Here is a 72,089-nt window from a genome sequence, read left to right as displayed (position 1 = left end):
ACTTACGTCCTACCATAAAACAAGGTACGAACTCCCCCATGCTCCAGAGTGCTCTCTAATACACACAAAGTTTGCAGACTATCAAGGATCAAACCTTTACCAATCTACAACTAATTATAAACCCTAAGCATATATAGATATTTCTAAGCTAAGCATAAATGACAATAAACAGTACAAAACCTAACATTCCTCTCACTTATAGGCCATCAAAGCCTCATCTGAACCTGGATGCACCACTTGCATAGGTTTAATACCTGTAAATAAACAGCTAATCACACAAATCACTGCAACAATAATAGTAAAACATTGTTTAATGTTGTTTAATGTTAATTCTGGACCCCACCTCTTGACGCATGGACAACCATGCGTCAACTCACCAAACCTGGATCCCTGTCTCAAAAACCGGCTCCACCAGGAGCCTGCATACTGGTGGCCATCATGGCCCGGAAAACAAGATCTGGAAATAAAATCAAACTTCACACGTATAAACAATTATATCAAAAAGTAATAAGCATTCAGCACGGGCAAGACAAGTGTCATGTACAGGTTTTTTCAAATCATTAAATCACTATCATTACCATAATTCGCCTCAAACATGGATCATCCCATGTGCTCAGTTAACATTAACGTAATCGGTGACTTCTCTTAAGCAAAGGCACTCCACTCATATATTATTATTATGAGCTCAATAGCCCATCTTCAACTTTCCCATAAACACCGTAACCTCTGTAGAATAAGGAGGGGATGTTTTTCTCATTATCATTTAATATTTTAATATGCCATTATTAGTTCCTTAGAAGTATATAACCAGCTTTGCATTAAGCATAAATTGAAGTTTTTGATCTTACATTATTCTTTGCATTACAGTGATGGTGATAACTTTAGTTTGATCTTTTTTACAGGTACCAGAATAATAACATGATTTTCCATTGCAGATGTAATCATGATCATTCCATACACATTGCAGTTTGTTGCTCATTCTAGAGTTGTGCTCAAGGTAATTAAAGGTTAAAAGCTACAGCCAGTGCGAGTCTGGCTGATCTATGGAGGGCAAAGGCTTTGAGCTTGGAAGGCCGCACGCGCTTACACAGCACTTATAAGATGTCATTCTTGGTGATTTTGTGCTTAGTCATGTTTTAATATGTTTTAAGTAGAAGTAGCTGATCCAGCAATATTCATTTAATATTATATACTTGATTTAGAGCAATACACACTGACGGTCTTAATAAATGAAAGAGTCCTTGTAGCTGCCATGTTGTGTCTCAGCAGGGTACAGATGGTTCCAGGAGAAGGGGGGCAGTTAGCGTCTGCCCTCGGGAAGGAGACAATGTTATTCTTTGTGTTAAATAAAATTGTCAACATTGATTGTATTACACCTGTCACTACGCATGAGGGGGCGTTCTAATACCCTGATTTCATAAAACTATGGAGATGTGTTTTTTGAGATGAGATCTGAGACTGTCTGCATACAGTGTCCATCTCCCACGTGTGTGATCATTAAATCATCGTTTGACTCAACCCGACCGGACCAGTGTTGTTATTGTGGGTTTTTCCTCTGGTGTCCATCCCCAATATTTTTGAACCATAACATTTTGGGGGCTCGTCCTGTGGTATTGGGGTGGACGTGCGAGGTGTGGACGGTCTGAGGTTGTCGAGCGGACAGGCACGGACCAGGGATCTGATGTGAGTGAGCTTCCCGGGTGCATCTAAAAGGTAAGGCACTGCCTGTTGAGTTGATTCCCAAATTGTGCCAAATTGGGCTGCATTAAATTAAAAGCCTGCTCACTGACGTTGCTGGTGGGTGTCTGTTTTGATTTTGATGAGAATCACCGTGTGTTATGCAGTTAAAGTTGTTTAAGAGTATTTAATGAAGTTGAAGAAATATGAAACAGTTCCCAGAAGTAACAGAGAATGTTGGGTTTGAGTCCCTGGATATTGAGCTGAAGGCTCAGGTAGTTTGGTAGGGAAATTAGGACAGAAACTGTTCCCAGAAGTAACAGAGACTGGTTAATAGTTTTACAAATTAGGACAGAAACTGTTCCCAGAAGTAACAGAGACTGTTTAATTGGTCGTAAAAAAGTTATCTTTCTTCGGTGAGATCCGTTATGGTAAAATTTTTCAAAATCGGTTAGGTTAAAATTATTATAGGACGGCAGCCCAGAAGTCTGCTAAGAAGCACATAGCCCGGGGGTTACGCCCCCTCCTGGCCGTGGACGCGCGGTCTTGACCTGTCGGCGAACAGGGGTAGTTCAGTTTTGGTTTAACTGTGGGGTACAGGGCATCCCGAAATAAGCTAGGAGTTACCGAGACTCCTCATCGTTTAAAACGGTGTCATGTGCTTGTTTGGACAAAGTTAAATTGAGTTAGGGATTTAGAAGTTAGGTCAGAAACTGTTCCCAGAAGTAACAGATACTGTTTGATTGATTACAAAAAAGTGAAACTTTCTTCGGTGAGACCCGTTAATTTAATTTGTCGAAATTTGTTAGGTGCTGAATCTGTCAGGCCTGTCAGTGATTGTAAATATAAGACGTCTTTTGTGAATAGAATTCTATCTGAGCTTTGTGTGACCCTGTGTGTGATGAGAGCGCAGCTGCAGCGCTGCGAGCTATTTTTAGACGGTGTGAACATGCAAATGAGCGTGTGGCTGGGAGGAGAACGGAGCTTTTCACTTCCTGCCCAGAGTGTGTGTGAGCCTTATAAGCAGAAGGCTTTTTATTGCTGAAAGTTTGTAAATATGCTGCTGGTTTTGATGCTATAACAATGTAAATAGTTTTTGATTTAAAAAGAGTGGTTTAAATAATTTTCAGACACACCTTGCAAATGTGCTTATAATGAGTTGGCACTCGGCCTTTGAAGGTCAGAAGCTTCATTCGGCGTGACTGTCCGGATTGATAAAGTGTAGTAAATGCCTTGAGTGCAGAGGGTTAAATGCAAACAAGCTTACAAACACATAGGTTATGATCAGAATAGGTCCCTAGAAGGCTTTTGAATGTTTTAAACCAAGTGGGAATCACTAGAAGGTTATTTGTTAATCACAGTTGATTTATGTAATGTAAAAAGCATTTAAGACTGAGTAACTTCAGTTTTTGAGGAGCATAAGAGAGTGTTCCTAGATCAGAGTAAGCTGCTGTAAGTCAATTGAAAACAATTTAATTAAATCTTAAATATTTTATACTGATAACACAACTGATTTTAAGTCATATCTTTAATTAAGTAAAGTTCATGAAGTTTTCTGAGCTGCCATGACACAGAGAAAGTGGAGTGTTTCACCCTGAAAGGATGAAATGATGCTCTGCCTTTGTTGTCAAGTTCAAACATAGGCCTTAAATAAATATGAGCCACTAATAAGCGTGACATAATTAATAATTTCAAACAATAAAGCACATTGGGTGAGTGACCCAGATAACAATAATTTATGAGCACGCAATAAAGTGGACCTGTTAGAACCCCTTTGACATTTGTCCCTTCAACAATAAATGATTATATTGTGTCCCATGCACTAAACAGTCTCATTTAATACTGTTAAATCGTTGTTTAAATAGAATAAGCAAACATGCCTGTGCTTTATTTTGCAACCTGTAACATACAAATAGCAGAGGAAGAGGGTCGACTGGAGGTGACCTGTAAATGTCACATAGTGACTGAGGAAGGTGTTTCACCTTATGAGATGACAGTGTGGTCCGAGATTGAGCTGCATGAGCTAAATGCCTATATACAACGTTGCCTATTTTTATTTCAAGGCTTAAAGGAGATGACTGAGCATGAAAATGATCCAAATTGGGAGCCCACAGAGGCCGCCCACTTTGCTCAGGCTATGATAGAGTCGGTACTAGACGGTTTTGATTTTGATATGCTTGCTTGGGAAATAATGTAATTATCTGTGGAGATGTCTCCAAGCGATTAGTAGATTTAAAGGAGACAAATGTGTGCTTGAGAGTGCGTGGTTGAAATTGTGTGTGTGGGTGTGCGTTTGAAAGGCTTTGAAACATAGATTTGATTTGAATAAAGCTAATCACAGTACTATGGTTTGGCATTGAAGTAGAGCGAGCTATACAGCTAATTATTGAGGAGTTTGGATTTAATTGGTCCATTGCTCCCTCGCTCGGTAAACAACACAGTGAATTTGTTAGTTTGTGAGCAAACATGATATTGCTTTGGAGCAATTGTCTGTGAAAAATTTAAGGCTGTGTGAATGCATTCGAGCTGTGTTATTGTTTTGTGCCCCAAAGTTAACATGCAGTGTGTATGAGTTTATAACATTTATGTTACAGAGTGAAAAGTAGTTATTAAAAGTGAATATTGAAAGAGGCTTGGTTAAGTCTTGACACACTGCGTTGGCTGTGTGTCTTACCAAGCAGATCACAAGGAGACAGTGACCCTGGGAGGAGCGAAAGTAATTCTGAAAGCTAACAGGCAGACATTGCGGAGTGATCCAGAAGGAGGAGCCGTATAACGTCACAAAAAAGGGAGGTAAGCTTGTGTTCTAGGATAATGGCTGACGGCCCGAACACGACACCTACTGGGCACAGAGGCTATAAGCCTCTAAAGGAGCAGCAGCAACAGTTAAAAAAAGCTATTCGCTTAGCTTCCCCTGGATCAACAAAGTTAGCTGAGAAGGAAGGCAAAGCAATGGAAGCTGAGCTAAACAAGCTTATTGCTTCCCAACAGAGAGGGCTGGATGACAAAATAGCCCTAAGTCTTGTGCTCAAAATAGAAGGAGAGAGATGTGAGCAGCAATTGGAACAACTGCAAATCGAGGCAGAGAAACGTTCAATCAACTGGAAAATTAAACAACAAATCAAGAAACTACAGCAAACTCATGCAAAGTGTTGCAAGTGGATGTTCTTGTGGAATGGAGCATCTTCCTGGATGGAGGAGGATGACACACCTGAAACAGAAGATATGGAAAGCATAATGGAGGCTTTGAAACAACTGAAAGACCAAAATAAGAAGCTGGAAGACCAAATGAAGAACTGGATTCCAAAACCAGGAGATGCTAACAAGTATCACACAGCAGAGATTCTTCCTTGGGCCACATTAACATCTAATGCCGTAGGACGACAATATGTCATGCCTGTAATGACCCTCAGAGGAGGACAAGTTCAAGGCCCCGATGGACAGACGGCAGTGGTTGTGGGAGGAGTAGCTGATGTTGAATACACCAGAGCACCACGGGTGTTTCATAATGAAGGGCCTATGACAGTTAAATGTCAGTCCCTGAATGGGGAAGGGAAAGAGATAACATCAGCCGCAGAGGAAGGCTTGCCTTTGCCTTCTAGTTCACATGAGAGAGGAGACAGGCCAAAAGCCGAAGCATCAAGAGAGAGCCTGCCAGACCAGACTGGAGAAGCGGATTGGACCCCAACAAACGAGGAAATGATTTCACCGGTGGAAAGGATGGCACAACCGGCTTTCATCGGACTGCCAACACCAGCAAGAGAAGAGCAGGCCCAAACCAGGTCAAAACACTCCAAAGCAATGGCCAAGTCAGACACATGGGCAGGAGAAGTATTCGGACGAATGCTTGAAGCCCCGCAAGGGCTATTGGAAGTATTAAATACACTGAAGACCGTAAAGGACAAAATGACCAAAAGCATGGCAGAAGAGGAGAGCGACAATGATTCATCTACCACAGAGGAGGAAGAAGATGATGAAGATAACGACAGAGGAGGAGTCGCGTCAGAGCCAAGTATAGCCAGGAATCTTAGGTCAAGACAGGTGAAAAAAGAGCAGGGACAGAGAAGGCCTATTTTTAAGAGTTCAAAAGGCAAGGGAAAATTGGGACAGTGTAAAACTGTGACCAAAGCAGAAAAAGCTGCGGGTACTCATTATAATTTGCCTTTAGTGGCTGGTGCAAAAAATGAACCAGTGTACCGCGCATACAAAGTAAGAGATTTGGAGGCATTGGTTAAACAGCTTCCACCTATAACTGGGGGCGGAGCAAGGTGGTTGCGTGAATTAGGCAGACTAACAGAAGGAGAGGAGCTTGCGATTGGCGATTTTCGCGCCATTTCTGCGCGGTGTATGCTCGGTGGTGGGCTAGCAGATGTAGAGGCTATAGCTCGCACAACTCGCCATGCAAATGATTTGCCTTATCATGAAGTGCAATGTGCTTTGTCTGACGCAGTCCGTGAAAAGTACCCAACCCCTAATACAGGAGCCATACCTAAAATAATTTGGGACCCCCAAAACACACCTAGAGAGTTTTTAGAAAAAGCCAGAGATCAGTGGTTGTTAGAAACAGGTACCCATCCGGGTAGAGAAGGTGAGCATCGGGCGTGGTTTCGCTCAGCGGTGCTGGCAGGGCTGCCAAACCAGGTCACAGAAGATCTACAGAAAAACCCAGATTTTGCCGTAGCAGATTCGGTGCAGTGGGAAAGACACGTCTCACATCGTTTGCAGCTGGAGCAGGACAGGGCGAACAAGCAGAAAAAAGAGTTGGAGGAGGCACAAGCGTCTCTACTCAAACTACAGTTGGTGGAGGCCAGAAACAAAGCCAGCGAAAAGAAAAAAGAGGAAAAAGAAAAAACAGAAAAAATTATGATAGTTGCGACCCAGCCTGGTCCTGGGCCTGAATGGCCAGATAGTGGCCCGGGTCCCTGCACTAATGACGGATGGCCCGCCAATGCACCAAGGCAGAACCAACCCACAGGGAATTGGGGAACCGGTGGATCGTACAGAGGGCGTGGTGGCTCAGCGGGGGGAGTACAAAGAGCTCGTGACACGGGGAATCTCAGCAGTGTGCCTTGGAATGTCTGTTGGAGGTGTGGAGCAGAGGGTCATTGGAACAGAAATTGCCCAGAACGTCGTCAGAACTATCAAAGAAGAGGCTACCAATCCCAGGCACGTGGAGCTCCAAGAGCAAGAGATGGCTCTAGGGGAGCATATCAGGCCCCAAACCCGAGTGCAGCACCAGCCGCGCAGTATCCAGTGGCTGACTGGAGGGAGGACCAGTACTGAAGGGACCCGGAGGGACCAAACAGTATGGTAATGGCAGATCCCATGCTGTTAATGACTGTAGAAGGGACAGAATTGCCCTTCTTAGTAGACACTGGAGCAACATATTCAACCTTGAGAGCAGCACCAGACAGTGCAACGTTGTCCTGCCACACAGTGAACGTGGTGGGTTTTTCCGGGATCCCGACAACTCTGCCAGTGACTGACCCAGCTTTGACAAAGCTGGGCAAGCAGACTTTGAAACACAACTATGTGGTGTCATCGCAAGCGCCAGTAAATCTTATGGGCAGGGACCTGCTCGTGAAGTTGGGCACCACAATCACATGTTCAGCAGATGGATTATCTGTGACTCTGCCAGGGGGCCAGCATTTTCCGTGCCTGGGAACAAGTTCAAAGACTCAATACCTGCTTCAAGACTGTGAAAGAGCAAAAGTCAATATCTACTGGGGGAGACTAGTGAAAGAGGATGTTCTGAGGCAATTTCAGCTGTGGAGACCCTGGATAATGAGCTTGGCAGTTTACTCCCCTCCGCGCGACCCTTACCACGTTACCCTGTTTTATGATAAAGAGAATGACGACACCTATCGTGAATTATTTCAATCTGATCTTGAAGGTCAGACGTGGAATGTGCAAACACATGACATCTACATCGGACCAGAAGGTGTAGCCGCGGCTGTGAAATTAACTGATGAACAACTGCCTTGGTACAATGTGGAAGAAAATTCAACCCCTCACATTACATTGGCGGTCCACCAAGGTCATGGTGCAGGTGATCTAGGTCCAATGGTCAGGCGAGCACTGGACGACACAGGGTGGCAAAGAACCCAAATTCCTAACTTATCTTATGCTCCAAATTGTAAAACCTATCGCATAACTTGTGCCTGTGAGGATATAGTGATTTTGGAACATAAAGAAATTTCAAAAACACATGGTGAGGAGTGTGTAGATCATCCTCACGCAGTTGCTGGACTGTCGAATCTGCCTGACAGTCTATGGTCAAAAGGGCCCACGGATGTTGGCCTAGCTAAGTGTCCTCCTGTCTTGTTCCAGCTCAAGTCACACACACCAATCAATAGACCACAGTATAAACACAAACCTGAAGCAGAGGCAGGAATTACAGAAACAATAGAAGGCCTGCTAAGGGCCGGGGTGTTAGAGCCCTCTCACTCACTGTGGAACACACCAATTCTACCAGTGGAGAAACATGGAACAGGAAAATACCGTATGGCACATGATTTGAGAGCCATTAATGAAATATTGCTCTCTACTACTGCACCGGTACCAAATCCGTACACAGCTTTATCAGCTATCACATGTGACCAAAAGTGGTTCACGTGCATTGACCTGGCAAATGCATTCTTTTGTCTTCCTCTGCATGAGTCACTCAGAGACATTTTTTCATTCACATACAGAGGCCAACAACTCAGATACACACGTTTGCCACAAGGCTTTGCACTTTCTCCAGGCATTTTCAATCAGGTGCTTAAAGAAGCCCTGTCGTCATGTAATTTGCCTAATGATTGTACATTAATACAATATGTTGATGATCTTCTCATTGCAGCCCCGTCAGCAGCGGATTGTACAGCGGCATCGTTCGTTGTGTTGAATAGGTTGGCGGAATGTGGCTTTAAAGTAAGTAAAGACAAGCTGCAGTTAGTTCGCCCTGAAGTGACCTTTTTGGGCCGGGTAATCGCACACAAATCAGTGGGTTTGATGAACACACACAGAGACCAAATTTTGACACACCCAAAACCGCGAACTGTGAGAGAAATGCTTTCTTTTCTTGGTTTAACAGGTTACAGCAGGCAGTTCATTCCGGATTATGCAGGCAAAACTGCCCCTTTAAGGGGCCTAATGAAGCAAGTTGGTGTTCGAAACTTTAAGGCTGAGTTGCCTTGGACGCCTGAAGCTGAAGCCGCATTTATTAGGGTAAAACAGGATTTGTCAAGGGCCTCAGATTTAGCCACACCCAATTATGATGAGCCATTCTATTTGGATGTTTCTGAAACAAACTCAATTGTAAATGGAGTGTTGTTTCAGAAAAAAGGGGGGGGTAGAGAAGTGCTCATGTATGTTAGTGTAAAACTACATCCAACAGAAGCAAAGCATCCTACATGCACACAACATGCAGCAGGGGTCGCTAGAATTATCCAAAAAACAGCACATGTAGTGAGAGAACACCCACTAAAAATACTCACTACACATAGCATAGTGGCATACGTAAATTCACAAGCATTTTGTATGTCACCACGGGCACAACAGAGACTGAGCAAAGTCTTAGAGGCCCCAAACTTGACATTCACACATGAAGGAATTAACATGGCAGATTTAATGGGTGTAGGGGAACCACATGACTGCGCCAAAAGAGCACAGATCGAGGAAAAGATTAGAGAGGACCTGAAGGCCGAACCTATACCGGGAGCTGAGGACTGGTTCACCGATGGATGTTGCCACCGAGACGAAGGAGGACTGAAAGCAGGGTATGCGGTGGTCTGCAGAGTAGAAGGAGATTATCAGGTCAGAGAGTCAGGAAGGATTGAGGGAAAGCAGTCGGCCCAGAGAGCTGAAGTGATAGCCTTAGCTCGAGCTTTGAGACTAGCCAAGAACAGGAGAGTGAACATCTACACCGATTCGGCATATGCGTTTGGAGCAGCGCATGTGGAGCTGCCTCAGTGGAAAAGAGCAGGATTCAGAACAGCAACCAATGCACCTATTTCCCACAAACATGAAATGGAGGAACTGGAAAAGGCCTTGGCTGACCCAGAGGAGGTGAGCATTATAAAATGCAAAGCTCACTCCCAAGGAACCAGCATGGTGGAAAAAGGAAACCAGAGAGCAGACGAAGCCGCAAAGGAGACCGCAGGCTACAAAGGACAGAGACAAATGATACAGGTAACATCAGAAGAAGAGATACCTGTTGACCTGATTGAGGAAGTTAAACGGGCCCAGGAGGAGGCATCCCCAGAGGAAAAGGGGGTGTGGAAAAACAAAGGAGCCTGGCAGGATGGACATTTGTGGAGGGGGCCAGACGGGCGCCCCGTGCTGACAGCCAAAATGGCAGAACAGAAGGTGGATGAAGCCCACGGACTTGCCCACGTGGGGAGAGCCCAGATGGAAAGAAATTTGTGTCATTGGTGGCATCCTGAGCTGCGAGGAATGATAAGGGAGAAGGCCAGGATGTGCTTAATCTGTGGGGCACACAATCCTAAGCCAGCAGTAAAACCGGAAGTGGGTAAGTTTCGGCCCCCTGAGAGGCCGGGAGAGGAGATTGTTATTGATTTCACTGATATGATTGATTCCGGGCCGGGCGGTGTAAGATATTTGCTAGTGTGTGTTGACGCTTTGACCGGCTGGCCAGAGGCCTGGGCTACAAAAAAGGAGGATGCTAAGACTGTCATTAAGTGTTTAATCAATCATTACATTCCCCGTCATGGGTTCCCAAAAAGAATTAGATCAGATAATGGAACCCATTTTAAAAATCAAGATTTGGAAAAAGTAGAAAAATGTTGGGCGTCCAGCATAAATTTGGAACGGTCTATCATCCTCAGTCTCAGGGGAAAGTAGAAAGAATGAACCTAAATTTGAAAAACAAATTGGCAAAAATCTGCGCGCAAACAGGGCTAAATTGGGTCGCAGCCCTGCCGGTTGCGTTGATGACCATAAGATGTTCTGTTAATCAATCCACAGGTTTTACACCATACGAGCTGCAAACCGGGAGACAGTTTCCGGCACCTTGGACGGTGGGCTCGGGTGAACGGGACAAAAAGGGGAACCGGTCCCACGCAGACTACTGGAACGAGCTAAAGGCGCTAGTGTCCAGTTTCACGAAACAGGCGACTTGTAAAGGGCCCACAGGAGAAGGAGAGGTCCCAGACGCGAAAACAGTGTGGCTGAGAGTCATCAAACGAAAGTGGAAGGAGCCCCGCTGGACTGGTCCATATGAGGTATCGGCTCGGACGGCGACAGCGGTCCAACTGAAGGGGAAAGGCGACACCTGGTATCACTGGATGCAGTGCGCAGCTGCGCACGAGGGCTTGGTGGGGAAGGATCAATCTCAACCCGACGCAGGTGAAATTGAGCGGCACAATAATCCCTCACACCTGTGCAACGGACCGACCGGTAGTCTACCCGGAAGGTCGAAGAAAGAAGAGCAGCCAAGGAGGAGATCGCCGCGCCAACGAAAAGGAGCGGTACCACACTGAACACCTAAAACAAGAGAGAGGCTCTGATAAAGGGCTTTGAACTTTTTACTACACCATAACATTCACATACCACCATGCCATCACAACAATTAGACACTGGTGATGAAAGAAGAGTCTCAAAAGCCATCACAATGTTCAAAATTATTATGAGTTTGATGTTAACTATGTTGCTAATCATGGCTATTTGTTTTTTGATTTGTTTGTTGCAGACCGACCCGGGAAACCAGTCTGAGCACGGAGGCCATGCCAGTCCGGCGTTGTTTGATACACCAAGTACATCACGCGTGGTCCATAGTGATTTAAGGTTGCGGGCAAGAGTGAAGCGCGAGGTCTCTGGTAAAAAGGATGAGTGTCTCAGCACATATGGTGGTTTAGAATTAGATTATGTTAGTGGCTCCACAACTTCCTTTACGTTTGATCTGTGTGATGTTGTTAATTGCAGGGACGTCGGCAGTGCTTGGAGGGGATACAATGTGTGGGTCTGTTGGGATTATTCAGTGAGTACGCACTGCGAGAGGGGAAATCGTCTGTATGACAGCTGGTGCCGTAATTGGGACCAGGTAAGGGGTTACACTGGGCAAAATTGGGAACCGTTAGAATCAGGATCAGAAAACGGGCTTAAACTACAGAGGGATTTTAGCCCCTCTGGAAACGCGTTAACTTTATCATTGGGGAATTGGGATCGCAAACAATCTATGTATTTAAGTTTGGGGGTGGTAAATGAATTCCCCCACCTGGATCGACTCCATTGGAGTGCCCAGGGGGGTTCCAAATGAATTTAAACTTGTTGACCAAATAGCAGCCGGGTTTGAAAATATTCCAATAATTTCTGCTTTCTTTCCAGTGACTCCAAACAAGAATGTAGATAGGATTAATTATGTTCATTACAATGTACTGAGGCTCTCTAACCTGACCAGAGACGGATTGGAGGGGTTAGCGGAGCAGGTGGGTCCGACCTCGTTAATGGGAGTGCAGAATAGAATGGCCCTTGACATGTTGTTAGCGGAAAAGGGGGGCGTGTGTGCTATGTTTGCCGACCAGTGTTGCACCTTTATTCCAAACAATACTGCTCCAGATGGGTCGGTAACCAAGGCTCTGGAGGGCCTAAAGAGCCTTTCTGAAACTATGCATGATCACTCCGGTGTTGGTAATCCGTTAGAAGGCTGGCTGACCTCAGTGTTCGGACGGTGGAAGGGGGTCATCGCTTCGGTCATGTTTTCTTTGTCTGTTGTGGTGGGTATTATGGTTATTTGTTGTTGTCTCATCCCTTGTGCCAGAAGAATGTTCAAAAGTATGTCTGTGAGGGCAGTGGACCCTGGAGTCATTACTCCAATGTCCATGATGCCAATGATGCATGTGGAACTGAATGTGTAGGCCAAGGAGGGACACAACTGTTTGTGACCTCTGGATTCTCCAGAGGTCAACAGAGGGAATTGTAGAATAAGGAGGGGATGTTTTTCTCATTATCATTTAATATTTTAATATGCCATTATTAGTTCCTTAGAAGTATATAACCAGCTTTGCATTAAGCATAAATTGAAGTTTTTGATCTTACATTATTCTTTGCATTACAGTGATGGTGATAACTTTAGTTTGATCTTTTTTACAGGTACCAGAATAATAACATGATTTTCCATTGCAGATGTAATCATGATCATTCCATACACATTGCAGTTTGTTGCTCATTCTAGAGTTGTGCTCAAGGTAATTAAAGGTTAAAAGCTACAGCCAGTGCGAGTCTGGCTGATCTATGGAGGGCAAAGGCTTTGAGCTTGGAAGGCCGCACGCGCTTACACAGCACTTATAAGATGTCATTCTTGGTGATTTTGTGCTTAGTCATGTTTTAATATGTTTTAAGTAGAAGTAGCTGATCCAGCAATATTCATTTAATATTATATACTTGATTTAGAGCAATACACACTGATGGTCTTAATAAATGAAAGAGTCCTTGTAGCTGCCATGTTGTGTCTCAGCAGGGTACAGATGGTTCCAGGAGAAGGGGGGCAGTTAGCGTCTGCCCTCGGGAAGGAGACAATGTTATTCTTTGTGTTAAATAAAATTGTCAACATTGATTGTATTACACCTGTCACTACGCATGAGGGGGCGTTCTAATACCCTGATTTCATAAAACTATGGAGATGTGTTTTTTGAGATGAGATCTGAGACTGTCTGCATACAGTGTCCATCTCCCACGTGTGTGATCATTAAATCATCGTTTGACTCAACCCGACCGGACCAGTGTTGTTATTGTGGGTTTTTCCTCTGGTGTCCATCCCCAATATTTTTGAACCATAACACCTCTTATTTTTTTTACTCATGTCACTTGTCCGCTTGTGCTGAATCCTCCACAGCATTCTCAAAAAAACATAAGCAATACACATTGACTGTGGTCAGACGGAGGTCAGACACAGGTCAACAGGTTCCAGAGGTGCCATAAAAACACCATAAAGTTAGCCAACCCTAGCTGTGGAAAGAATGTCAGTCACATGTAAACCCAGAAATCCTATAGTAGAAAAACATTAACTAATCCTCTTATAAACCACATAATCAAACACATGAAAAACTGTAATGCTGTAGAAAAGAAAATACAAATGTTAGCGCTGCGCAGTGTGTACACACTTTCTCACAGTGACCTCTGTGCAACACAAGGTAGGGAATAGCACCCTTGGTAAATGCACAGACACAGAAAGTGGCATTTCACAGGTTAAATCATCATGCACCCTCGAATGTTGCTGTCATCTTACTGCTCCTGTAACAAAAAACACATATAGATTCATCCACCCTTTGTCCTGTCTAGGTGGAGATTAACTTTGAGTCGTGATCAAGTCTTGTCAGCTTTTACCAGTCGGTCAGTCAGTTTGTTTGTTTTTATTTCCATTCATACATTCACTCATTCTTTGTTTGTTTGTTTCTTTGTTTGCTGATAGTGGAACCTGTCGTCGCATTTAGTTTCCACTCTCAGCAAAATGACGTCATTTCAAAAAAAGAAAAAGAACTTTAGATAGGATTACATCGCTGAATCCAGTTTTAGGCTGGGACACTTATAATAAGTGGCCTTCTCCAGAGCCCATTCTAATGTGGAGAAAACTCACTTGTCACAATTTTCTCGACGACGTGTAGCACTTTTAATTCCCGACGTGCAGATCTGCTTAAAGAAAAGAAATTCACAAACAAAATCAGTGCCTGTTCAAAAGATAAAAATGAAAAATAACAGATTATCAAACAAAACTTTCAGTGCACTGTAAAAGTATCAAAATAAAAAGGCCTTGTTAAGTCATGACACAAGCTCCTCATCTCAGGAGGGTAAATCATACCATCAGCATGGTTCATCATACCATCATACTAATTGGCAGGCTCGACTTCACAACAAAAGAAAAATCATCAGCTAGATTCACTCCAAACCAACCATCAGCTGCACAACACACAACATAACCCTAATGTCATATTAGCTATGAGTTTAATCACCAGGTCTGTGCTCTTCACTCATTTAGGTCACAGATCTATTTTATTCAATTTTCACAAAAAAAAGTTTGTTCTGACGTATTCAAAGTTGTGTAGCTAGATACAGAATTCACTCGCACATCAAAACAGGAAACTCAGTGTTTTAGAGTCTCTACTTAACACACAACAAACACCAACACATCTCATTCACTCGTGCTAAAATTCAGTCACCTTTCATTAATCTAAAACCAATCAACTAATTTGCATATCAGCTATTAACCCACTAAGTTGACAGGACGACAGGAAAGCATGTTCAAAATATTATCACAAAAGACAATTTCCCTCATACAGTAAATTACTTGCTGCATCAATCAAGCAGGAAGCTTCTCCCAATTCACCATATTAACAACTAAATTTATTGCCTGATCACTGATTTATCAAACCAGGATTTTTTATTTTTTTTTCCACAAAAGTTAAATTGTTGTCCTGCAACCTAGAGAGTCAATTTTTTATTTTTTTAGGATAAATTCGGTTTTGATAACAAGTGTCTGCTAAATTGACACTATTTTAACACTGATGAAAGATAACAAGCTAATTTTCATTGCATGTGTGTGGAGCTGCATATCCAGCAGAGCATGTAATGTGCTATGAGTTTCACTGGTCTTTGCATCACACGAGGTGACTTGGACAAGATGATAAACAGACTCACACACTTAAAATGTTGTCTAATCTTCATGAGCTCTCTTGTGTTTGGAGTGTTAGTATGGTTAATGCATGTTCTGCTTTTGTGTGATTTTGTATATGTTCCTATTTTCGCAGTGTTTAAAACTCTGTCTCAATTTTCCACTTAAGCAGTCAGTTTTCTTTTCCCCAGGTTTGCTAACCCAAATTTTGATTTCCCACATTTAATAACAAAATTTGTGTTCTCACCACTCTCATTCTATTGTCCTCTGATGCGGTTGCTGAAGTGCTGCTGCTGCTGCCTTCTTGGGCGACTTCTAGCAGGTCCTGCCGGTTTCTTGGCTTTGGCCGCGGCGGGCGTCTTGGCTTTGGTCTCAGTAGCCTTGTTCATCTTGAAAGATCCGGAGGCCCTTGGTCTGCACCAGAGTGCCCTTCGCCACCAGGCTCTTGAAGGCGGTCTTGACACGGGCTTTGTTCTTGTCCACATCGTAGCCTGCGGCAGGCAGAGCCTGCTTGAGAGCGGCCGCGGACACGCCGTTGCGCTCCTTTCCAAGCGGCCACGGCTTTCACAATCAGCTCGCCCACGCTGGGGCCGACCTTCTTCGGCTTGGACCTCTGCACAGGGCGTGTTTATGATGGAGCTTTTCCGACCACAGCCGGAACGTTGAGCGCATCATTAAGGGTCCATTTCTTTCATGTAGCTATGGTCGCTAGCCAGCATGCTAGCCGCATGTGGCTTGCCGAGTCACTCAGTCCTTTCTGAACATGTTGACATGCTGCCGCCGCCGAACCTGGCCTCAGATCCAGCAAGCTTAGCGCGCTGATCTCCAAAAGGTCCCGAAAGCCAGAAAGACGTCAAATAAATGTCTCGTTCTAAGAGCTCGAACAAAAACTCCTCTTCACGCCGCCATCTTGCTCACCCCTCCGTGGAATTCATCCAATCAGATAGGAAGATGGGTTTGCTTTTCTTCTTCTCTGGTGCTTTGTTAGATTGCTTCTGCAGCCTCTGCTCCGATACTGCCGCTGCTGATCAGGTTTTCTTCAGGTAAGAGTGAGAGTTTTGAGACCGATCGTGCTATAAATAAGTCAGCCAGAAACTTGGCTTGAACGTTTCCAATTATTGAACTATTGTTTAACAACTATTGTTTAAATTTTTTCGTCCGACCGCTGCATGTGGAAAATTGATTCGGGTCTGCTTTTCACCTGAAAGTGACAAACTAAAGACATGTTCATTATTATCATCACTGCTTAATCAACACACATCTCTCTCTTTTTGTTTGTATTTTTTTTTTTAATAGCTGGTGATCTGCAGTATCACAGCTCTCACAATCAAAACAATTATTTTTACACAGCGCACAAAAACACCGTGACGTCAGACACATTCACACTCATTTTTTCTTCTACGTAGAGTTTACACACTTGAAAGATGGCACATCTGAGGTTAATTTAATTATTTGCTAGCTTTCTCTGAGTGAGCAACTTCTCACTTAACGAGCAACTTCTCGCAAAACAACAGGCAACTTCCTGTGTCTTTCTGCTTTTAATTTACTTTATTCGCGGGGGCTAAGGAGGATCGTCAGTGTATCCCGTCTGGGCCACTAAGGAAACTTCGTCAGCATATCCCGTTTTTTTTATGGGGACCAAGGAAGATCGTCAGTGTATCCCAAATCTCTTGGGCCACTAAGGAAACTTCGTCAGCATATCCCGTTTTTTTTATGGATCAATCACTGAGAAAGGTATAATCAGTCTCATGTAAATATAAAAGACGTGTATTTACCTTTGTCAGCCTGATCCCACTTCTGACACCAAATTGAAGGAAATCTCCGTCATCCGTAGATCGAGTTTCCTCCTAAGGCGTGGGCACCAATAAGCATCCTTTAACATATAACAAAATTAAAATATTCTCATGCATGATCAATGGTTAATCACGGTACCGGCCGGAGTACCGGGAGCAGTTTGGAAGAACAAGAAGACACGGAGACTGTTCTAGGTTGTCATTCCAAACTGACTCAAAGTTTTATTCTCTGTGCAACAGTTTTTATAGGCAAATGTAACCCTGGTAAGATTTACAGCAATCAGAAGTACAGGGTTCTTTGAATGCATCGTAGTCCTTGTCTGATAGTTTAATTTCCGGGCTTGCCCTGAAGGCACCATCTGCGGCTCCGTGCACGTGAAGGTGTGGTGTAGAGGAAAAAGGACGGCAAGGAAAAACTCCATGCTGCCGCGGAGCACGGTTTTTTCCAGTTGAAAGAGAGGAAAGAGGTTTAATTAACATTTGTGAGAGAGCTGTCGTTAGCGGTGAACCACAGACGGGTACCTACCTGAAAGGAGTCGGAGTATTTCTTCGAACTTTTTTGAACTATTCTGACTGGGTTTTTTTTTTGAGGTACAGTTCCATGGGTGCCAAGTGAGGAGCTGGTATCGTGGGTCTAAGACACTGTTGCTGCTGTGGAGGCCTTCTCTGTGTCAGGACGCTACACGTTGATGCCTGCCGTACCAGGAGGGCGGTAGGAAAAAAAACAAAAGGAAGCCCACCTGAGAGATACCTTATCATTTTCTTTTGCTACTTTTTCTCCGCCTGAGATTCAGGTCGTTTTCAGTTCTTAACCCAGGACAGTGGGTAACTGAATAAACTGACACCATAAGGAACTGGACACTCACGTGCTATTTTCTTTTCTTTTTCCTTTTCTTTGGGGTGTTGAAATATTGTGTTTCTTGTCTTACATCTATTTTGATTGTTTCAATTATTTTTGTGATGCATTTGAGATGGTTACTGCATTTGAAGATATCCCTACATTGAGGATGAGCAAAGGGAACTGATCCAAAAGGAAATATATAAAGCAAACTTTGTTTCATAAACCTGTGGTCGTGCGTGTTATGTGGGTTGGAAGTCTCATTGCTCTTACAGAGTTGCTACCGCCAATCTCCTTCCCAAACCTAGATTCGGATATTGTAGACATTGCACTTGGGCGAGCAGTATAGATCATCTCTTTATAGATAGAGGGACACACGTCCAGGTTACATAAAAAGTGGCGAGCCAGCCAGGAGATTGGTTAATAGTAGCTTTCTGATCTTCCACCCCACACTACGCACGTTTGAGATTTTTGACATTTGTTCCACCGAGTCAGGTATGGATATTTGCAACCGTTTTGAGGTTAATGGTCAAAACTCCCTGTATGTAACAGGTATAGGACCAGAATACACAGATGAGGAAATAACTGCTGTGTTCAAAGTTAATGGAGATATTTCTAAATTAGTGAGGATCCCTGACGAATCAGGACAACCAGAGGGTAGAGCCCTGGTCCAGTATGCATCTGACAGGTCTATCTCTAGAATCGACCCCATTACTTTGGGTACCGTACCAAGTCCAAAGGACCCAGCTGTGATGTGGTTTGCGAGGACCATTAGAGATGTTTGTCAGGAAGTGGTGGGGAGGGAGATAGCTTGCAGATACCTGGACGAACTAAAGTCTGTCGCAGGCAGTGGCAGGAAAGGTTTCTTGAATGTGCTTCAGGAGGAACTGCATGGGAACCAGGGCACATCACATGACGTACACAGTAATGCTACACAGCCCTATGCAGCTCAAAATGCTAACACACCTAATAATGATCAAAATGAGCCTGCAGAGCCCACACATGTTTATAGTGCATCTGCTAGTTTACCAACGAGCCCAGTCCACATCAGTGAGGATGTTTTTAACCCCCCCCAGATCCAGAGAGTGATTGTGGAGCATGTCATCCGAAGTGAGTCCACCACTTCACCATCCCCACAAATAAGGTTGCGCACCTTCTCTGGGCGGATGCCAAGGCCAAACGGTGAGGTGGACTACGAAACATGGCACACCCAAGTTGATCTTCTCCTTAACGATCCTTCCTTGAATGATGCTCACAAGGTGAGAAGGATTCTTGAGAGCTTGCTGAGTCCAGCAGCTGATGTTGTGAAGCCTCTTGGCATCTCTTCACCACCAAGTGTCTACATCACTCAACTTGATTCTGCTTTTGGTGTTGTGGAGGATGGAGAGGAGTTGTTTGCGGCATTTCTCGGCTCTAACCAAGATAGTGGAGAGAAGCCATCAACATACTTGAACAGGCTCCATAGCCTCCTCACAAGAGCAATTTCTAGAGGGGGAGCCTCAGCTGGAAATTCCAATGATCATTTGCTCAGACAGTTTTGTAGGGGCTGTTGGGATCAGAGCATCATCATCGGCTTACAGTTAGAGTGCAAAAAGGGAAATCCACCAACATTTCCTGAATTCCTCCTCATGCTGAGGACTGAGGAAGACCGCCGTTCCACAAAGCTAGATAGGATGAAAAAGCATTTAGGTGCTTCGAAAGCTAACATGTATGCCCACCATGTTTTTGATATGCCCTCTTATGACTGTGAGCCTGTCCCACTGCCTAACTCAAAGCCGAATGAGACATCAAAGCTTGAAAAGAAAGTAAATGAGCTAACTAAACAGTTGGAAAAGCTAAACAAAAAGCCACCGAGCCTCACTCATGATAGTAATCCTCCCCTAGTGGTAAAAGCAAAGCGAGATGAAACCTCTGATATTGAGAACAAGATAGCTGAACTGACAAAGCAAGTTGAAAAACTAGCACAAAATCAGAGAGAGAGTACTGAAAAGACCGTCTGCTTTGCAATCAGTAGTAGTAACATGAAGAGGGGCCTTAAGGTGCCTGGAATGCCGAGGCCGTGGTTTTGTTTTAAGTGTGGGGAAGACAACCACATTGCTGCTCACTGCTCCAATGAACCCAACCCCGCACTGGTTCGCAAGAAAAATGCAGAACTCCGGGAGAGGCAGGATAAGTTTTTAGCTCAGCAGGCTGCTTCCCCATTCACTTTAAACTAGTAGCAGCTCCTGTTGTGGGACGTCCAGGAGCTGCAGTTGATGATAACCCCTGTCCCAACAGATCAGTTGATGGTGCTGGAACACAGAAGAAAGTCATAACCCACACAATGACTGAAACCTACCGTTGCACAGAGCGATCTATACCTGCAGGGCTTGTAGGTCCTCGTTGTGCGGCTTCTGTCTTTCTTGAGGGTGTACAGTGTGAGTCCATAATGGACACCGGCTCACAAGTTACAACAGTGTCCGAGTGTTTCCATAAGAACCATCTGTCTCACTTACCTATACATCCAATTCATGCCCTTCTTGAAATCGAAGGAGCAGGTGGACAGCAGGTCCCCTATCTTGGTTACATAGAAGCGCGTGTCACTTTCCCGCTGTCTGTTCCTGGCAGGAAAGAGGAGCTAGTCGTGTTAGCACTTGTGGTGCCAGAGTGTCAGTTCAACAGCAGGACCCCCCTGTTGATTGGTACCAATGTGTTATTACGACTTTATGAACAAGTACTTGAACAGGATGGTCCAGAGGTTGTTTGCAGACTCTTCTCTAGAGATTTTGCAGTGATCTTCCAGCATATTGCCCAGATCCATGACCTCAACAACCATGCTCATCCTGTCAGGTTACATGGTGGAAACCCCATCACCATCCCTGCAAAACAAAAGTGCTGCATCACAGGTGATGTCAGGTTGAAAAGGAACAGTCAGACCACATTTGTGCTTGAACCCAATGAACATCACAGGTTGCCAGGTGGCGTGTTCCTTGAAGCTGCTCTGATGGACATTCCATTTAAGTCTAGCTGCAAGGTCCCGGTCGTCCTGCGCAATCTTAGTGACCATGATGTTACGCTGCAGCCAAAATGCATCATTGCTCAAATATGTGCAGCTCAGCAGGTCACATCACTTGGACCAGTGAAAGGTGACTCTCATCACAATAAGCCTGACAGTGACAACCTCGAGTTCAATCTTGATGATTCACCAATATCTGAACAATGGAAAGATCGTATCATCACCAAGCTTAGATCTATTCCAGAAGTCTTTGCTGTGGATGACCTGTCATATGGTCACACCACTGCAGTGAAACATCACATCAGGCTACATGACGAGACTCCTTTTAAGGAGAGGCCAAGGCCTATTCATCCCAGTGACAGGGAGGCAGTCAAGGAGCATCTTAAAGAACTGCTTGATGCAGGAATCATTAAAGAGTCACAGAGCCCTTTTGCATCCCCAGTGGTCTTGGTCCGGAAAAAGAATGGTTCTATCAGGTTATGCATCGACTACAGGAAGCTAAATGCTCGAACCATCAGAGATGCATACGCTCTTCCGAACATTGAGGAGACCTTTGCTGCCCTTAGCGGTGCTAAATGGTTCTCCGTCATGGACCTTAAATCTGGTTATTACCAGGTTGAGATGGCCGAAGAAGACAAGCCTAAAACCGCTTTCACGTGTCCCCTCGGCTTCTTTGAATTCAATCGCATGCCTCAGGGTGTCACGAACGCACCAAGCACTTTTCAGCGCCTTATGGAAAGGTGTGTCGGTGACTTGCATCTCAATGAGGTATTGGTGTTTCTGGACGACTTGATTGTCTTTTCAGACACATTGGAAGAACATGAAGCACGACTCATGAAGGTGCTGAACCGTCTTAAAGATTTCGGTCTAAAGCTTTCTCCGGAGAAATGTCACTTCTTTAAGACGTCAGTAAAGTATCTTGGTCATGTCGTGGATGCACGAGGAGTTCATACTGACCCTGACAAGATATCCGCCTTGAGAGACTGGCCTCGTCCTTCAAATAGGAAAGAGCTTAAATGTTTCTTAGGCTTCGCTGGGTATTATCGGCGGTTTGTCGAAGGATATTCCCAGATAGCCAAACCTCTTAATAGCCTGACAGCAGGCTACTATCCACCAAAGAAAAGGGGCAAAGTGTACAAGAGGGAACGCTTCACGACTCTTGTGAGCCCTAATGCACCGCTCGGTGAGGAGTGGACTTCGGAGTGTGAGAGTGCATTCAGAACCCTGATCAAGAAACTGACGTCTGCGCCCATCCTTGCTTTTGCGAATCCACAACTACCATATGTTGTACATACTGACGCTTGTCGCGATGGATTGGGGGCAGTGCTCTATCAAGAGCAGGAGGGGAAGCTCAGAGTTGTCGCGTATGCCAGTCGAGGTCTTTCCAAGAGCGAGAGAAACTACCCTACGCACAAACTCGAATTCTTGGCCTTAAAGTGGGCCGTTTGTGAAAAGTTCAGTGATTTCCTTTATGGGTCAAGTTTCACTGTGCTTACCGACAACAACCCCCTCACATACGTCTTGACATCTGCGAAGTTAGATGCTGCTGGTCATCGCTGGTTAGCCGCTCTTTCTACTTACCAGTTTACCATCAAGTACAGAGCAGGGCAGGCCAACCGCGATGCAGATGGGTTATCCCGGCGGCCTCAAGGTCCGCCTCTTGAGGATGAAGCTTTCACTAAAGAAAGAGAGAGAATAGAGGACATGAAAAAACGGTTCATGGAAGCAGGAGATGACATGGATCATGAGGTGTTCTCTGCATTATGTCAACGTCATCTTGTGATGGTTAAAGATGAACGTCACCCTCATTCAGAGCAGCCTGTCATTGCGGGGTCTCTTGTTGTCGACCCTTCTGTAGTGCCTGATGTTTTCGATGAGGGCACTTTACCATCCATGGCTAACTCTGACTGGTGTAATGCTCAAAATAATGATCCGTCTCTCTCACGTGTCATCACCTTTGTGAGGAGAGCTGTAAAACCCAGTTTCAGAGGGACAAACCTTGAACATCCCGATGTCAAACTTCTTTTTAGGGAGTGGAAAAAACTTGAACTCAGGGATGGTGTCCTGTACAGGAAGTGGTCTGAGCGAGGCGAACTGGTGTATCAGTTGGTCTTACCCGAACAGTTCAGAGAGAGGGCACTGCAAGGAGTGCATGATGATGTTGGCCATCTCGGTTCTGAGCGTGCACTTCAGCTTGCTCGTGCCAGGTTCTACTGGCCGAGAATGGCCAGAGACATCGAGGAGAAGTGCAAAAAGTGCGAACGCTGTTTCAGGCGGAAGGCTGTGCCTCAGAGGGCCGCGCCTTTGGAAAACATTTCTGCTACTTATCCACTTGAACTTCTTTGTATGGATTATCTATCCCTTGAGCCGGATGATAGAGACACGAGAAACATTTTAGTCATCACCGACCACTTTACAAAATTTGCTGTGGCGGTGCCGACTAGGGATCAGAAAGCCAGAACTGTTGCGAAGGCTTTATGGGAGAACTTTATTGTTCACTACGGGTTCCCCAGTCGTCTGCTCAGCGACCAGGGCAGGGACTTTGAGTCTAAGACGATCAGAGAACTCTGCACACTGATTGGAGCAGACAAAGTTCGTACCACCCCGTACCATCCCCGGGGAAACCCAGTGGAACGATTTAACCGGACCCTCCTTGGTATGCTAGGGACCCTGGAAGAAAGAGACAAATATCATTGGAGAGATTTTGTCAAACCTCTGGTCCACGCATACAATTGCACGAGAAACAGTACAACAGGCTATTCGCCTTACGAACTAATGTTTGGTAGGCAGCCCAGACTGCCGATTGATCTTGTCCTGGGAATCCAACCTGATATGGCAAGTCACAAGACCCACTCAGAGTATGTCAAGGGCCTTCGTCAACGCCTACAGGAGAGCTACTCATTAGCTGCTAAAAATGCCAAGAAGATGGGAGAGAAGAACAAGGCTAGGTTTGACAGGGAGGTCAGGGCAGCTGAACTCTTAGAAGGGGATAGGGTCTTAGTGAGAAACGTGAATATCAGGGGGAAACACAAACTGGCAGATCGGTGGGAACAGAAAATCCATGTTGTTGTCAGACGGATTAGCGACAGACCTGTTTATGTAGTCAAACCTGAGACAGGGGAGGGGCCACACCGTACGTTGCATAGAGACCTTCTTTTGCCGTGCGGGTTCCTACCTGTAACTGAGATCAGAGAGCAAAGTTCTTCCACTGACGCATCGAGGAAAATGAGACTGAGGGGCAAAACAACAAAAGGCGTGCAAGGGGACACTGATTGTCAGGAGGACGAGTCGTACAGTGATGAAGATGAACTGTATCCTAATACATGGATGCCAGAAATCATCACGAAGGGTCCTTTCCTGCAGAGGGAAGGAGGCTTCAATGAGCCTCAGCCAGTTTCCAGGGTATTAAACCCAGACACCCCTTCTTTTGTGCCCCAAAGTTCCGCACACTTACCTGAAAGACCTACTCACGAGCTTCAACCAGGAACTCCTTATGTTAGCTCTGAGAATAGTGGTTCAGTTACACATCCTACTTCACACTGTAGGACTCCGGACCATATTGTCATTGATATTCCTGAACCTGATGTGACACAAATCTCACCTGATGAAGAGAACACAGATCTCATCACCACAGACCCTGTAGTTGCAGACACTGACAATGTAGTATCTGAGAGTCAAGAGTCCGAGAACGCAAGTGTCCGGCGTGTTCTACTAGGGAGAGACGTCCGCCTCGGAAACTCACCTACGATGAGCTGGGGGAGCCTTTAACCTTGGCCATTAGTTCATTCTTTCAGGCTTTAGGGGCTGCTATTTCACATGTGTCTGTACCGGTAGGGGCAGGTATGCATGCTGGGACTCATGCAGTCTAGAGGGGGAGAATGTAACCCTGGTAAGATTTACAGCAATCAGAAGTACAGGGTTCTTTGAATGCATCGTAGTCCTTGTCTGATAGTTTAATTTCCGGGCTTGCCCTGAAGGCACCATCTGCGGCTCGGTGCACGTGAAGGTGTGGTGTAGAGGAAAAAGGACGGCAAGGAAAAACTCCATGCTGCCGCGGAGCACGGTTTTTTCCAGTTGAAAGAGAGGAAAGAGGTTTAATTAACATTTGTGAGAGAGCTGTCGTTAGCGGTGAACCACAGACGGGTACCTACCTGAAAGGAGTCGGAGTATTTCTTCGAACTTTTTTGAACTATTCTGACTGGTTTTTTTTTTGAGGTACAGTTCCATGGGTGCCAAGTGAGGAGCTGGTATCGTGGGTCTAAGACACTGTTGCTGCTGTGGAGGCCTTCTCTGTGTCAGGACGCTACACGTTGATGCCTGCCGTACCAGGAGGGCGGTAGGAAAAAAAACAAAAGGAAGCCCACCTGAGAGATACCTTATCATTTTCTTTTGCTACTTTTTCTCCGCCTGAGATTCAGGTCGTTTTCAGTTCTTAACCCAGGACAGTGGGTAACTGAATAAACTGACACCATAAGGAACTGGACACTCACGTGCTATTTTCTTTTCTTTTTCCTTTTCTTTGGGGTGTTGAAATATTGTGTTTCTTGTCTTACATCTATTTTGATTGTTTCAATTATTTTTGTGATGCATTTGAGATGGTTACTGCATTTGAAGATATCCCTACATTGAGGATGAGCAAAGGGAACTGATCCAAAAGGAAATATATAAAGCAAACTTTGTTTCATAAACCTGTGGTCGTGCGTGTTATGTGGGTTGGAAGTCTCATTGCTCTTACAGAGTTGCTACCGCCAATCTCCTTCCCAAACCTAGATTCGGATATTGTAGACATTGCACTTGGGCGAGCAGTATAGATCATCTCTTTATAGATAGAGGGACACACGTCCAGGTTACACAGACAACAAGTTTCAGTTCAGACCCTGCCCACTGGGTGGGGTGGCGTCCTGACAGTTAAAATCCTTTGTTCAGCAAGGGCAATAAAAATGCACTCACAAGATCAATAAATCTTACAGAGATCATACATCCTGAGTTCTAACACAAAAACCAGATGGTCTTCACATAAACATTTTGAGCAAGGTAAAAGAGTGATTTGTTGGTGTTTTTCCCCCCTAGCTCTGAAAAGGGGGCCTTCTATAATCTCAACATACTTTTGACAAGTCCATTAAACACTAAACATTTAGAATCCTTTAGTGATATAAATTTGCACATGGTAGAATACTACATGTAGTTATTTGCATTAGGAAATGTTTAACCATATATACCTAGAGGCACATAATCAATTGTGTGTTCTTTAGCAGGCTTCACTGAGGAATGCACTCAAGGAATGCACTGTCCCAGTTTAAGTGCCTTCTTTACATATAGATGAACTGTTGGATTTTCCAGGCCAGCAGGCCAAAGGGAGTTGCCCGTAGGGTTACAGAGAAAGAGAAAGACAACTAGTAAATGGGCCTTATTGAGTAACAGTTTTCCTGTATAATATCACTACAAAACAATATCCTGTAAATGCTAACCGTAGTGCTAAAATTCACAACATAAATGTCCCATACATTTGCATTAAACCTTGAAAAAGTACAGGCCAGGGTTAAGGGACACCCTTAACCTAAGGGTGTCCCTTTGGGCAGGGCCCTCAGCCAGAGCCCTGCCCGAACCCTGGCCCATACTTGACCTGGGCGCATGGGAAAGTTGGGGGTTTTTTTCGGGTTCTTTTTGCATGTCCCGTTTGGCTCTTTTGCCATCAGAATTATTGTCTAAAGGCGAAGAAAGATGCCCAACGGATTTACTTTACCAAATGGACCATCCCAGCCTTGCCGTAATGGTCTATTTGATTCAACTTTTATTGTTTATTTTATTTTTTATCTTCACTTGTTAAATACTGGACAGACTTTAATGAGGAAAAGAAAAGAAGGGAGAAAGAAAGAGGGAAAAAAACAGCTGAGAAGAGGGATGGTGTGAGTAATGTGAATGTCTAAGTTGTGAGATAAAACTGAGGCACAGGCAGCCGGGTGGGGGGGGGGGATGCCCGGCCCGAAGATGGAGCACCCCCACAACCCCACACCCGTACGGACCCACCACGGGGCAGCCAGGCTACCAGGTCAGTCAGCACAGACCGTCCCCTAGCCCCGCTGCACGCAGCCACGAGGAAACCGTCACCTAAGAGCCAACAGAGCCCTTAATAGGCCATGACTGCTACCCCAGGTTGAGCCCTCCAAGGAAGATGCCTCCGGGGAACCCCCCGATGCCCTAAGCCTGTCCCTACCCCCACACCAATCACAACAGTGAAGGCGGGACCAAACTATGACCCCCACCCCCACTAGGTGATGGAGCTGATCAAAGGAGCCCAGAGCAATTGATCTGATGTGGTGGCAGAGGCTGTATCAAGACTAATGTAATCTAATAGATAATTTCTATATTGGTTTGAATTAAGATTATTTTTACGTTTGCATGGGATTAATGATGACTCCATCAAGTTTAGAAACTCCCACCGTGCTGTTAGAGAAGAGCTGATGTTGACGCTTTTGAAGCATTCATGTCGTTGGATGTTTGAGCTGATAAATGGTAGATCTGAAATCTCTAGATTATTGCAAAGTGCCTGTTCTACATCTAGCCAAGGTTCATCTAAGAGGGTATGTTTTATCCATCCTGAGATAAACTGAAGCCTGTTGGCTAAGAAGTAGTGCTGAAAGTTAGGTAGTTCTAATCCTCCTCTATCCTTGGTCTTTTGTAGTGTTTCTAAGCTTATACGTGGGAGTTTATTTTTCCAAAGGAACTTGGACATGTATGAATCTAGAGATCTGAACCAATCTTGTGGCGGTTTAGTTGGGATCGTGGAGAATAAATAGTTTATTTTTGGTAAGACCATCATTTTTATAGTGGCAACCCTCCCTATGAGTGATATGGGTAGACATTTCCACCTAGCCAGATTACCTTCTACTTTCCTTAAAAGTGGGATATGGTTTAATTTAGTTAGATCTGCAAGCTTGGGAGAAACATTAATACCTAAATATTTTATATTTCCCGATTGCAGTGGTGTAGAAGAGGAATTACGGAAGGAGCAATTAATCGGAAGGACTGTAGATTTTGACCAGTTAATTGAGTAATCTGATATTCTTGAAAAAGAGTTTATCAATTCAATCACCCCAGAGATATTGGTTTGTGAGTTCTGGAGAAAAAGTAACACATCATCTGCAGAAAGGCTGATTTTATGTCCCACGTTCTTGCATTTTATGCCCTTAATTACTGAATTCTGTCTAATTGCTGCTGCTAGTGGTTCAATTAAAATTGCAAACAGTGAAAGGGAGAGTGGGCATCCCTGCCTGGTGCCCCTCAAGAGACAGAAGCTGGAGGATGTCTGGTCATTTGTTCTGACACAAGCTGTTGGGAAATTATATAATATTTTAACCAGTTGATGAAAGAACATCCAAAACCAAATTTGTGTAAAGTTGCAAATAGAAATTTCCAGTTAACTCTGTCAAATGCTTTTTCTGCGTCTAAAGAGAATATTGTAGTTTCTAGGTTTTTACTGTATGAGTAGTCTATCAAATTAAGTAATCTACGTGTATTTGTTGATGAGTGCCTACCTTTTATGAAACCAGTTTGGTCAGGATGAATTAAGAGGGGGGTTATTTTCTCCATTCTCTTTGAGAGAGCTTTGCAGATTATTTTAAGGTCTACATTTATAAGGGATATTGGACGATAGCTTGAGAGATATACAGGGTCTTTGCCTGGTTTTAGCAGGAGATTAATGTTTGCAGAATTCATATTTGATGGAAGTCTGCCCTTTTCTTTGATTTCCAACAACGTTCTGTAAAAAACTGGTGCTAGAATCGACCAGAATTCTTTGTAGAATTCTGCAGGAAAGCTGTCTGGACCTGAAGCCTTATTATTGGGCATACTTATCAGGGCTTCCTGGAGTTCACCTGATGTCAGTGGCGAATCCAGTGCCATTGCTTGAGTGTCTAATAATTTTGGAAGAGTTATGTTGTCTAAAAACTAATCAATTTCCTTTTTAGATGGGTTTATTTGTGGTGAATACAATCTTTTATACAAATCCCTGAAAATGTTGTTTATTTGTTTCGGGTCATATACTGTGTTCCCAGATGAATATTGGGAAAGTTACTCAGCAGCAAGAGGTGGGATTACTGGTACCTTTAAAGGGGGACCTGGGAAAGCCCTTGGGGCTTTTTCCTGCTGTCTGTCCGTTGGGGTTGGTCGCAACCAATGATCCCTCTAAGCTGCGCGCGAGCGCAATTGCACACTGCTGGCACGGTCTCTGCGCACAGAAAATCTGCGTTGTGCACAAAAACAAAATCTAACCTGAATTGAACTTAAAATTAAAACTTTAACAATTCTGTTTTGCAATGTTAGTCAGTAAGTGACTGGCTGCTAGTGATGTGCGGATCGATCCTGAAATATCGATTCCTCCGATACCAATAATTTATGTTCTAGAATCGATTCTCACATTAAAATGTCGATATTTTAGTAATTTAGAGTAAATTTGTAGTTTATCATTAACAGGAACACAGTGGAAAGAAACTATAACATTCGGATTGTCTACATTCAAAGGAACTACTTCCTCTTCTGCCTTTCATACAGGTAGTGCAGAATTATTAGGCAAATGAGTATTTTGTCCACACCATCCTCTTCATGCATGTTGTCTTACTCCAAGCTGTATAGGCTCGACAGCCTACTACCAATTAAGCATATTATTGTGCATCTCTGTAATGAGAAGGGGTGTGGTCTAATGACATCAACACCCTATATCAGGTATGCATAATTATTAGGCGACGTCCTTTCCTTTGGCAAAATGGGTCAAAAGAAGGACTTGACAGGCTCAGAAAAGTCAAAAATAGTGCGATATCTTGCAGAGGGATGCAGCAGTCTCAAAATTGCAAAGCTTCTGAAGCGTGATCATCGAACAATCAAATGCTTCATTCAAAATAGTCAACAGGGTCGCAAGAAGCGTGTGGAAAAACCAAGGCGCAAAATAACTGCCCATGAACTGAGAAAAGTCAAGCGTGCAGCTGCCAAGATGCCACTTGCCACCAGTTTGGCCATATTCCAGAGCTGCAACATCACTGGAGTGCCCAAAAGCACAAGGTGTGCAATACTCAGAGACATGGCCAAGGTAAGAAAGGCTGAAAGACGACCACCACTGAACAAGACACACAAGCTGAAACGTCAAGACTGGGCCAAGAAATATCTCAAGACTGGTTTTTCTAAGGTTTTATGGACTGATGAAATGAGAGTGAGTCTTGATGGGCCAGATGGATGGGCCCGTGGCTGGATTGGTAAAGGGCAGAGAGCTCCAGTCCCACTCAGACGCCAGCAAGGTGGAGGTGGAGTACTGGTTTGGGCTGGTATCATCAAAGATGAGCTTGTGGGGCCTTTTCGGGTTGAGGATGGAGTCAAGCTCAACTCCCAGTCCTACTGCCAGTTTCTGGAAGACACCTTCTTCAAGCAGTGGTACAGGAAGAAGTCTGCATCCTTCAAGAAAAACATGATTTTCATGCAGGACAATGCTCCATCACACGCATCCAAGTACTCCACAGCGTGGCTGGCAAGAAAGGGTATAAAAGAAGAAAAACTAATGACATGGCCTCCTTGTTCACCTGATCTGAACCCCATTGAGAACCTGTGGTCCATCATCAAATGTGAGATTTACAAGGAGGGAAAACAGTACACCTCTCTGAACAGTGTCTGGGAGGCTGTGGTTGCTGCTGCACGCAATGTTGATGGTGCACAGATCAAAACACTGACAGAATCCATGGATGGCAGGCTTTTGAGTGTCCTTGCAAAGAAAGGTGGCTATATTGGTCGCTGATTTGTTTTTGAATGTCAGAAATGTATATTTGTGAATGTGGAGATGTTATATTGGTTTCACTGGTAAAAATAAATAATTGAAATGGGTATATATTTGTTTTTTGTTAAGTTGCCTAATAATTCTGCACAGTAATAGTCACCTGCACACACAGATATCCCCCTAAAATAGCTAAAACTAAAAACAAACTAAAAACTACTTCCACAAACATTCAGCTTTGATATTAATGAGTTTTTTGGGTTCATTGAGAACATGGTTGTTGTTCAATAATAAAATTATTACTCAAAAATACAACTTGCCTAATAATTCTGCACTCCCTGTATACTGAGACTAAGTCGAAGTTAAAAGACAAAAAATACAAAAAATGATAAATAAATATGTTCCATCTATCTGTTTGCTTCCTCTTATCCTCTTCAGGGTAGTGGAGGTTGCTGGAGCCTATCCCAGCTGTCATAGGGCGAGAGGCATGGTACACCCTGGACAGGTCGCCAGTCTGTTGCTAATAAATAGAGAAATATTTTTAATGCGTATACGCTCATTCGATTGTTTTATGTATAAAAGAAGGCCAGCTTTGAGACTAGGTCACAGGCTGACAGGAAACTGCATGTTTTTTGTAGAGTTATTGCAAGTTATTACAAGCTGCACAGGAAGTTTTAGTGCACAGGCATATTAATAGATAAGACACAGAAAAGAGGACCTTTGCCATATAAGCAATGTTGGTATCGAAACTGTGACGTGTAAAGTACAGAAATAACACCATATAAGACACATGTTGAGCTTGTAATGTTAGAGATCCTGCAACTGGCGTTTGGGCTGTGCAGGGGTGTCTCTCTTCCAGAAGATGATTGAATAAAAAGAAATAGAAATGCTTTAACACACTGAGTCAGTCTTCTCTGTTCTATCATGGGGACAAAAGAATCGGGGTTAATACTAACACACAGCGTCAGACAACATTGCGTACTCACATTTACTTCTGCATTCACGCCTATGGGCAATGTAGATTGATCAGTTAACGTATCCCCACTAAGTGCAAGTCTTTGGACTGTGGGAGGAAGCCGAGTACCAGAGGAGACGGGGAGAACATGCAAAGTGTTTTCATAGACAGTCAGTCATAAAGCGCTATTCACAGTGACACATGATACACAGTAATATGGGTTTGAATGCAGCCTGTCCTGTACAGATGTGTTCATGTGTTCTGATTTAACGGCAGATTTCTCCACATGCAGGACAAAAAAATTCCTGCTTCTGTAACAAAAAATGAACCACATATTTGCTTTGAATTCTAATATGTAATCGAACCTTTCCGTCGCGTTCGGGTGAAATCATTACAACTTAAAAATCATAAATACTGTGTTTTACATCTGATTGCCTCAAGGCCTTATGATATCATCCACACTATGCACTTAAACATATAAAAGTGATGATCACCTGTTTTTGAGTGTTTTAATCAACTTTCACGGGGTTTGGGCAGGTAAGGGCAGCAGAGAATGGAGCTGATCATCCACAGAAGCACAGAAATCCAAGGAAGAATGTTGAGTCATTTTTCCAGGAGATAACAGGCTTTGTTGTGGTAAAAAATATTTTGTACTTATAAATCAAATGCGTTGTTGTGAACTTTTTTAACCTTGCAAACCAAAATGTCTGAAGGTTTTATGTTTGTGCGTCTATAGATAAAAAGAAGTTACATTTTGTTTTCTTAAGGCCTGATTAAATATACAAAGCAAAACCCTACCTGTAAAACTCCACAATCAAATTGCCTGGCTGTGTGTGAGTTTCAACTTGCCAGTACGACCCAATTGTTTTTTTGTTTTGGTTTTTGTTACCCAATTTTTTCTTCCTTTCAGCTGATGGTTCATGTCAATCCCAAATGTAAAACTCCAAAAACAAGATTCAGGCATATCTAGTACACACAGAGCTGCCACACAAAGAAATGACAGAGCATAGAGCGTAGCCAGCACTACAAAATTTGGATCCTCAGCTCTTAGTTAGCGGTGAGCGCAGTGCATGCTACGTCCGCTGTGAAAGGGCCTTTACCCTGCGTAGTGTGACTCACAGCAATGGTCCTGGGTCAGTCCTGACTTTGTGTTAAACTAACCCTAAAGCAATAATAGCATTTCTAACCACTGATATACCACAACTTCAACAGCTAGCAAAAGTTAGGGACCTAGCTTGTAAGAGCCATGTGTGACCAACAAGAGAAAGATGGTTCACAACTTCACCTGAGAGTAAAAAGATAGAAAGAGTGAAGAGGTGGAGAGAGACAGAAAGAAGGAAGAACACTCCAGGCCAGCCAGGACTATGACACTATTAGATTTAAAGGTCCAAGATTCAGCTGCTTAGCCTTTTTCTTCTGTGACACCAGGAAATAATCATCTTTTGAAAACCACAGCTGTTACTTCTCCACCTTCTACTCAGGTTGTTACTTATCAATGTTTTAACTGGGCTGGTTCTTTTCTATCTCAGCCTTTACAACACTTTATATAACATACCTTGTTCAGTTTTATTTTTTGTTTAAATGCTTTCTGTGTAACATTCACACTCTAAACAAGTTTCTTGTTGTTCATTTAATAATGTCTTGATTAGATCTTTAAGAAGTTATTACCTTATTACTTACTACTACTGCTACATTGAAAGTGCTTTATAAAACTATCATTATTATTGTCATTATTATTGTTATAAATTAGGATTTGTTCATACTAAATGAAACTGTTTAATCTGCAAAATTAGTGGCTGAAAGTTTAGATAAATGAAATGAATCGACAAACAGCAGCATTTTTTGCTGCAGCAGGAAAACTGAACAGAATGTATGTAAGAGGTCAGAGTGAGGATGACGTCACTTAATACAGGAAATACATGTTTGTCTGTTTTGATGATGAAGGACTTCTTCAGCTCTGTAAACAGCTACACTTGAGAGGACAGAGGTGATTTCATGGATCAATAACAATGTGTTTATCAGCTTTCATCATCGCAGTGCAGACATGACGTCAGATCTATCAGAGTGAAGGCCGTCTCTCTGATGACGTCACAGAGCAGAGTCCTTCTGTCCAATAAAGGATCTCAGATCAGCTGCTGCCATCTTGTGGCCACAGTTGGTTACTGTCTCTGAAAGTTGTCTCATGTTTCCTGTTGTCCTGCTAACAAAGGCTGGAGCTCATCATGCTGAGAGGGCAGCAGCATTTTGTGGCTCTTCACACATGTTCATTATATTCTGATGATCCTGGATGGAGACAAACTACAGATAAGTGTGTTCAGCCCAACTAGTTTATCTCATTACAGCAGTTTGATGTTTCCCTTTGAATCCCCCTGAAGATCCTGACAGTGAAGCACGTACATAATACTCCAGCCTTTCAACTCTGAGCTTATTTAGTTCTATTAATACACTGAAATCTCATTTGTGTCATGAAGAAAGTCTTTAATCAAACAGAATTCAAAGATCAGAAACATTTCATATATGGAGTTAAACATGAATCATTGTTTCAACAACATATTTATTGTTGTCATAAACAGACAAGAAGACAACAACAAACTGCTCCTCCCATTCAACACATGTCAGTCCATATCCCAGCAAACTAAATCATCTCCATTTACACATCAAATAGAAACATGAATCACTTGTAATGATTAGAAACTTGATAGAATTTCAAATCTAGTTTGGGGAGTCATTCAGTGAGAAACAGTGAAATGATTTTCCATGTGAAAAGGTGGACAGCAGAAACAGAAAGAAACAGTGAGAACTAAAAGAGAAACAAAGAGCTTTGGAACAACGAGGCAGCAGGAGGACAGCTGCAGTTTAACAGCTTCAACTCACTGACAGGAAACAACATTAGAAACATCATCATCCTCAACTCATCTGCTGCACTGACACTGACACCTTCAACGGACACACCTTTGCTTTACCATCATCAACAGTGCTAATGTATGGAAACATCCTGTGAGTGAAAGTGTGTGTGAAGGTGTGTATGTGTGTGTTAGTATCAGGTTCAGAGAACGACAGCTTTCCTCTGTTCCAGTCCAGATTCACTCTGATCCTCTGGAACTTCTGCTGGACTGAGAGATCAGTGAGAGGACCTGGTGGTGAGCGTGTGTAGTACGTACCTAAACTGCACCCTATTGTCCATAATCCAGACAGTATGCTTCCCTTCCTCTGCACAGACTCTGCCAACACCCCCAGTTCCCACACTGTACTGTCTCCAACTTCAACATCCCAGCTGTGAGTCCCTGAGTTAAAGCCCTCAGAGCCCAGGACAGAGATATAATTATCAAACCTCTCTGGATTATCAGGAAGCTGCTGCCTCTCTCCTCCTTCTCTCACACTGGTCAGATCTTCAGACAGGATGAGTTCTGGATGAGCAGTGTTTGGGTCCAGAATGAGAGGAGTGTAGGAGACCATGTCCTTCATGTTGTTCCAGATGTTGAAGGTCAGGTTGCCCAGGTGTTTGGCCTGGTCTATCAGAGCTGCTGAGGGCAGCTGTGGATCATCCAGCAGGGGGCAGCGCTGGACTCTTTCCACTGCAGCCTTGTAGTTGTGCAGGAATGAGACGTCTTCAGCTCTCAGCTCCTCCTCTGTGGCTCTGACTGTGTCTGAAAGAGCTGCTATCTCTCTGCTCAGAGCCTCCATCTTCTCCTTCATCATCCCACTCTTCTGCTCCTCTTCCTCCCTCAGTGCAGCCAGCCTGGCCTCCTCTTCCTCTGCTAGAAACTGCTGAAGCTTCTTAAACTGCTCCTTAATCTGCCTCTCTGTGTGTCGGGCCTGGACCTTAATGTGTTCTGCTGTTTGATCAAACTTCACTTTAACTCGTTTGCAAACCTTTAACTTCTTCTTTAAGGGCTCCAGAGTTTCCTGAAGTTCCTTCTTGTGTTGTTGTGCAGCTTCATCGATGGGTCTGAAGCTGTGATTGGTGTGTTTTTCTGAGTCTCTGCAGACGAGACACACTGGCTGCTGATGGTCCAGACAGAAGAGTTTGAGTTTCTCAGAGTGCAGACTGCAGAGATCCTCTGAAGCTCTCTGATCTCTCTCCTGTAAGAACGACTCACACAGGTTCTTTAAAGCTCGGTTTAAAGGTGGATCATTCACTGATATTTCCTTACAAACTGGACACTCGTGTATTGGTCTCTCTCTCCACCATCTCTTCAGACAGTCTTTACAGAAGCTGTGGCTACATGACAGAAGAACAGGATCTCTGAAGACCTCCTGACAGACCGGACAGCAGAGATCCTCCTCTGATCTGGAAGCCATTGAGTCTGTGAGTGAAGCTGAAAACAGGAGAGAGGCAGTACAGTCAGTCCTGGTTCCCCTCCCTCCTCTACCACCTTCACTGAAACTTACTTTGAGTCGTGTTTTTGCTCAAACTCACATTCAGTGTGTGGAGCGTCAGCAGCTTGAAGCAGCAGTGTTGGAGTTTTCCATGTTTCTCTCCTGTAGCTGGACTCACTCAGAGGAAGCTGCTAGTTTGGTCTGAACTCAGTCTGATCGTCTGTGCGTCTCTCTTTACTGAGGACAAAGAACTTCCTGACAGGAAGTTCCTGTTTCCTGATTTGTCGCATTTGAGTGACGTGAGGGGAGGAGAAAATGTTGCTGTTTGACTTTTAACTAAGGTGTGTTTCAATCCTGCCTGCAGCTCAAAAGCTGTAAAACAGGTTTTGTGTCTTTTCACCTCCACAGGTCACAACATGAAACCTGTTGTGAAGTTTATAAAATAAAGTGTCACTCGGTGGTGCAGCTGTTTGTCAGCTTCTATTTTAGACTTTGTTCTGGTTCTTGTTCAGGTTCCCAGCAGTGGGAGTGTAATGCAGTCACACAAACACAGGTGGTGTTAAGGTGGATTCACTTAGTTACAGACAGTGGTGTTGGAACTAAGGGGTTGGAAACAGAAGCGACCGCTGGTGTGTACTTGTATTTTTTTCAAGATGGCGCCTGTGTTTGGCTTTGCCGCTTGTACAGCTCGCTGGTATAGTTTTATACTGGCCGCTATTGTCACTTGCAATATTATTTTTACCGTCCTATGTTTTGATTTTGTCTCTGCCACCAATACTTATGATCGGGGCATGATGTTGTATATCAAAGATTCAATGGAGAGCTACTGTGACAGCTGGGACAGTTACAGGAAATTTTTCCCTCCACCCTTTGTGTGTTCCTCACCTGACTGCATGTTACCGTACATATCGGTGGGATTTAACACGAAGAAAAGAAGAAGTAGGGGAACCAGGGCCGGTGTCCAGGTGCGACTGAGAAGGTACCGAAGATTAGCTTCTTGGATGTGGGAAGAATCCCGGTGCCTACGACCAATTCATCTATTGTCACCTGGTGCCGACGCTACACTGCAGTTCCCAGCTCGGAGTCTATGGTCTGATGGCCCCATGTTCACTTGGCGTCCCTCCTTCGACCGCCGTTTTGATGGCAGAGGTGATGTACCACTATGGATATTAGCTTCTGCTAGCCCTGAAGTCCCCGCCCGGCGTAACAGGTGTAGAGGTGCGCATAGGTGTTTATTTCGAGTGCCACTGCAGTCAGCTGTTGACTGCACCAACCAAAAGTCTTCAATCAGGTTTGCCCTGCTCAACACTCGCTCAATCACAAACAAATCGTTTATTTTAAACGATCTTTTTATAAAGGAATCTCTCAACTTCTTGTGTTTAACTGAGACGTGGCAACAAAACATGGATTATATACATCTGAAGGAAATTTGTTCGACTGGCTGCTCCGTCATCGGAACTCCACGTCTTTCGGGACGTGGCGGAGGTCTCGCTGTTGTGCACCAGGACAGATTCACATGCAGACTGATGAACTCGGATTCCTTTACCTCATTTGAACTTCAGATGATAAAGGTCGGCTCTTTGCACACCTTTTATTGTATTTTAATCTACCGACCTCCTGGCCCTGCCGGAGTCTTTTTAACTGAATTTAACGACCTCCTATCATCCATTATTAAATTAGAGAAGGTGGTAATGTTGGGAGATTTTAACTTTCATATTGATGATGCATCCTGTAATATGGCTGCTGACTTCATGACTATCACAGAGTCTTTTAATTTTATGCAGCATGTTTCTGGCCCTACACATGTAAAGGGTCACACATTGGACCTTGTTTTCTCCTTGGGTTTAAATATAAATGACATTCGTGTGGAAAATGTCCATGTGAGTGACCATAGCTGCATATATTTTAACTTGTCGTTTTATTTGGATCCCCCGGCTCCCAAAATAACGATTGAAAGGCGAATCATAAACCTGAATGCCGGCAAAAGGTTCTCTGCCATGTTTGACGCTGAAATGACTTACAATGATTTGGACTCTCTTGTCTCATCCTTTAATAACCAGTGTACTTCTATTTTAGACATAGTGGCACCTCTGAAAAAAAGTACTGTCCTACGTTTGAAATCTCATCCTTGGTTAAATGAAAACATTTGTAATTTCAGAAGATATTGTCGCAAGCTAGAACGTTTGTGGAAGGCTTCCAAACTTGAGGTTTATAAGTTACACCTTAAAGAATCTATCCTCTTGCTAAATGACATGTGGAAAAATGCCAGAACAGAGTATTTTTCACACCTCATAGCTTCAAAAAAGAAAGATCCTAAATTCTTGTTTAAAACAATTAAGAGTATTGTTTCTCCTGATGCTCCTTGTGCACCAGTTCACTCAACGTCCGACTGCAATGAGTTTATGAACTATTTCAGAAATAAGGTCATTGCAACCAGGTCTAATATCTCTCCATCATCTTCTCAATATCAAACTTTTAACTTGCTCTCCTCTGATACTTGGTCGTCTTTTACTCCTGTTACATTACAAGACATCAGAGGCCTGCTTTGTCATATAAAACAGACTTCAAGCCCCCTTGATGTCCTTCCATCTTCATTTTTCACTAGTGTGTTTGATTCCATTGGCCCCTGTATTGTGGAAATGATAAATACTTCTCTTCATACTGGCTCAGTCCCCAGCTTCTTTAAACAAGCTATCGTCGAGCCAATATTAAAGAAACCCCAGCTGGATCCATCTCTTCCTAACAGTTATAGGCCAATATCCAAATTGCCTTTTATATCGAAAATTTTAGAAAAAGTAGTACTAGAACAACTTAACTATTTCCTGGATAAAAATGCTGTTATGGACACTTTCCAGTCTGGTTTTCGTAAATTGCATTCCACTGAAACGGCCTTACTTAGAGTATCTAGTGATATCTTGATGGCAGCAGACTCTGGAGAATACACAGTGCTGGTCCTGCTGGATCTCAGCTCTGCTTTTGACACTGTAGATCACAGTATCATGATAAACAGACTCGAGAACTTGTTTGGGATTACTGGTGTTGTTTTAAAATGGTTTATATCATATCTGTCTGAGAGATCTTTTACTGTTTGCATGAATCATGTCACATCAGAATCAACAGTTTTGCCGTGTGGGGTACCTCAGGGATCTGTCCTGGGTCCAGTTCTCTTTTTACTTTATGTATTTCCCCTAGGCCAAATTATTAAGCGCTATAAATATATCTCCTATCATCTCTATGCTGACGACATCCAACTATACTGTTCCTTCAAAATGTCTGAGTTTTATAAATTGTCTAATTTAAGTAATTGTCTGACAGAAATCAACAAATGGTTATATGACAATTTTCTCCAACTAAACTCTGATAAAACAGAAACTCTAATTATTGCTCCAGACCATATGGTCCCAGAAATTAGACAGCATATCAGCTTCTTAGACCCTTACGTAAAATCAAGCCTTAGAAATCTCGGTGTCTTATTTGACAGCTCGATGTCGCTCGAGCAGCATTCTAAGCAGCTAGTCCGAAACTGTTTTTATCATTTACGGAATATTTCTAAACTCAGACTAATGGTATCAAAGCTTGAACTTGAGATGATTATTCATGCTTTTATTTCTTCTCGTTTAGACTATTGTAATGGCCTTTTTACTTGTTTTAACAAATCAGCCTTAAATCGTCTTCAGACTGTGCAGAATGCTGCAGCACGTCTCTTAACAGGCACCAAGAGACGATCGCATATCACTCCAGTCTTGGCCTCCCTTCACTGGTTGCCTGTAAATTTTAGGTTTCAGTTTAAAATTTTAGTTCTAACCTTTAGGGCCCTGCACGGTCAGGCTCCTCAATATTTATCTGACCTGCTGAAATCACATACATCTTCTCGGGCTTTAAGGTCATTAGATCAGAGACTGTTGGTGGTACCACGCACTTGTTTTAAAACTCGTGGTGATCGGGCCTTTCAGACTGTGGCACCACGGTTGTGGAATTCTCTCCCACTGTCTCTTCGCTGCACGGACTCCATTGATTGTTTTAAGAAACAGCTGAAGACATTTTTATTTAGAAAAGCATTTGATTAATTTCTTCTTATGCTGTTTTTATAGTTTTATTGTTTTACATTGTTTTATTTACTGTTATATTGTTTTATATTCCCATTTTCTGTGTTGTAAAGCACTTTGTGATTTTTATCTGTGAAAAGCGCTATATAAATAAATTTTACTTACTACTTACTTACTTACTTACTTATTTCCTGTAACTAAGGGTGTGTTTCACTCCAAAGTTCAGACATTAACCTGCCAGAAGTTGTAAAAGTTACTAATAAAGAGCTTTTATCTCATTTCACATGCAGGTCAGAGCATGAAAGCTGTGATGCAGCAGTTTGAAGAAAATTGCTGCTGATATAAAATATTTTTTTGTTCTTTTACAAATCATATAAAAGAGCAGAAAGAAAAGAAATAAGTGTAAAGAGTGCAGCAAAATGCATGTTTTAGTGTGAGTTGGTTCATCTGATCTGGTTGTGTAAAAGTCAGTGCATGACACTGAGTGTTACTTTTGTGTTATTGACACTCATCTCTGACTCAGAGAAACGATTTCTCCCCTGTGATGTTCACACAGTGGTGAGTTACATGTTTGTGGAATTTTCACTGTTTTATAGAATTAAATTTTCTCTTACTTTCGTTTTTCTGTTATTTACTAAAAAATCTTTCAAAGAAATAATGAATTCTCCACACGTGTTTGAAGGTTGGATGCAAATATCATTTGATCTAAAAGCCAAATATCTGCTGATGAAAACAAGGCCAGATGTTGAGCAGCTGTATTGCTGCATGACATCAGCCCACAGCAGCAGAGACCGTGGAGCCAACATGTGAGAAACAAAGCAACACGCTGAACATCTGAACCACAGCAGGAAGTGCGACTCTTTGTAGACCTGTGGACAGGAAACACACAGCAGGTCCTGATCAGTAACAGGGTCCAAATACAAACATGTGTTTATCAGCATCTGTATATATGAGCACACAGAGAGCTCAGCTGGACACACACTTCAGTCCTCCATCAAACACAATGCACTGTTTTCATCAGCTGCAGCCAGTGTTGGGAAGTAATGGAATACATTTACCGCCGTTACGTATTTAAAATACAAAATATGAGTAACTGTACTTCTTTACAGTTACCGTTTAAAAAGGTGGTATTCAGAATACAGTTACTATTTTTGGTAATTACACACCGTTGGAAACCCAAACAAAACACACATTAAGAGGCTCTAATGTCTGTGTCTCTCTCGTCTCATAATGACGTGAAGAAATAGTTTTTTTAAATGATTTAATATGAAGGCAAAAGGCAGAGTGTTACAGGCATCGCCCTAAAGAATGTAGCCTCATGGGCAGTATAGTCCGTGCTGCAGGGAGAATGGACTGCCTACCCGTTATATGTCTGTGAGCGAGGGAGGGAGAAAAAGGAAAAGTAGGAGCTGTCATCGAGCAGAAACGAGCTGGAAGCATGTAAATATAATAATAACCACTGCAGCCAAGAAGAGTGCCTGACGAGCCCAGTTGTAAGCAGTGTTGGGACTAACGCGTTATTAAGTAACGCGTTACAGTAACTACGTTATTATTGTGGTAACGAGCACGGTAACTAGTTATTATGCCAAAATCAGGAACGCGTTAGTCGTTACTGGGATTTAGATAGGGTCGTTACTCGTTACTTCGTGTGGTGGCTATCGCGGAGCTTCCACAGATTCAGTAACATTAGCAAGTGGTGGAGGCCGGCAGGTGGATGAAGGAAAAGGGAAGCAGAAGGAAAAGAGACCCGAGGCGGCCGCCGGTCCAAGTGTGAACTGAACTTCAGGTAAGAAGTTATGACCTGCAGTCTCTCCGGGTCAGATATGAACCAAGTTTAGGTGGAGTTTATTTTCGTTATGCTGACTTTTTCCGTACTGCGTGCTAGCTAGCATGATGGAGTTTCTATACAGCTGGGTGGTGCTATGAAGTTAATGATGTTGAACTTTATTTTGTTCATAAGTTATTAGAGTTGCCAACCGTCCCGTCTGGTATTCAGAGAAAATATTACGCGTTTCTTATTGAGGTGAAAAGGAACAGTTTGTCCCGTAATTCAGCTACAATGAAAAAGGCACAAAGCTGGAGTTATTCTGTGTCTTTGCTGCACAGCTGCCTCTTCTTTCATTCTCCCCCTCCCTCTCCTGTTTCTACTTCAATCATGAAACTGATCAGTGATCAGCTGATCGGCTCTCTTGTTTGTTTATCGCCCACTTTGCGCCGAAAGAGGAAACCAGCGGATGTCGCGCTAAACAACAGCAGCACGTTTGATCAGCTGTTGTTAGAATTTATTTAATATTAATTTCTAGTGTCAGCTGATGTTTGCTGGAGCCACAGCTGTAAACCTGCTGGTCATGATATCGGTTTGTATATCTGGTGAGAGGGAAACATGAAGATGAAACCAGGAGATGTCCTTACTGGATCATCAGAGCTGAACAGGTGATGGAGAAACAGGTTTACCTTTTAGGTGACATGAATGAGTTGAAGTTATGAACTGTTTCTGAGAGACAAATAACACCAGGATCCTTTTTTAAGTAGCTGACAGCTGGTAACTGTGCAGGGGCGGGTCTAGCAAAGTGTTGCCAGGGGGGCAGGTAGGGCATTAACAGGGAAAGGGGGGCACAAAGAAATACTTATATATCTTATTCTCATTTAAAATGTCTAGCTTTTAAAAAATAATTATCTGAATCTTGCAACAAACGATTGATAGATTGATGCATATATACCATCAAAACAGTGTACATCACTGTCACAACAGTGTTTATTTTCATTCATTGTTTTTTCCTATAATGGTGGGCCTCTAGTCAAAATGTCCGGGCCAATTTTCTGTCCCAGTCCAGCCCTGTATGCAGCTCATCTGCAGTCTGGTGTTACCTACATCTTCCTATTCAGAAGGCAGAATTTCCGAGTTCTGAGTACAATCAAAGCACCACGACTGCAGTTTTTGTGTTGGATGTAAAAGGCGCACATGACACTGTGACGTAGGCTAGAATCATGACAGCAGTCAATGACGGTCCAGGCGTGGGATTTCTCTTGTGAAAATGTGCACATTATCTTTTCCTTTCTATTGGTAGGTGGCACAGTGCACTTGTGGCAAGTAAGCAAGCTAGAAGACTGGCAAAGTTATGGAAGAAACACATTAACAAGAGAATTCTGAGTAAAACCAAAGTTACTTTCCCTAGTAACTAGTTACTTTGAAAGTAACGAGTAACTTGAAGTAACTGAGTTACTTTTGAGAGAAGTAACTAGTAATGTAACTAAGTTACTATTTTTAATTAACTTACCCAACACTGGTTGTAAGTAAGCTATTAAGACTCGACTGTACACCGTGTTCGTGTTTTCCTCTGAAACTATAAGCTCCGTTGAAGCAGCCATTCAACGCCTCTCTCTGTCTCTCGCTAGCAAAGTTGACCCACACAACAAAGTAAAGCTAGTTTTCGGCTACGAGCCCGACACGAACCTGATGTATTAGCCAGAGGTCCCTTTACTAGTCTTTATATACGCGCTGAATAGTTTTCTATACGAGATCGCTGCAATAAGTGCACCCTTACCTAATGTCCACCTACTGTTACTCATTTATATTAACATTTAAAAATCTAGTTGGTATTGGTATGACGAGTAACCTTCAGTAATAGCAATAAATAACACAGCAATAGTACATTCATGTAGTTGTAAACAGCATGATAATATATTAAGTGATCCAAAGTATTCAGAATACGTTACTTTCATTGAGTAATGTAACGAAATACGTAACGAAATACGCTACAAAATACATTTTGGGGCATTTATTCTGTAATCTGTAGTGGAATACATTTTAAAAGTAACCTTCCCAACACTGTCCATCAGCAGTGGACAGTGTTTTATATATATATATATATATATATATATATATATATATATATATATATATATATATATATAAAAAAAACACCCAGCACGCCCCTGCGGGCGGTTTATCCTTCAAGCTCGGATCCTCTACCAGAGGCCTGGGAGCTTGAGGGTCCTGCGCAGTATCTTAGCTGTTCCCAGGACTGCGCTCTTCTGGACAGAGATCTCCGATGTTGTTCCCGGGATCTGCTGGAGCCACTCGCCTATCTTGGGAGTCACCGCACCTAGTGCTCCGATTACCACGGGGACCACCGTTACCTTCACCCTCCACATCCTCTCGAGCTCTTCTCTGAGCCCTTGGTATTTCTCCAGCTTCTCGTGTTCCTTCTTCCTGATATTGCTGTCATTCGGAACCGCTACATCGATCACTACGGCCGTCTTCTTCTGTTTGTCTACCACCACTATGTCCGGTTGGTTAGCCACCACCATTTTGTCCGTCTGTATCTGGAAGTCCCACAGGATCTTAGCTCGGTCATTCTCCACCACCCTTGGGGGCATCTCCCATTTTGACCTCGGGACTTCCAGGTTATACTCGGCACAGATGTTCCTGTACACTATGCCGGCCACTTGGTTATGGCGTTCCATGTATGCCTTGCCTGCTAGCATCTTGCACCCTGCTGTTATGTGCTGGATTGCCTCTGGGGCATCTTTACACAGCCTGCACCTGGGGTCTTGCCTGGTGTGATAGACCCCAGCCTCTATGGATCTTGTGCTCAGAGCTTGTTCTTGTGCTGCCATGATTAGTGCCTCTGTGCTGTCTTTCAGTCCAGCTTTGTCCAGCCACTGGTAGGATTTCTGGATATCAGCCACCTCCTCTATCTGCCGGTGGTACATACCGTGCAGGGCTCTGTCCTTCCATGATGGTTCCTCGTCTCCCTCCTCTTTCTTGGGTTTCTGCTGCCTGAGGTATTCACTGAGCACTCGGTCAGTTGGGGCCATCTTCCCAATGTATTCTTGGATGTTCGTTGTCTCATCCTGGACTGTGGTGCTGACACTCACCAGTCCCCGGCCCCCTTCCTTCCGCTTAGCGTACAGCCTCAGGGTGCTGGACTTGGGGTGAAACCCTCCATGCATGGTAAGGAGCTTTCTTGTCTTTATGTCAGTGGCTTCTATCTCCTCCTTTGGCCAGCCTATTACCCCAGCAGGGTACCTGATCACGGGCAGGGCGTACGTGTTGATGGCCCGGATCTTGTTCTTACCATTCTTTTTTCCCTTGCCCACCAATGCCTTCTTGTTCCAGTAGCCCACTTTTCGTCAGGGTGCCCTGGTTCCTCAACACCTGACGCGGACCTTGTTGATCCGGGCGACGTCCGAGCCGGCATGCCTTCATATTTATCTGTCTCGCTCATGTCTGCGGTAGGCTTGCTTAGCATAGGGGGTCTAGCCTTAGGACCCTTACTGGATACAGACGCCCCAGGCAGGAATCGAACTTGCGATCCTCTAATATATATATATATATATATATATATATATATATATATATACACACACATATATAAATACAGAGACAATATAAATAAACTATACGAAGGGGATAAGTAGAATAAATAGGAATAAAAAATAAAAATACAAGTGAATTGCACATTTCAAGTATTGAGGTCTATTGCACTGTTGACTATTTACAAAAGTATTGCACAAGGTATTGCACAGTGAGGTGAAGAGGCACTACAGCTTAGTTGTTCCCCCCTCCTTTGTCCTCCTGTTTCCTGTTTCCCCTCCCTCTCCCCTCCAGAGAGGAGTTAAACAGTCTGATGGCGTGTGGGACAAAGGAGTTTTTAAGTCTGTTAGTTCTTGTCTTGGGGAGAAGCAACCTGTCACTGAACAGACTCTTCTGGTTGTTTATGGCCGTGTGCAGAGGATGCCTGGCATTGTCCATAATGTCCATCAGTTTCTTTAAGGTCCTTTTCTCTGCCACTGTCACCAGAGTGTCCAGCTTCATGCCGACCACAGAGCTAGCCCTCCTGATCAGTTTCTCCAGCCTGCATGAGTCCTTCTTTGCTGTGCTGCTCCCCCAGCACACCACAGCATAGAAAAGTACTCCAGCAACCACCGACTGGTAAAACATCCTCAGGAGCTTCCTGCAGATGTTAAAAGACCTCAGCCTCCTGAGGAAGTACAGTCGGCTTTGGGCTTTTTTATACAGGTGCTCTGTGTTGCATGACCAGTCCAGTTTATTGTCCACCCACAGCCCGAGGTACTTGTACTTGTTGACCACCTCCACCTCCTCCCCCTCTATCTGAACCGGCACTGGACCTTCTCTGGACCTCCCGAAGTCCACAACCAGTTCCTTAGTCTTTGAGGTGTTGAGTTGCAGGTGGTTTGTGTGACTCCATGCGACAAAGTTCCTCACCAGACTTCTGTATATCGCTGCTGTGGGCCCGGTTCAGGGTCAGGGGTAAGCAAATAGGGTAAACATGGATACCCCCTATCACCAAGCAAGTAGCCAGTGAACTCTCCTAAGACAGAAGGATACACTTCAGTTCAAATGTCCCTGTAGCAATTGGTCTTTATATATTTTAAAGTATTTTCAACTCACCATGTCCAAGTTTTGTGCTCAGTGTACATTCACGAAAAATTCGTGAGTCATGAACAGAGCCTGGCCACTTGGCTTCCACATTTGTGATAATGTTGGCAGCATCACATATGATCTTCACAGTGCAGAGAACACAAATTAGCATCCATTACTATAATGAAATAATTTGTTAGTTTGAAATGCTACAGGGAACTATGTACCTGTACATTAATGCTGTGGAAAGACTTCCTGTTCACATAGTCTCCTTCATTTACTGAAGGAGCAATGATTGGAATGTGAGTGCCATCTGTACAGCCAATCACGCCTGGGAACCGTGAAAATAAATGTAAAATTTAAGTAGTAGTTCAAGTATCACCACATCATGAATTAAGTTTCGTTCATCCTGATACCTGCAGTTTTGTGGAATCCCTCTTTGATAAATCTTGTGGGTCTGTGACCGGGGAACACCACAAACGAGTACAGGAGACGTTTCAGTGCAACTGTAACATTCCTGACTGCCCGACAGACGGTAGCCTTGGAAACGTGCTCAGCGTCATCAATATTATACAGAAAGCTCCCGTTTGCAAAAAACCGAAGTGCAATACAAATAATATGTACAGAACTGAGAGGATGTCCGCGATGTGTCACATGAGCAATATTAGGCCTGAGGATGTTATTCAAATAAATTATAGATTGTGCTGGAAAACGGTAACGTTCACACAGAAAATGATCAGGAAATGATAAAATGTCCAAACGCGCTCTAATCACTCTCTCCCGGCGGAGAGCTCTGCGGAGAATTTGGGCTTCAACATCTACTGGCTCTTCAAGGAAGGGGCACGCCATGTCTGACACTTCCTACAGTCAGGTTTCCGACAAAGAGGCGAAGAACGTCAGGGTTAGTTGAAGTAAACCTGCTAGGGAGCAGGTTAGCTTCACGGAGTGTGTCGTCATAGTAACTCACTCAGGATCAATCTAAACTCGCTTTGTGAAACCGAAAACCCAGAGTTTTCGTTAACTCAGGGTATACTTACTCAGAGTTTGCACTAAACCGGCTTCCTGAAACAGGGCCCAGTAAGCTTGTACTTTAAAAAACAAACAAACTAGTCTTTTTTTTTTTTAATTTGGCAGAGTTTAAAAGAGTAAATTTTGCTTGTCCCTCTACAAATCACTTTCTATATTTTGAAAGTACAGTGGTATTCATATCATATGCTATCTGCTTAGCAGGTTAATTAATTAAATTGACAGAAAAGGGGTTCTGTAAACTGTGCATATGCTACAAGCTGATTAGCTGACAAGTGGAACAGCTGTGTGTTTGTTTCAAGGTGACCAGCAGCTGACTCCACCCAAAGGAAGTGACCTCACCCCTGTTTTATTCATTGAAACAGGATGATGAAAAGCTGTGAGCGAGCGTTTTGAGATGTAAACACTCACTCAAGAAGAAAAAAACTGGATCAGACTAAAAGTAGCCAGTTGTTTTTATTTTCACTTATTTACAGGATGGCTCATTTCAATAAAATCAATATGAAACAGTAGAAGATGGAAACCTGCCAGATTTGAGCTAAACTGCTCATTTCCATGTGTCGTCCATGGGCAGGTCACATGACTCTATCCAACATACAAAGACACACAAGAAAAGCCAGAGAAACAAAGACAAATCCAAACAATCCATCATACTGAGTCAAAGTGATCACAGGTCTGCTTGTTGGAAATTACATTAAACGTTACACAAAGAACAAAAAAGAACTAAACTTCATAAAAACTTCACAAATGATGCTTTAAATGAAAAATAAATCCCTGTAAATAATTCAACAGGTCACATGTTAGAACCACCTTAACTAAACTCTGTAGCCGGTCACTGTGGTTTGTCCCAGCAGCTCTTAGGAAACAAACTGCTAACTTCAGTGTCAGCACACACTGTTAGTAAACTATGCAACACTGAATTCAGGTTTCAGTTGTGTTAAGTTGTGAAGTTGTGATGAAAGTCTTCTTACTGACACAGGTAGGATGGTCAGGCGTCCTCTGTTCCTTCACCGTTCATGAACTGTCACTTATAAAATGCTGCCAAACATCAACTACACTCAATAACTAAACGTGTGCAGGTTAAAGTGATGGACGCCCAGATCTGCACTCCAAATACAAACAGACTAAAGGTGTTTCCTCCAGAAACAAAGACAATATTTACAAAGGTCTCACAGGTAAATTGTGAGCGATCACAGCAGCATCTCATCCTGACTAACAGCTTTTAGATGCAGGGAGAGCGTCGTGGTTCAGAGGTGGTTCAGCAGATGATGAAGGCCTTTCTGTTGCATTGTGTAGTGCTGTGGAGGCCATGATGGTCGACTGGGTCTGCTTCTACTGAACTCACAAACACTTCTGAGGTATTTACACCTGAAGCCTCATTGAATGTGAGTCAGAAACAAACGGCTCAGCTGTGATTAATGGATGTTTCCCTGCATTTCTATTTTCACACAGTTTATTTCTTACAGCAGGAAAACTGAACAGAATGTATGTAAGAGGTCAGAGTGAGGATGACGTCACTTAATACAGGAAATACATGTTTGTCTGTTTTGATGATGAAGGACTTCTTCAGCTCTGTAAACAGCTACACTTGAGAGGACAGAGGTGATTTCATGGATCAATAACAATGTGTTTATCAGCTTTCATCATCGCAGTGCAGACATGACGTCAGATCTATCAGAGTGAAGGCCGTCTCTCTGATGACGTCACAGAGCAGAGTCCTTCTGTCCAATAAAGGATCTCAGATCAGCTGCTGCCATCTTGTGGCCACAGTTGGTTACTGTCTCTGAAAGTTGTCTCATGTTTCCTGTTGTCCTGCTAACAAAGGCTGGAGCTCATCATGCTGAGAGGGCAGCAGCATTTTGTGGCTCTTCACACATGTTCATTATATTCTGATGATCCTGGATGGAGACAAACTACAGATAAGTGTGTTCAGCCCAACTAGTTTATCTCATTACAGCAGTTTGATGTTTCCCTTTGAATCCCCCTGAAGATCCTGACAGTGAAGCACGTACATAATACTCCAGCCTTTCAACTCTGAGCTTATTTAGTTCTATTAATACACTGAAATCTCATTTGTGTCATGAAGAAAGTCTTTAATCAAACAGAATTCAAAGATCAGAAACATTTCATATATGGAGTTAAACATGAATCATTGTTTCAACAACATATTTATTGTTGTCATAAACAGACAAGAAGACAACAACAAACTGCTCCTCCCATTCAACACATGTCAGTCCATATCCCAGCAAACTAAATCATCTCCATTTACACATCAAATAGAAACATGAATCACTTGTAATGATCAGTGTTGGGGAGTAACGGAATACATGTACCGCCGTTATGTATTTAAAATACAAAATATGAGTAACTGTATTCCGTTACAGTTACCGTTTAAAAAGCTGGTATTCAGAATACAGTTACTTTGTTGAAATAAATGGATTACACTGCGGTACTTTCCTGTTTCATTTTGTCGCGGGTCAGGACTGTTTGGGTTTTGTTTGACAGCTACGTTCTGTTGTTCCAGGCGGCAGCGTTACGGTTGCCATGGTTACGACGCTCTCTCTCTCTCTCTCTCTCTCTCTCTCTGCGACTGTGTGTTTCCTGGGTGAGAGAGCGCCTTTTCGTTGTTGTTGTTGTTGTGCTAAGCTAACAGGCAGAATGCTACAAGCATAGCTCTAAAGAATGTAGCATCATGGGCAGTGTAGTCAGTGCTGCAGGGAGAATGGACTGCCATACACGTTATGGGTCTGTGAGCTCGAGGAGGGAGAAAAAGGGGAGTGGAAAGGTACGAGTTGTCCTCGAGGAAAAATGGGAGCTGGAAGCATGTAAATATAATAATAACCACTTCAGCCAAGAAGAGTGCCTGACGAGCCCAGTTGTAAGTAAGCTATTAAGACTCGACTGTACACCGTGTTCGTGTTTTCCTCCGAAAACAATAAGTTCCGTTGGAGCAGCCTTTCAACGCCTCTCTCTGTCTCTCGCAAGAAAAGTTGACCCACACAACAAAGTAAAGCTATTTTTCGGCTACGAGCCGACAGGGACCCCGCCGTATTAGTCAGAGGTCCCTTTACTACAGTTCAGAGTCGCGGACCTTCAGTAATAGTAATAAATCACACAGCAATAGTACATTCACGTTGTTGTAAAAAGCATGATAATATATTAAGTAATCCAAAGTATTCAGAATACGTTACTGTCATTGAGTAACATAACGGAATACGTTACAGAATCCGGTTGTTCAGTGATGACGCGATGAATCCTACTTCCGGGTCTAAAGTAGTCTGCATTTAATATGGCTTTTGTGTTGTTAACATGTTTAATGTTATGTATTTTCTTCTATTTGATCTCAAAAAGCTCCTAAAACAGTCAGTGATCACTGTTGACCTCCCTCGGCTTTTATTATCGCTAATCATTTATTTAAGCTCAGTTTTTAAAACCTTAGGATGTAACTACAGCCCAGCCCATGCAGCAGTATATGAATGACTAACCTCGTATTGTGGATGGATTATCTCAGTTGTTCTCCTGGCTGAAGTTTGGTCCTTTTACAGCGATTACATTTGTTCCTGACCACCGAGAACACTCACGTTAACTTTTATCGAGTGGAAAAAAAGTTAGCTTGTTTATATTATGCTAACATAAATGTGTCGCTAGCGGTCATGTAGCACATCATTATATACCAGCTAGCCCAACTTCAGTAACTCTAAAAACGTCACTGCTGTTTAATTTTCTGTCTTCATTTATGCTGGAAGTGATAACAGAGCTGTACGTTTTAATTTGTTTCCAAAACCCCGCAGTCAGGACATGCTATATTGTATTTAGATAGAAGCTAGCGAGCTAACTCCCTGCTAACTTCTAACTCCGTTAAATGTCATAAATTCCGTTTTCATGGATGCCTGGATGTTAAACTCAATTGTTACACCTGGTAGAGCAGAACGCTGATCATTTTATTAAAGGTGAAAGACTTTAGACAGTTTTTCAACTCTCAGTAATGCCATAGTGATCGTTTGATATATGGACCTGCAGCGGAGTTTAGGCCCAGACACGGCTAGTGACGTCAGACTGAACAACCGGATACATTTTGGGGCATGCATTCTGTATTCTATAATGGAATACATTTTAAAAGTAACCTTCCCAACACTGGTAATGATTAGAAACTTGATAGAATTTCAAATCTAGTTTGGGGAGTCATTCAGTGAGAAACAGTGAAATGATTTTCCATGTGAAAAGGTGGACAGCAGAAACAGAAAGAAACAGTGAGAACTAAAAGAGAAACAAAGAGCTTTGGAACAACGAGGCAGCAGGAGGACAGCTGCAGTTTAACAGCTTCAACTCACTGACAGGAAACAACATTAGAAACATCATCATCCTCAACTCATCTGCTGCACTGACACTGACACCTTCAACGGCAACACCTTCACTGTATCATTAGTGCGAATGTATGGAAACATCCTGTGAGTGAAAGTGTGTGTGAAGGTGTGTATGTGTGTGTTAGTATCAGGATCAGAGAACGACAGCTTTCCTCTGTTCCAGTCCAGATTCACTCTGATCCTCTGGAGCTTCTTCTCTACTGAGAGAGCAGTTTCACATGATAGTGAGCGTGCTGAGTATTTACCTGTAGAAAACCATAATCTCCATAATCCAGACTCAATGTATCCCTTCCTCTGCACAGACTCTGCTAGCACCCCCAGAGCCCACCATGTACTGTCTCCAACCTCGACATCCCAGCTGTGAGTCCCTGAGTTAAAGCCCTCAGAGCCCAGGACACAGCAGGAATAATCAAATCTCTCTGGATTATCAGGAAGCTGCTGCTTCTCTCCTCCTCGTCTCACACTGGTCAGATCTTCAGACAGGATGAGTTTTGGATGAGCAGTGTTTGGGTCCAGAATGAGAGGAGTGTAGGAGACCATGTCCTTCATGTTGTTCCAGATGTTGAAGGTCAGGTTGCCCAGGTGTTTGGCCTGGTCTATCAGAGCTCCTGAGGGCAGCTGTGGATCATCCAGCAGGGGGCAGCGCTGGACTCTTTCCACTGCAGCCTTGTAGTTGTGCAGGAATGAGATGTCTTCAGCTCTCAGCTCCTCCTCTGTGGCTCTGACTGTGTCTGAAAGAGCTGCTATCTCTCTGCTCAGAGCCTCCATCTTCTCCTTCATCATCCCACTCTTCTGCTCCTCTTCCTCCCTCAGTGCAGCCAGCCTGGCCTCCTCTTCCTCTGCTAGAAACTGGTGAAGCTTCTTAAACTGCTCCTTAATCTGCCTCTCTGTGTGTCGGGCCTGGACCTTAATGTGTTCTGCTGTTTGATCAAACTTCACTTGAACTTCTTCACAAACCTTTAACTTCTTCTTTAAGGGCTCCAGAGTTTCCTGAAGTTCCTTCTTGTGTTGTTGTGCAGCTTCATCGATGGGTCTGAATCTGTGATTGGTGTGTTTTTCTGAGTCTCTGCAGATGACACACACTGGCTGCTGATGGTCCAGACAGAAGAGTCTGAGTTTCTCAGAGTGCAGACTGCAGAGAGCCTCTGAAGCTCTCTGATCTCTCTCCTGTAAGAACGACTCACACAGGTTCTTTAAAGCCAGGTTTGAAGGTGGTTTTGACCGTGAAGATCTTCTCTTACAAACTGGACACTCGCGTGTTGGTGTCTCTTTCCACTGTCTCTTCAGACAGACTTTACAGAAGCTGTGGCTACATGACAGAAGAACAGGATCTCTGAAGACCTCCTGACAGACCGGACAGCAGAGATCCTCCTCTGATCTGGAAGCCATTGAGTCTGTGAGTGAAGCTGAAAGCAGCAGACAGGAAGTACAGTCAGTCCTGGCTCCCCTCCCTCCTCTACCACCTTCACTGAAACTTACTTTGAGTCGTGTTTTTGCTCAAACTCACATTCAGTGTGTGGAGCGTCAGCAGCTTGAAGCAGCAGTGTTGGAGTTTTCCACTTTTCTCTCCTGTAGCTGGACTCACTCAGAGGAAGCTGCTAGTTTGGTCTGAGTTCAGTCTGATCGTCTGTGCATCTCTCTGCACTGAAGAAGAACAACATCCTGTTTCCTGGTTTGTAGCATTTCAGTGACATAGAGGCCGGAACATCATTCAGCGTGAGTGTGACAGCAGAGTGCAGACGTTTGTTGCAGATCAGAAACGAAACCTTTTCTTAAGCGTAGAAAATAAACTGTGACTCAGTGGTGCAGCTGCTTGGCAGTTTTTATTTCAGACTTTGTTCTGGTTATTGTTCAGGTTCCACAGCAGTGGGAGTGTAATGCAGTCACACAAACACAGTTGGATTTACTCTGGAGAACTTCAAGACATGGTGAGGAGGTAATTTAGCCATGTAAATCAGCTGTATTGGATCAAGGACACATCTAAAACCTACAGGACACCGGCCCTCAAGGCCTGGAGTTTCCCCATGCCCGAGTTAATGTAACAGCAGCTACTTTTCCATCAGACCAACACCAACATCAAATTCTGTCTGATACAAACAACACTTCTAGATGGAATTTATCCTTTGATTTTAAGTCCTCCTCTTTATTCTCTGAAACACACTTTCATTCATTCATTGATTATTTTAGTCAGAAATGTTGTTTGTTACTATTAAACATGAAATATTAACATTAAAGAAGATGTGATGAAGGAATATTTGGAATATCTGGAGCTCTATTAAGTCATGTAATAACAACATGTGCATCATAGTGCAAAAGTAACATAACAAAGCTTTGTTCAGACAGTTACCTTTCAGTCGATTCACTCGGTATAACACATAAATATTAGAGATGGACCGATCCGATATTACGTATCGATATCGGTCCGATACTGACCTAAATTACTGGATCGGATATCAGAGAAAAATAAAAAATGTAATCCGATCCATTAAATATCATGAAAGCACCTCACAAAACTTGCAACACGCCGTAACTTGCCTCAGAATGTTAGCAGGTCGGAGCAGTATGCATCACGTGATAGAGCGGCTGTGGCCTGTCGGTGGTCTGGATAGTTTTGGAGCTTCGTTAGCAAACCGCCATTTCATCTCCGACAAAATCATCCCTGAGAGAAGTAAAGCAAGTGTGTAAGTCCATCTCTGAATGTTTGTAAAGCATTCCTGCGTTAAGCTTAACAAGCACTACCTCTTCTTGCTGCTACTTCAATCATGAAACTGCTTAATGATCAGCTGATCGGCTGTCCGTCTCTCTTGTTGGTTTTTGGTCCACTTTGCACCAGAAAGAGGAAACCAGTGGATAAAAAACAGCAGCACGTTTAAGCTTGATAAGCTGTTGTTAGAATGTATTTAATATTACTTTCTACACCAGGATCTTTTTCTACATAGCTGACGCTGGTAACTGTGCAGGGGCGGATCTAGCAAAGTTTAGCCAGGGGGGCCGATAGATATTAACAGGGAAAAGGGGGCACAAAGACATACTTTTATTTCTTATTCTCGTTTAAAATGTCGAGCTTTTAATAAATAATTATCTGACACCCAAAGTTTTAATTTGATGTAAAATGAATAGAAGTCAATTACTGTATATAGTAACTATTAAGTCTAATATATATACCCTAGTAAGCTATAGTACTTTTTCCTTTGGGAAGGTACCATCTGTGCAGTCTGCAATTTTGTTGAAGAAAGATGTTGAATCTATTTAATATTTCTTGTAAAATAATTGATTTCTGTGCATTTTTTTTCCAGACTGCATCAATTTAAGGTTGATTAGGTCGATTAAGCATCATGAGGTGGAGCGTGAGGGGTGGGTCCCTATTTTTTATTTATTTATTTTTGTTGTTGCTGGGAGTTGGAACCCTATTAGTTAGGTTGCTTAATATTTACGTTAAGTACTCTTTAAAATACCAGAATAGGGAGGATGGTTTAAGTTTATTAGATTGATCAGTATTGCTGAACTATGAAATATTTTTTTTTGCATACAGGTATAACAGAATAGCTTTAGTGTAGTGTTGTTGTTTTAAACTTATACAACTTATACAAAATGCAGCAAGATATTTAAAAAAACAGTTTTGTTGATTAAAAAACACTACATCGGATTCATATCGGTATTGGAAGCAGATATCCAAATTTATGATATCGGTATCGGACATAAAAAGTGGTATCGTGCCATCTCTAATATATATGGGATATCACGCTCCTTCACGTGTCCTGGCTGAAGAAACCTTTATTCACGCCTTTAAGGCAGATGACGTGTGATGACACATATAGCCACTGTCATCACAGTCATCCCTCAGTTCTTACGCTCTTCAACTCGCCGAGAACACCTCTGCTGAGTTGGGCTAGCTAACTGCTGCTAGTTAGCTCCGTTGTCTGCAGACTTGAACTTTGCTTAACTGCCCCTGTTGGTGTTAGCCTCCACCGCGCAGTTGGTGTGTAGGCTACCCGTGGAGCGTTTATTTCAAGTTTTTCCCGTGCAGTGTTTTGCTTTGTGTTTTGTTATGGACTTCAAACCGAAGCGAGCAAAGCAGAAATCTTCTGATCGCCCCTGTCCTCAGGGATGCCCTTTCTCTTTGCACGACAGCAACTAGCACAATGCCTGCCCTGTCTGCCTGGGGATCGTCAATGCTCGGAGAGCGTTGACGGAGCCCGAAGCCTGTGCGTTTTGTCGCCAGTTCCGGCGCTCGACCCTGGAAAGACGGGTGACATTTGTGGAAAAAGTGCTGGGACGCTCGGCTGTCGCAAGGCAAGACCCTCACCTTTCCGAGTCTGGAGCCCCAGCTTTCTCTGAGTCCAAAGACGAGGATTTTCCGGTCGATGTCCCTGCAATTAGCTGGGCTGACCACATGGAATATGTTGACGGGTTAGCCGATGACGAGCCGGAACCATGCAGGAGCGCTGACGGGCTTCAGCAGATGGAAGCTCTGCGCGACATCATCCCCAGACGTCAGCCCAAGCCCGCAGCCAGCTCTCACAGGCCCGCCACTCCTCTAATGACTGGCAAGAGACCAGCGCCCACTGCTGAAGTGGGTGTGCCACCAGCGAGAGCACATCCTCCGGCCCGAGCTCCACGCCAGTCAGCCTGGAGCAAAGGCCCACCCTCGGGCCCCCGGCGGGACCTGACGTCCAGGAGGAAGAAGCTTCAGCCCTCCTAGCTGTGGCTTAGAGTGGAGAGGGGGTCTAGCAGCAGGGAGACGCTGTTTTTACCCCTCTGTTGCCGCACAAGAGGTGCCGCTTAAGTTCTGTTCAGGTTGTCAGCCCCAGAAGGTGTTGCACTTTCCTAACAATGTCTCCCAAGCACAAAACATCTGCACACAAAATGCCTCAGGTAACCCTCTGTTCAGGTGTGCTAAATGTTCAGGTGACCACATCGAGTGTTCCCGCTGTTTTTCATTGTTGTGTCCCAGAAAAGGTGCCTCCAACAAAATGTATGAATGTACATGTGTCATGGTCCGTGGTCCTGTGCCTGCGAAATGCGTGATGCTCGGGTAGCCACACCCCCGGGCTGGGCCATCACCGACACATCTGCTCTCCATCGCGGTGATTACATGAAGAGCTACTTAACCCGGCGCTGACGGATGCTCCACGCCAGTCCGTTACTCACCTCACAGTGGTAACTAGACTTCCCCGAAAGCGTGCGTTCACTTCTGGTTGGAACTGTGTTTAATCCGCCTACTTGTGTCCAGGTTTCGACCCAGCATCCGGCGTCTGCCACCTGCCTGTCCTCCGGCTCAACTGGATCACTCGGTGCATCATCTGGCCCATTCGCTATTCCCACGGACTTCCTGCTCACGGACTGCCACACTTCCCTCCCGAGCTCCCACTGTCCTGCTCTATCGTAAGCCCCCCTACTCTGACTCAGTCCTGATGTGTTTTCCCCGCTTCCCGGCTCCCTACTAATCCTCTCCCCTTTCTATTGCAGCCTCCCACGGTCCCGATCCCGGCTTCCTCGTGTCATTTTTTTCCCCGGGTTTTTAGTTCCTCGTTTTGCTCCCTAGTTTTCCCGGGTCGCCTTTCGTTATTATAATAAAGTGTCTTTTTCTGTTAGCACTGAGTCTGCGACTGGATCCTTTTGTGCACGCGCGGCGCGGCGCATGACAGTACGGACTGGCCAGAATGGATCCAGCAGACCCAATACGTTCAGCTATTAATAAGCAGGGTGCCATGCTCGGCCAACACGATCAGTTGCTTCTCTTACTTCAGGATCAGTATCAAGAGCTTAGCGGGAAACGGGGAGAAATGCACGCTAAACAGCCCGACCCCGGCATACCGTTGTGTGACGTTGTGTTTCCACGGCGAATTGGACCAGTGTGGGGTTTCCTTTTTCAGTGTACCCTTTTCTTCAGTCGCTCGCCACTCGCCTTCCCCACTGACGCGGCCAAGATTTCCCACTTTGTGGGACTGCTGGGTGGAAGGGCGTTGGCGTGGGCTGAAGCCTATGTATCTTTTAACTCGATACAGAGTTGCGACTTCGATGACTTCCTCGAAGAATTCAAAGCAACTTTCTCCCCGCCAGTTTCCGAGGATGATGCTGCTCAAAAGCTAGTGGCGCTCTGCCAGGGCCGGTGTAGTGTTGCGGAGTATTTAGTGGAGTTTCGCACAGTGGCAGCCGCTGTTGGCTGGCCCGATTCGGCCCTAAGGGGCATTTTCCTACGCTCCCTGAACGATCAGATGAAAGATCAGCTCGCGTTTCACGAGGCAGCTAAATCATTCAAGGATTTGGTGTCACTCGCCCGTAGAATTGATAAGCGTCTACGGGAGAGAGAGGCTGAACGGCAGTCCAAGCCACCGAAACCCGTATTGTACCCAGAACTTCGCGTGTCACCCCCCCCTGCCCCCATTTAGCTCTCCAGCGGCGTGCGCTCGCTCACTGTCTCCGCCGGAGCCGATGCAGATCGGGCGCTCTCGGCTCTCGCCGGAGGAAAGGGAACGCCGTTTTCGGGCCGGGGACTGCTTATACTGTGGGAAGCCGGGACACCGCATCGCCAGCTGCCCGGTTCGCCCAAATGGACCAGCTCACCGGTAGGTTCGGGGATACGGGTGGGCAGCCCATTAAATGCTATTAGACCCCGATTAGTTGTGTCCGTTGCCATAGTAACCAACAAAAAGACTGTTACATGCAGCGCATTAGTGGATTCTGGGGCGGAGCAAAATCTCATAGATGAGAAGCTGGCTAAAGAGCTGGAAGTACCACTCACTCTGTTGGAACCTCCCCTCCCTGCGTCAGCGCTGAATAAACAAGTGTTTGCTTACATCACCCATCAGACTGCGCCTGTGAAAGTAATCACTTCCAGGAATCATAACGAATCACTTTCATTCTTTACCTTCCCGTCTCCCGACACCGCGCTCGTGTTAGGTTACCCGTGGCTGCAAAGACATAATCCCCACATTGATTGGGCAGGGAGCAAGATCGCCAGTTGGAGTTTGTTCTGCCTAGCTAATTGCCTGAGATCAGCAGTTCCTGCTGCACCAGCTAACCTGACCCCACTTGTTACACAAGCACATGACCTTTCCTCCATCCCACCCGAGTACCATGACTTACAGGAAGTGTTTAACAAGGACAAGGCTTGCTCTCTGCCACCTCACCGCCCCTATGACTGCGCCATTGACCTGCTACCTGGTGCCCCGCTGCCCTCCAGCCGGTTGTACAACCTGTCTCGCTTTGAGAGGGTGTCGATGGAAAACTATATCCAATTATCACTCGCGGCCAGTATTATTCGACCCTCTTCTTCCCCTGTAACTGCAGGCTTCTTCTTCGTGGGGAAAAAGGACGGTTGATTACCATTGATTACCGGGGCTTAAATGACATCACTGTAAAGAACAAATACCCTCTTCCGCTGATTAACTCTGCCTTTGGATCTCTCCAGGAAGCCACCGTTTTCACGAAACTGGATCTGCGAAACGCGTACCATCTGGTCCGGATAAGGGAGGGGGATGAGTGGAAGACCGCTTTTAACACACCACTGGGCCACTTTGAGTATTTGGTTATGCCATTCGGCTTAACAAATGCCCCTGCAGTTTTTCAAACTCTAGTGTGCTCCGAGACTTCCTGAACGTGTTTGTTTTTGTATACTTGGATGACATCCTCGTTTTTTCCAGGACCATGGAGGAGCATCGCATTCACGTCCGGAGCGTCCTGCAACGGTTACTGGAGAACAGACTGTTTGCCAAAGCAGAGAAATGCGACTTCCAAGCCTCATCAGTTTCCTTTTTGGGCTATATCTTAGCAGGAGGGCAGGTGAAGACGGACCCAGCTAAGATCAAGGCAGTTCTGGAGTGGCCAGTCCCGGATTCGCGGAAGAAGCTTCAAGGCTTTCTCAGGTTTGCAAACTTCTACCGACGCTTCATCCGAAACTACAGCCACGTCGCCGCGCCCCTCACTCGCCTCACTTCTTCTAAGGTAACTTTCACCTGGCCCCCAGAGGCCCACACAGCATTCACTAAATTAAAAGAATTGTTTACTTCGGCACCCATTCTACTCCACCCCGACACCACCAAACAATTCATCGTTGAGGTGGACGCGTCCGACATGAGAGTCGAGGCTGTTCTCTCTCAGTGGTCTGGGCCTCAAGGTAAGCTCCAGCCGTGCGCCTACTTCTCTCGCCGGCTCACTCCTACTGAAAGAAATCATGACGTAGGCAATAGGGAGCTCTTGGCCATAAAACTTGCTTTGGAGGAGTGGCGCCACTGGCTGGAGGGAGCCTTTTCTCATATGGACGAACCATAAGAATCTGATTTTTCTGAGGACTGCTAAAAGGTTAAACTCCCGACAAGCCCGCTGGTCTCTGTTTTTTACCCGCTTTAACTTCACTCTCTCGTATCGCCCAGGTTCACGGAATGTCAAGCCAGATGCGCTCTCCCGTCAGTACTCCCCAGACACGGAAACATCGTCACCAACCACCATTCTCCCCCCAACCTGTGTGGTGGGCGCCCTCTCCTGGGATGTTGAGGAGGTTATCCGCCAGGTCCTCCCGGGCGACCATGACCCAGGTACCGGACCGCCTGGATGGCGTTTTGTCCCCGCTGCCGCCCGTGGAGCGGTAATTCATTGGATCCACACTGCACGATTTTCATGTCACCCTGGCGTGAGTAGAACCATTGATCTCCTCAAACGATATTTCTGGTGGAAGACTTTAAGAAAAGATGCGAGGGAGTACGTGGCTGCCTGCGCTGTTTGCGCCCGCAATAAACTATCCACTAAGCACCCAGCGGGCCTGCTCCACCCGCTCAGCACTCCTCACCGGCCTTGGTCTCATATTTCATTAGATTTCGTTACGTGTCTTCCTCGTTCCTCGGGAAAGAGCGTCATCCTCACCATCATCGACCGGTTCTCCAAAGCCGCTCACTTCGTCCCGCTAACAAAACTACCCTCCGCCTCTGACACAGCCCAAGCCCTAATTGAGAACGTGTTCCGGCTCCATGGTATTCCCCTTGACATCGTCTCAGACCGAGGCCCGCAGTTTACTTCACAAGTATGGAGGACCTTTTGTTCCATTCTGGGCACAAGAGTTAGTTTAAGCTCGGGTTTCCATCCGCAATCTAATGGCCAGACTGAGCGGCTTAACCAGGAGCTTGAGGCTGCGCTACGCTGCGTAGCGTCCCAAAACCCCACCTCCTGAGTCACCTATCTACCCTGGGTGGAATACGCACATAACTCACTTACCTCGTCTGCCACTGGTTTGTCCCCGTTCGAAGCTTCCCTCGGTTACCAGCCTCCACTTTTCCCTGAAAATGAACTCGATCTTGCAGTCCCCTCTGCACGGCATCATCTCCGGCGCTGCCAGCGGGTCTGGCTCAGGGTCCGCCAAGCTCTCCTGCGGACGAAGGAACAGCACACACGCCATGCCAACCGCTGTCGAACCCCCACCCCCCGAATATCGGTCGGGGCAGAGGGTCTGGCTAGCTGCCAAAAACGTTTCGCTGCACGTGACATCCCGAAAACTGGCCCCCCGCGTCATCGGCCCGTATGAAGTTGATGCGGTTGTTAACTCAGCGGCAGTTCGGCTCAAGCTCCCTGTTTCCTGGCGCATACATCCCACGTTCCACGTTTCCCAGGTCAAACCTGTCCGCCGCAGCCCGTTGTGCCCTCCGTCCGAGTCCCCTCCTCCCGCCCGGCTTATCGCCGGTCACCCGGCCTATACGGTCCGGCGGATCATGGCTGAGCGCCGGCGTGGGCGGGGGTGGCAGTTCCTAGTGGACTGGGAGGGGTACGGTCCTGAGTACCGCCTCTGGGTTCCGCGTTCCTTCATTCTGGATCCGTCCCTCGTCGCTGACTTCCGTGCTTCTCTCTGCAGGCCGCAGTCCGGTCGGTCGCCTGGGGGCGACCCTTGAGGGGGGGCCACTGTCATGGTCCGTGGTCCTGTGCCTGTGGAATGCATGATGCTCGGGTAGCCACACCCCCGGGCTGGGCCATAAACCTGCTCTCCATCGCGGTGGTTACATGAAGAGCTACTTGACCCGGCGCTGACGGATGCTCCACGCCAGTCCGTTACTCACCTCACAGTGGTAACTAGACTTCCACGAAAGCGTGCGTTCACTTCTGGTTGGAACTGTGTTTAATCCGCCTACTTGTGTCCAGGTTTCGACCCGGCGTCCGGCGTCTGCCACCTGCCTGTCCTCCGGCTCAACTGGATCACTCGGTGCATCATCTGGCCCATTCGCTATTCCCACGGACTTCCTGCTCACGGACTGCCACACTTCCCTCCCGAGCTCCCACTGTCCTGCTCTATCGTAAGCCCCCCTACTCTGACTCAGTCCTGATGTGTTTTCCCCACTTCCCGACTCTCTAGTAATCCTCTCCCCTTTCTATTGCAGCCTCTCATGGTCCCGATCCCGGCTTCCTCATGTCATTGTTTCCCCGGGTTTTTAGTTCCTCGTTTTGCTCCCTAGTTGGTCGCCTTTCGTTATTATAATAAAGTGTCTTTTTCTGTTAGCGCTGAGTCTGCGTCTGGATCCTTTTGTGCACGCGCGGCACGGCGCATGACAACATGTTTCCATGTTACAATCGATAAAGAGTGTTGTTTATTCTCAAACAGTCACAAATGCTCAGCCTGCAGGCAGAATGAGTTAGGTCAGGCAGGTGATGCTGTCCCCTGCAGACACACTGGGGGGAGACAACGCCCCGCCGACGGTGCTGCAGGTCAGCCGGCACGCTGCTCACTTCCCTCAGTGGTGCACTCGCGCACCCTCTCCGTGTGTGCTGCAAACCATTGCCATGGGTCACTGGTTGCAGTTCCAGGTCAATCCACCTCGTTTCCAAAGAGTCGTAAAGACGACTTTCAACACCGAGGTGGCCATGATACTCAGAGAGGAAATAAAGGCGCTATTGCAGAAAAGAGCAATACGAGTGGTCCCCGCTTCGGAGACAGACAAAGGTTGGTACAGCCGTTATTTTGTTGTTCCGAAAAAAGGGGCAGGGCATCGTCCCGTCCTCGACCTGCGAGTCTTGAACACGTATCTACGAACGTACAGGTTCATGATGCTAACACTCAGACAGCTCTTGAATGCGGTCAGCCCGGGAGATTGGTTTGCAACAATCGATCTTGCAGATGCTTATTTTCATGTAGCTATACACCCGAAACACAGGCAGTTTCTGAGGTTTGCATTCGAGGGCGTAGCCTACGAATACCTAGTGCTGCCGTTCAGGCTGTCGCTCGCTCCTCACCTTTACGATATGTACCAAGGCAGCGCTAGCACCCCTGAGAGAGACAGGCATCCGCATCTTAGCCTACCTAGATGACTGGGCTCTTGTAGCTTGCTCCAGAGAGCAGGCGGAGACACAGCTGTCACTGGTTCTGTCACATATTCAGACACTGGGGTTCAGTGCGCATGTGCCAACCAGCATGCAGCCTGTTGCAGTCGCTCCTGCTTTTTCTCTTAGATTAACTCTGTTTTCTTACGTATTCTTTATTTTCTGACTTGTATTTAATGGAGCACAGTAAAAAAAATAATAATTTCCCCTAGGGATCAATAAAGTATTCTGATTCTGATCAGATTCTCTGTGAACTTTCAAAAGAGCTCGCTAATTTATTTGAAGCGTCCACACTCGCAAAAGGGGGAGGAGGGTAATCCCAAGGGAGCAGATTACTTTTCTCGGTTTGGAAATATGCTCGCTTTCCAGCCGCGCACGTTTGTCAGAGCACAGAGTGGCTGCATTTCATCGCTCCCTCGCTCAGTTTCAGCTGGAACGCAGACTGCGTTTCCAGACGATATGAAGCTTGTTGGGCTTGATTTCATCTATGATCGGTGTAGTACCACTTGGACTGTTAGAAATGAGAGTGTTTCAACGCTGGACTCTCTCTCACCGTTTGTGTGCATCCAAATCGGTATCGGATCAGTATCGTCGATACCACCATGAATATTACTTGGTGTAGCGGCGGCACTCCGTCCCTATTTCACTCTTCTGTACCGCCGTTAGGAGTCAGTCCGGCAACATGCATTGAAACGCGAGCAAGTCCAAGTATCCTTCTTGCAAACAATATGTTTATTGACACTTTTAGTTTACATGGCAAGACTCGGTCAAAAAACTGTGTCGCTTCCAGCTTATCCAACTCCTCAACTACGTAACTACAGTGCGCCGGAAGCTCAAAATACTAAAAAGCGCTTTAGAATGTTGCACTTCTCTATTCTATACATTTAACAAACAGTATTTTAAAATCAACTAGAATTATATTCTTAACATCAAACATATATATTTCTCCTCTAATCATTTTACCAGTACCAATAAAATTAGGTGGCATGGTTTGGTCAGACCTCTGTCACAGAGAAAAACTCTCTAAATCAGATAGTGAGATGGTCCAGTCGTCTGATAGGTGAGCCACAGTCTTGTTTAGCCTCCCTGTACTCTAAGCAGGTACAGAGGATGGCTTTATCAATCCTTAATAATGGTTCCCATCCTCTAAGGGGTGAATTTCAGCTTCTTCCCTCAGGACGGAGGTTTCTATTTCCGAGATGCAGGACAAAGCGTTATAAAAATAGCTTTGTCCCCGTTGCTGTCACTGAATTAAATAAGAACTGTTTTTGATTCGAAATATTAAAGTATGTGTCACAGTGAGTTTTATATATTTACTAGGTATGTGTGTTTTTAAAGGGATGTCAAATGCTGTCATTTTTCTGTAAAGCAAATTTACCTTGCCTTTAGGTATAAATAAAGTTACCTTACCTTACCTAATTAACCTTTAATTGGCTCTTACACTTGGTATAGGATCGGAAAGGAAATCAGTGGTATCGCACATCACTACTGGCTGCTCCCGTATGGGATTAGAACGATGCCACCTTATCCCATAGTCCAGCCAATGAAGCGATTCACATTCGTATATACGCAGCTAATCAACGTAGCTGACAGGCTATAGCTGTGTCCCAAAACGTCAGCTGCATCCTTCAGAGGACCCGGCCTTCGCGCTCTACGTGGGCCGGGTTCTTCAAAGACAGAGTAGGCCGGAAGTGCGACGCTGTGAAATGGGACGGTCTAGCCTTCAGATTTGCGTCACCGCTGTCTCGGTTGAGTTTAATAAACACGGCCATCTGCTCCTTGCTATCTAAAATATAACAGGACACTGGCGTAAATTATCGACCATCTCACACTTCGGTTTAATCAGTTTTCTGTTTGACGTTTATTCAGCTGTGTGAAAATCCCGGAGGAACCCACCCGATGGATTAATAAAGTTTTATTTAATCTGATAATCTAATAACTTTGATCTCAGCCAAACCGATTTACTCCGGAACAAATAAAACACAGAAAATAGGCAAACAATTAAATTTTTAAGTGACTTATATATCATGTTTAACCTGAGTAGCGAAAGCGGGGGTCTGAAAATGATGAAGCCGGGAGTCCACTGCTCTCGCCGGCTGGAGTGACCATTGAAAACCCCCCCCCGGCTTGCTATCGAGCGGGTGGGTAACAGACATCTCCGAAAATGTCGGCGCACTTTTGCAAATATGCGATGTCTTGATAAACCAAGCAGATATTTGATGTTTACACAGATACTTTCTCGCCTGAAAATATGTTAAAAGTTTATTTTGTGACCCAGAAAGATTAATAAGACTAATTTTAAAACTTAGTAGCAGTTGTTGGCAGCTGAAATTTGGCTGGGCCGCGCTATGAATTCTGGGATATGGTGGGCCACGAAGGACACACCCAACCCATCCTTCAAATTCGGGGAAATGAAGGACGCATTTGTCGGCCGCAGTTGAAGGAGTCGATGAATTGGGACAGCCTTCGTCGCATGGCTGTGACATAATCGGCTTTCAAATGCGGCCTGCGGAGGATGCAGCCGATGTTTTAGGACACAGCAGCTGACAGTGTCCTTATGTGCCGACACCGGTGTTTTAGCTAGCAAAGCAGTGTGGCTGATGTGGAGTGAAGTGAGTTAATGACAACGTGTACAACCATTGGAGATGTGAGCAATTGACGGAAACAGTGTGGACTTTATACCAGTTTTTAAATTGTGTTGATAGGCCACGTAAAACCAGAGTTGTGATAAAAATATATGCAATGTTTGGGTTTCTTCCTGAATACTGTCGTTGTTTATATTTACTGCGGAAAGAAATGGTAAAAACGGTGTTTTATGAGGAAAGCGCTCAAAAGCACCCTCCGCCTGTGAGCAAAAACAGAACCAAAAACCCCCCCACCCTTTCCTATTGGTGGAAAAATGTACCATGTCGACCAATCAAAAATGATATGGCAACGTGGCATCTAGTTGTTAAGAAACTGAAGTTTTAGGAATGATAGCGTTGTTCTGAGATGTGAGAGATTTGCAACATTTAGCGCAAATCTTGTGTAGTTAGTGTGTAGTGTAGTCAATATAGTTTTGTTGTGCGTGTCAGAAGAATGAGGCGACTGCTGAATGTTACAGGGGTTACAGCAGTGATACGTCTCCTGTTGTCAGGCCTGCAGGTATTAGGCTGTTGTTCTCCTTTATTTCATAGTGGACAGAAATAATTTTTTGGAGTGGCACAAATAATTTGTGTGGCATCAGATTTCATGCAGAGCAGCTGATTGTTCTGTAAATAGTTTGAAATGTTTATTTTAAAAAAAACGACTTGGCTCTATTTTTAGATAAACAGCTGCAAAAAACTTTGTTGTTTGCAAAACTCAGTAACGTTTTTTAAGAAGTAACTATATAATTAATTGCTCAACATTGGACATTATTTACTGTATTTTTCAGACAGAGAGTTACAGGACTCTCTCCCAGACCGCAGACTCATACTCATAATACAAGTCAGCTTTAAAAAGAAAGAAAGTTGTGTTTTCAAAATTGGAGTTCAAGTTAATTTTACTTCCAATAGTGTTAACATACTACACAGGTCATGAACAAGATTTTTTTTACATTTTCATCATAAGTGGGCTTAAGCAGTTAAGTAGTGTAACATAAATCTAAATGCTGTAATTTGATTATTTTAATAAACCATGTAACTTTGATGGATTCGATTCTGGCGTGACCACAGTGCACTCTCTGTGCTCTCCTGTGATTTTTGTGTTTTTGACTTTAATTGAAATCGGGAAGCTGTAATCCACCTACTGCTAATCTGAAGAATTACTCTCCATTGTGACAACCACAAGACTCTCTCTTCAAGAGAGAGTTAGATCAACAGCTGCCATCTTGCAAACATACCGTCTGGCGCTACTTCCTCCCATTTTTGACCAGGACATGTCCTTCAACGCACATATTAAACAAATATGTAAGACTGCTTTCTTCCATTTGCGCAACATCTCTAAAATTAGAAATATCCTGTCTCAGAGTGACGCTGAAAAACTAGTTCATGCATTTATTACTTCCAGGCTGGACGACTGTAATTCTTTATTATCAGGATGTCCAAAAAACTCCCTGAAAAGCCTTCAGTTAATCCAAAATGCTGCAGCAAGAGTCCTGACAGGGACTAGAAAGAGAGAGCAGATTTCTCCTGTTTTGGCTTCCCTTCATTGGCTTCCTGTTAAATCCAGAATTGAATTCAAAATCCTGCTCCTCACATACAAGGTCTTAAATAATCAGTCTTATCTTAATGACCTTGTAGTACCATATCAGCCTATTAGAGCACTTCACTCTCGCTCTGCAGGCCTACTTGTTGTTCCTAGAGTATTTAAAAGTAGAATGGGAGGCAGAGCCTTCAGTTTCCAGGCCCCTCTTCTGTGGAACCAGCTTCCAGTTTGGATTCGGGAGACAGACACTATCTCTACTTTTAAGATTAGGCTTCAAACTTTCCTTTTTGCTAAAGCATATAGTTAGGGCTGGACCAGGTGATCCTGAATCCTCCCTTAGTTATGCTGCAATAGACTTAGGCTGCCGGGGGATTCCCATGATGCATTGAGTTTTTCCTTTCCAGTCACCTTTCTCACTCACTATGTATTAACAGACCTCTCTGCATTGAATCATATCTGTTATTAACCTCTGTCTCTCTTCCACAGCATGTCTTTATCCTGTCTTCCTTCTCTCACCCCAACCGGTCGCAGCAGATGGCCCCGCCCCTCCCTGAGTCTGGTTCTGCCGAAGGTTTCTTCCTGTTAAAAGGGAGTTTTTCCTTCCCACTGTCGCCAAAGTGCTTGCTCATAGGGGGTCATATGATTGTTGGCTGTGGTCAAGCTATTTATTACTGTGCGCAGGAAAAGGGATACACACATCAAAACATCACAGGTCTAAGTTATTAGCACTCTGACCTGGGGCATCGCAGTACACCTTTTATAACATCGCACAAACTCTGTGTATCTTTCAGTTACAACAGTCTTTTTTCCAACCCGCGCTGTTGCTGAACAGACTCCCACTATCTTTTCCCAGGGCAGCACCTGGCGCTGGCTCTGAGCTTCATCCTTCTGAGCAAAGCGGCTAGCAGATAACAAAGTGAAACATTGTTAGGCCTAGCTAAGCTGTTTTTTATTTCACGAGGTCATACTGACACATACACATACCTTATCTAAGCATGAAAAGGTTACACAAAAAACATACAGTGAAATTCTAACCACATAAATCTAAATGTGAGGGCTAAGTCGAATTTCCCATCACACGTGACGGGCTGGGAAAACATGGAATGAAACGCAAGGAGGACAGAAAATGGAGACAAGACACAAAGACGTAACTGGGATAAACAAAGGAGAGGGAGACTTTAACACAGGGGGAATGACAGGCTGACACACTGAAGACCCAACACTATACTATACTCAAAATACTGAGTCAGTTGATCCTGAACCATGCCAGTTTCATCTTCATTGTGTACAGCACTGGATACCGTGGCTCATACAGGCACTGTGGAAAAAGTAAAGGTGTGTAAGTTCTCTTAAAGTGTTTTGTGAACACTTTTCCAAGTATGTTATGTGTTTTCAAATATGACAAATGTAATATGATCATCAAAGAACAGGAACATGTTAATGTTTTTCTTACACTGGGTGTAATTTTTATAGAAGCCTTGCTTATTGTATGAATGTGTAATCATGTATCTTTGATTGAGTGAAAGCAACCCCCTCCCCCCCAAAAAAAGAAAAAGAAAAGAAAAACCACAGAGAGATTATGAACAAAATGCATGGAAATCACTTTAGAGTGAAATTCACTTCAGATGACTCATACAGCACTGACTGTGTTTGACCTTCCACAGCGCTGGAGGCAATAAAACCTTTAGATAGATAGAAGAAGATGGTTAGAGCAAGAGATTATCATATTTGGTAATTAATAAAGAGGAAGGAAGGAGAGGAAGCTTGAACCCAGGCTCCGTCCATTTTAATGACAAGTGACAGCACAAACATCTGTTAACGAGAGAACCTGTTTTTCTATCGTAAAGATTTAATGTACATCAGCAGTACATTAAAGTGTCACTTCAGTGATGCTGTTGGTGGTGTTGGGAAGGTTACTTTTAAAACGTATTCCACTACAGATTACAGAATACATGCCCCAAAATGTATTTTGCAACGTATTCCATTACGTTACTCAATGAGAGTAACATGTTCTGAATACATTGGATTACTTAATATATTATCATGCTTTTTACAACTACATGAATGTACTATTGCTGTTTAAGTTATTACAATTACTAAAGGTCTGCGGCTCCGAACCGTAGTAAAGCGACCTCTGGCTAATACGTCGGGTTCGTGTCGGGCTGGTAGTCAAAAAATAGCTTTACTTTGTTGTCTGGGTCAATTTTGCTTGTCAGAGACAGAGACAGGCGTTGAAAGGCTGCTCCAACGGAACAAATTTTTTCCGGAGGAAAAAAATAACACAGTGCACAGTTGAGTCTTAATAGCTTACTTACAACTGGGCTCGTCAGGCTCTCTTCTTGGCTGCAGTGGCTATTATTATATTTACATGCTTCCAGCTCACGATGATGTTGGAGTTGTTAGTGGCCGTTGTAGAAATGTTTAGCTTATTTTAGAGTTTAGAAATGTGTTAACATAGAATCTAGAATTATTGTGGAGACACTGACACTGCCCTCAAAAGTAAAGGCCTGATAGTGTCACGAACTTTGGAGTAGATTGTAGGAGACCCCTCCCCCACTTGTACTGTGAAAGTAAAACAGAGAGGAGTTAATGCTAAGTGGAAATTCCCCAGCGGATGTTTTGGGTGGGGGTCTCAACATTGTAATTGGATAACTGTGATCTGGAAGGGAGATGGACTTTTATGACCTCTAGGGAGTCACCTACCCCCACAGTGTTTTAACTGTCACGCACACACATCCACACGCACACTCACTCATGTGCACTCACACATACACACAGCTATGTGTACACAGTCACACACGAGCACTCGCATAGACACGCAGGAACGCGCACATGTAGGCATTCACAGGCTCGCACACACACAAGTGAAAGTAGGTAAACATAGTACTTAGTTTTATGGCACCTTGTAGAGGGTTTAGAAGGGGGTCACTGATACAAAACTGCATGTAACAGACAAAGGAGTTGAGATCTGCAGAGGAATTCCGGGGTCCTGTACATCTCCCTTCTAGAAGGTGTAATCGATAAGTGTGATCAATGAGTGTAGATTAATAAAAGTGTTGTGAATTGACTACTGAGTCCCCGGTGTTCTTTCTGGAGGCCTGAGGAATCTACGAACCGGGAGAAACTGTTCAGAGGTAACACCGTGCAGTCGTAGATGTAGAGTGAGTATAGGAGAGGGCTCAGTACACACCCCTGTGGAGCACCAGTGTTCAGTGTGACGGGGGATGAGGTGATGCTGCCCAGTCTGACCACCTGGCGTCTGTCAGACAGGAAGCTAAGGATCCAGCTGCAGAGGGAGCTGCTCAGTCCTAGATCCTGCAGTTTCCTGTCCAGCTTCGAGGGAACGATGGTATTGAATGCTGAGCTGTAATCTACAAACAGCATTCTCACATACGTGTCTCTCTTCTCCAGGTGTGACAGGGCAGTATGTAGTGTCATGGCTATGGCGTCATCAGTGGACCTGTTGTGGCGGTATGCGAACTGTAGAGGGTCCAGTGAGTCGGGTAGTGCAGAGCAGATGTAGTCCCTGATCAGCTTTTCGAAGCATTTGCTGTGGATGGGGTTCAGAGCTACAGGTCGCCAGTCGTTCAATGAGGAGATGGTGGAGGATTTGGGTACAGGGACGATGGTGGCCATTTTGAAGCAGGCTGGGACTACAGACAGAGAGAGGGAAAGGTTGAAGATGTGCGTGAACACTCAAGCCAGCTGAGCCGCGCATGACTTGAGGACGCGGCCGGGAATCCCGTCCGGACCAGTAGCTTTGCGTGTGTTCACCTTCCTGAAGCACTTCCACACATCCTCCTCAGACACTCCTGCGCACACTGTCCGGTCTCATGGTGTTCGCTGTCTCGAATCTAGCGTAGTCAAAGAAGCAGGATGTGGACGGTAGCTGCAAAACTGAAGTCTGACTGGACTGAACCACTTCATGTGTGAAGTTAATAACATGCTGTGCTGAGCTGTCTCATCCTTTAAATCTTTCAATATTTCAGAGTGTAAAGTTCCACCAACAGCTCATTTGTTCAGCTGCAGTTGTAGTTTGGTAGAAATTCTTTAATCAGAGGTCCACTCACTAGTTTTCCTGATAGGCTCTAGTCCCTTGTTTTGTTTTTCACTGTGTCTTTCAACACTTTCAGCACTGTCCTTCTGTGGACGTCACTGCACAGGCTTTGTCTGTGTGTAGTTTATTAGGATCCATAGTTCTGTTTCATCTGACAGCAGCCTCTGCTGACTTACACAAATGATGGAGAAGAAAGTGAGGAGAGCCAGAGATCTGCTTGAGGAGGTCAGGGGGGACAACAAAACATTGTACTGTTTATGTCCTGTTTCTACTTCTACTGTTTAATAACTGTAACAGCCATGAATTCAGTTCAATTCAATTCAAGTCAATTAAATTTTACTTATATAGCACCAAAACACAACAGCAGTCACCTCAAGGTGCTTTATATTGTAAGGTAGACCCTACAATAATAAATTCAGAGAAAAAAAACCCAACAAACATATGACCCCCTATGAGCAAGCACTTTGGCGACAGTGGGAAGGAAAAACTCCCTTTTAACAATAAGAAACCTCCGGTAGAACCAGGCTCAGGGAGGGGCGGAGCCTCATGCTGCGACCGGTTGGGGTGAGAGAATGAAAATGGGATAAAGACATGCTGTGGAAGAGAGAAAGAATTAAACAACTGATTGAACAATTAACAGCTATCAATGAGACCATAACAGTTCCAAACCTTACCTGATATAAATGTGGATCATCGTTTTCAATGGAGTGCAGCTGCAAAGCATGCTGGATGTCCTCGTATCTGACACTTTAACTTGTCTGTTACTTTGGAGGAGCAGACAAAGTCACAGAGACCTAACTGTAGT

At 44.4% G+C, this 72,089-nt stretch overlaps 2 protein-coding genes across 2 annotated transcripts; both read right to left on the bottom strand.

The window, feature by feature from the left end:
• Positions 1 to 33,477: 33,477 nt before the first annotated feature.
• On the bottom strand, positions 33,478 to 36,473 carry LOC308405166 (nuclear factor 7, brain-like). Its single transcript, XM_080895623.1, has one exon. It carries the CDS (start codon positions 35,918 to 35,920, stop codon positions 34,526 to 34,528), a length of 1,395 nt encoding a protein of 464 aa, XP_080751749.1. The 5' UTR covers positions 35,921 to 36,473; the 3' UTR covers positions 33,478 to 34,525.
• Positions 36,474 to 51,762: 15,289 nt separating this feature from the next.
• On the bottom strand, positions 51,763 to 53,151 carry LOC308405218 (nuclear factor 7, ovary-like; the record flags this gene model as incomplete). Its single annotated transcript, XM_080895693.1, has 1 exon — positions 51,763 to 53,151. The coding sequence occupies one exon, from the start codon at positions 53,149 to 53,151 to the stop codon at positions 51,763 to 51,765; it is 1,389 nt and encodes a 462-aa protein (XP_080751819.1).
• Positions 53,152 to 72,089: the final 18,938 nt, after the last annotated feature.

Source organism: Rhamphochromis sp. 'chilingali' (genome assembly GCF_963969265.1).
Source record: "Rhamphochromis sp. 'chilingali' genome assembly, chromosome: 1".
Lineage (NCBI taxonomy): Eukaryota > Metazoa > Chordata > Actinopteri > Cichliformes > Cichlidae > Rhamphochromis > Rhamphochromis sp. 'chilingali'.
This window is presented reverse-complemented; position numbering and strand designations above follow the sequence as displayed.

Excerpts from the sequence above, each read along its gene's own strand:
- LOC308405166 (XM_080895623.1), bottom strand. The coding sequence starts at position 35,920 with ATGGCTTCCAGATCAGAGGAGGATCTCTGCTGTCCGGTCTGTCAGGAG.